At 44.7% G+C, this 72,089-nt stretch overlaps 2 protein-coding genes across 5 annotated transcripts; one reads left to right on the top strand and one right to left on the bottom strand.

The window, feature by feature from the left end:
• Nucleotides 1-27,761: 27,761 nt before the first annotated feature.
• Nucleotides 27,762-46,767, bottom strand: LOC307007808 (zinc-binding protein A33-like). Its single transcript, XM_079630178.1, has 6 exons — nt 46,176-46,767; nt 44,540-44,635; nt 44,210-44,440; nt 44,070-44,092; nt 43,870-43,988; nt 27,762-29,065 (listed from the first exon to the last, which is right to left on the bottom strand). Exons 1-6 carry the CDS (start codon nt 46,569-46,571, stop codon nt 28,521-28,523), a joined length of 1,410 nt encoding a protein of 469 aa, XP_079486304.1. The 5' UTR covers nt 46,572-46,767; the 3' UTR covers nt 27,762-28,520.
• Nucleotides 46,768-56,418: 9,651 nt separating this feature from the next.
• Nucleotides 56,419-60,276, top strand: LOC307008140 (uncharacterized protein). 4 transcript variants are annotated; one of them, XM_079630774.1, is made up of 2 exons: nt 56,419-56,833; nt 57,698-60,276. In XM_079630774.1, the coding sequence occupies exon 2, from the start codon at nt 57,751-57,753 to the stop codon at nt 58,825-58,827; it is 1,077 nt and encodes a 358-aa protein (XP_079486900.1). In that variant the 5' UTR covers nt 56,419-56,833; nt 57,698-57,750; the 3' UTR covers nt 58,828-60,276. The 4 variants fall into 4 exon arrangements, with proteins under 4 accessions (XP_079486900.1, XP_079486897.1, XP_079486898.1 ...); XM_079630771.1 differs by having other exon boundaries at nt 57,258-60,276; XM_079630772.1 differs by having other exon boundaries at nt 56,419-56,900.
• The last annotated feature ends 11,813 nt before the right edge of the window (nt 60,277-72,089 follow it).

The raw sequence follows: 72,089 nt of genomic DNA, 5'->3' as shown, positions 1-72,089 counted from the left end.
GATTTATTGTGAATCCTTGAAGGTTTAAACCTTGTCTATTTCTTGTTTATTATTTCTTTGCTTTGTTCACTTCAATCAAGACTCATGTGAATTATTGATTTTAATCATTGTTGATCAACTTTTAGCTTTAATAAAACATAATTTTGTACGGAAGCCCATGCCTCTTGCCTTTCTAGGTGGAACGTATGTGTGTGCTTTATTTTGGTTGTTTTTCCCCGTTAACCTGGGGTGGCGTAGTCTTTAAAATTGAGCCACATATTACATTATATCAGGATTTGATCCCGGCCCCCATGCATACTTTATAATAACATCACTAAACTGTAAAGGTAATGTATGAATCTGTTCAGGTTTTATTAGTAATAGAGAGTGACGTGTCTGTACGCGACATTAATACAGTTAATACTGCAGATAGTCACATATAACATGTCCATGTTGTTTTGCTGTTCAAGAGTTGGAAGGGCAGAAACTAATCATTCACGTGCCGCCTTATCTTTATGAGCCGATCTAACATTACATTGAGTATCAGGATTCACAGTATAGGAGGAAGAGCCAGAACTGTTACATATTGTAATCATTATTTTTTCATTGTTTCATTGTATGACTTATTTAATGGTTAAAGCTGCAGTCCGTCGTTTTTCCTCTTTGTCGCCATCTCTGTTCGAAATCTGCAATTGCAGTTATTCGCGGAATTATTAACTGTGCGTGGGTAGTAAATCGGCATGAAACAGCGCGGATGAACACAATGTATTGAGGAGAACCTGTCGCTGCTGCGTCGCTGTGGATACTGTACTGTCATCAGCAATCTCAGAGTATACTTTTTGAAAGTGTCAACATTAGAATTTTCATCGGAAAATGTCATCTGAACAAGTAAGTAACATTCACTTTTGTTCTGACCAAATTCGGGGGGTGGGGGGAAGCATTGCAGGAGCTATATCATGCTGATTAAATCTAACGATTGCTTATATCACGTCAAAACGTGAAAAATATATTTTTTCTGTAGCCAATCTGAAGTCCGAAGTCTTTGTGTTTTACAACTGGTGAATCTCCAGTTGTCACTGGTGATTGTCGCTTTAAATCTCCACCATCATCCACACACGCTAGCCGGGGACTCCTTCTCTATGTGTACAGAAGTGACGTAATGACGCAAAGACATGCTCGAAATTCCCGCGGAAATCCACCAGTACCACTGGAATTAAAATCATTATTACAAGCTTACCGTTTTGAATCGAGGTAAGGCAAGCAGATCGTTTTGAACACTGGCTGGTTACGTTTTTTTTCAAAAATGTCTTTTTTGATATTTTTAAACACAAAAAAGTGCCGGACTGCAGCTTTAAGTATTGAATTTATAATAATAATAATTACCTTTGGATTTGGGATTTACAGTAGAATTGTTCTCTATCAAATATTACATGCACAAATAAAGGTAACACTTTACAATAAGGGTGCACTAATAAGCATTAATTCATACTTAACTAATGCACAGATAATACGGAATTAATGTATTACTAATGATTATCTAAGCTATTCATTAATGATTGCCTCATTAGCAACTAATGAAGAGTCTGTCTGGTTAATATATTAGTTAATATATGAATTGTTATTAATTAAATATGTAATTGTGGATTAATTCCATAATCACTTATTGTATTAACTAATAGTGTTAAGTAATTTGTTAATTACAACAATGAGCCTAATATGCATTAATACATTATTAATTACAGCATTAGTAGAGTGTCAATTACTACAATTACTAGATGATGAGTTAATAATGATGTGCCTCAACAAGTAAAGTCACAACATAATGATTGTTAGCTAATGATTAATTAATCATTAATGACCATCACTAGAGTTTATAAAAGCTGTTTATTAAACACTGGTTTCCAAAAACATTGTAGTAATTGACACACTACTCATGCTGTAATTAATATGTATTAATGCATATTAGTTTACCTGTATTATCTGGAAGTTGAAATATACGGAGCCCCTAAAGGGACGTGGTGGTGGAATTTTTTTTAGGATGGGAGAACATTTATTTTCCAAATCTTTTGCGTTCCCTCGCAAAACTTTTGCGTTCCCCCGAGAAACTTTGGGTTTTCTCGCAAAACTTTTGCGTTTCCTCGCAAAGATATTTGCGTTCCCACGCAAAATGTTTGCGTTCCCTCGCAAAGTTATTTGCGTTCCCACGCAAAACTTTGGCGTTCACACGCAAAACCTGTTGTGAGCTCGGAGTCGGACAGACACTTCCTGTTTAATGTCCCGCTGATAGTGTTTCACATAGGCTATTCGAACTTCCCGGATCAATATTCGTGAGCTAAACGTTGTTAAAACACAAACGACACATATTTACAATCACAGTAACCAGGGGCGGATCTACAGGGGGGTGGGGGGGGGGGAAGTGCCCCCCCAATCTAGAGCCTTGCTCCCCCCAGCTGCCCCCCTAACTTTGATGATCAAAAAACTGTTTGTAAAAACAACCCGCCACTATGTCCACAAGCTTTTCAAAACAGTGAACTAAACAATACATTTACCAAAAGTGAACAATTAAATTTTTTTATTTGAAATATATTTTTAGCCCCTCACCCTGCCCCTCAAATACTTAGCTACGTCCCTGATTCAAACCGTGCAGAGCGGCGTTCGCTCAGTCTGGCTCACTCACACTGCGAGTCTGCTGCTGCGGTGCGCCGGTGACCCTGCAACCCGACTGGAGAGACTGAGCTGCCCCAGAGCCTCTGAAGGTGAAGCGAGTTTCCCACAGGTGTAGTTTAATGAAAAAATGCGTCGATACCTTTAATATGAATTATGAGCGTCGTCAGCCGCTTTCATTCAGGAAAAAAACCTGTGCTGTCGTCATGAACGCGCTTCACAAAACAACGTCCATCAGGGCTTTTCAAAGATTAGCAGATTTGGAGAAATATTGATAGATTCTCATAGGTTTACGTCAGATTTCTATATGAATAATATGTATTGAATTTATACCCAAATGCGTCGATGTAACCATTATGAGCGCGCTGGATAATTACTTTGATGTAATGTGTTTTCAATCCATACGGGCAGACTGAGGGCGCTAGATACTCATTTAGTTGCATACAATATGGTGCACGAAGAAGAATAACCTGTCAGTCAGTGCCTGATATAAACAAGTCTAACAGAGATCACTGTAACATGCAGAGGTGGGTAGTAACGAAGTACATTTACTTCGTTACATTTACTTGAGTATTTTTTGGGAAAAATTGTACTTTTAAGAGTAGATTTAAATGTGGGTACTTTTTACTTTTACTCGAGTACATTTCTAATAAAAAAACGGTACTTTTACTTCGTTACGTTGAGCGACGTTCCTCTCGTTACTTTATTTTAATGCAATACGTGTTGTTAAATGTGTAGTTTATTCCAAGCGCGCTGTATCTTTTTTCTGGGCTTGAGCGATGCTCAATTCACAAATGAATCACTCTTTTGAGTCGATTCTGTTCAAAGACTTCATCAAACAAGTGGGCAGATCTGTCTAAATCGGTTCGCGAATCAGTTTGTATGATATGTTCAGTTTCCTGCACGCACTGAATCGTCTGAAGCGCTTTCAATTCACACTCGACTCGGACTCGTAACAGGAAGATTTAAGAACATCAAGAGCGTTGGATGAAGTGGCTGTGGACCTACTACAGTCAAGTGAAAGCAAATCTGCAAATGCATCATTTTTGCCAGCGATGAAGATCTCTATTATCTTCGTATGCTGAGGACGATATATCCCGTGGAACGAATATCGTTCCACAGGACGATATTCGATTTAATTTCATTCAGGTAATACATTTTACAACCAAACAGATTATTACGATATGATAGCACTACTTCAAAATATGACATTACCCGTTTTTTTGGACATATACATTACTTTATACAATAAATAAGCTACCGTTGTCCACATATGAAATGAACACCCGCCATCCCGCGGTAATGTGTGTGTATTGCGCAGTGGCCTGCGAACTCAACTTGAAAACGAATGCCTTTGCCTGCCTTAGACACTGTTGACCAGTTTAAACATGCTTGCAGAAATATACATTTGATTACATTTTGGAGAACAGACAGAAGAAGATCCGTCGATGTGCGTTTGATCGTCGTTTGTGTTCAGATGTTCAGTAGCGGTCAGCGCGAGCACATGTGAAGAGTTTTAACTCTTTCTTCTCTGTGTCAATGTTTCCCTTTACATGCCTTGATTCAATATATTTCGACATTGTCTAATAATCCAACTGTAGTTGTATAAGTTACTATTATACAAACCAAAGGACAGGCAATGATTTTCGGGCTACAGACGGCAGAAATAATGCTTTTCTCTTCTGTTTTTGTGGCAAAGATAGCCTATCTAATTATAATAATAATAGTCATTTAAATAAAAAATATCTAAATAATATCATGTTTTATATATATATCATAGTATATATAGGCCTATGATCCGAAGTAACTAACTATAGCTACTTGAGGAGTTTTCTAATTGGATACTACTAATTATGATAATAATAGTCATTTAAATAAAAAATATCTAAATAATATCATGTTTTATATATATATCGGCCTATGATCCAAAGTAACTAGTAACTAACTACTTGAGTAGTTTTCTCATTGGATACTTTTTTACTCTTACTCAAGTAACTATTAAGATTGTTACTTTTACTTTTACTTTGAGTAAATATTTATAGAAGTACTTGTACTTTTACTTGAGTACAGTTTTTGTATACTCTACCCACCTCTGGTAACATGCATATAAAGATGTTTTGGAGACAATAAACATGATTGCAACAATATATGATTTATCTGTGTTCTTCTAGACATGTCAGGTATTTTCATAATAATAGATTATATTTATACTGTTATGCTAATCAATATAGACTTTATCTTCGTCCAGAATACTATAAAATAATATATTTTCTGTTTGATTTTTTTCATCTGAAGCCAAATCAGATCACAGAAGGTTATTTAACCCCTTACAACAAAGTCACCCACAATTTTGGCAAGTGATGCATTTATGACATCTAGGCTCAACATTAATCAGACTGTTATTAATATTGAGATATATAAGCTCAAAAATGAAAACAAAAACAACAACAAGTATGAATAATATATTTATTAAATGTATTAAAATATTATGTGAAGATGTTTCATAAAAATACATTTCTAACAACTTTACAAAACTTTGAAGCTATTTATAACTATTTTTTTCCCATTATGACAATAATTAATTCTAAATTTAAAATAAACTTCCAGGTGTCAGCTTTCAAATGAGATCACTTGTGCTTTTAGTTCAAAGGCTTCATGAACTGTATCTCTTTTAGTTTGGGTATGCCATTTCTGGGGATTTTTCAAAAGTGGGGTTGAAGGCTAACAGGTTAAGTAGTCTAAACATGTCACGGTGTGGGTTTTGTTCCTTGTTGTCTGTCATGTGATTCCCTGTTTGCCATGTGTCTTGTTAATTGTCTGATCATTGTTTCCAGGTGTTTCTTATTAGCCACGCCCCCTTGTTAATCTTGTTTGCCTGTGTATTTATAGCCCGTGTTTCACTTGTTACCTTGTCAGTTGTTGTACATGTATGGTTGCTACTAGTTTGGTCCTGCTCGTGGTTTTGTTTCTTTGTCACTCGTGTTCTTTATTATTTTGTTCTATGTGTGATTTCATTAAAACCCTGCGGATAGATCCTCGCCTTCGCCTACTTTCTCCAGCACATTACAGAACAACTGACCACTATGGATCTAGCAGGTATTATCCGGAACCAACTGAGCAAACTTTGTTCAATTTATCAATATGATCGCAGCATTGAGAATTATGTGGAAGAGTTCCTTTTTTATAGTCACCTCGTTCCTGGTGACAATGCTATGCTAAAGGACTGTTTCTGGAGTGGACTAGAACAGGACATTAGCTTAAATTTACCAGAGGAAGACCCCAGCTGGACCCTGGCACAGTATATTGACTTTGTTCTACAATTTTGTGGATCCCCCTTCACTGTAGGGGAGGTGGAGAAGGATGTTATAACGTCTGCCGAGCCTGCGCTCCACGTCAGCCCTGCCGAGCCTGCGCTCCACGTCAGCCCTGCCGAGCCTGTGCTCCACGTCAGCCCTGCCGAGCCTGTGCTCCACGTCAGCCCTGCCGAGCCTGTGCTCCACGTCAGCCCTGCCGAGCCTGTGCTCCACGTCAGCCCTGCCGAGCCTGCGCTCCACGTCAGCCCTGCCGAGCCTGTGCTCCACGTCAGCCCTGCCGAGCCTGTGCTCCACGTCAGCCCTGCCGAGCCTGTGCTCCACGTCAGCCCTGCCGAGCCTGTGCTCCACGTCAGCCCTGCCGAGCCTGTGCTCCACGTCAGCCCTGCCGAGCCAGTGTCAGCCGCCGAGCCAGTGTCTGCGCACAAGATGGCCGCCGCCGAGCCAGTGTCTGCGCACAAGATGGCCGCCGCCGAGCCAGTGTCTGCGCACAAGATGGCCGCCGCCGAGCCAGTGTCTGCGCACAAGATGGCCGCCGCCGAGCCAGTGTCTGCGCACAAGATGGCCGCCGCCGAGCCAGTGTCTGCGCACAAGATGGCCGCCGCCGAGCCAGTGTCTGCGCACAAGATGGCCGCCGCCGAGCCAGTGTCTGCGCACAAGATGGCCGCCGCCGAGCCAGTGTCTGCGCACAAGATGGCCGCCGCCGAGCCAGTGTCTGCGCACAAGATGGCCGCCGCCGAGCCAGTGTCTGCGCACAAGATGGCCGCCGCCGAGCCAGTGTCTGCGCACAAGATGGCCGCCGCCGAGCCAGTGTCTGCGCACAAGATGGCCGCCGCCGAGCCAGTGTCTGCGCACAAGATGGCCGCCGCCGAGCCAGTGTCTGCGCACAAGATGGCCGCCGCCGAGCCAGTGTATGCGCACAAGATGCCCGCCGCCGAGCCAGTGTCTGCGCACAAGATGCCCGCCGCCGAGCCAGTGTCTGCGCACAAGATGCCCGCCGCCGAGCCAGTGTCTGCGCACAAGATGGCCGCCGCCGAGCCAGTGTCTGCGCACAAGATAGCCGCCGCCGAGCCAGTGTCTGCGCACAAGATGGCCTCCGCCGAGCCAGTGTCTGCGCACAAGATGGCCGCCGCCGAACCAGTGCCAGCGTCTGTTCCTGAACCGGAGCCAGCGTCTGTTCCTGAGCCGGACCCAGCGTCTGTTCCGGAACCTGTTTCTGTGTTTGTGTCTGTTCTTGTGGCCGTTACTGTTCTGGTGTCCGTTCCTGGGCTGGCGTCCATTCCTGTTTCTGAGTCTGCTCCAGGGTCTCCAGACAAGATGGTCGCCGCTGAGCTGGTGTCTGTCGCTGTTCCTGAGCCGGTGTCTGTCGCTGTTCCTGAGCCGGTGTCTGTCGCTGTTCCTGAGCCGGTGTCTGTCGCTGTTCCTGAGCCGGTGTCTGTCGCTGTTCCTGAGCCGGTGTCTGTCGCTGTTCCTGAGCCGGTGTCTGTCGCTGTTCAGCCGGTGTCTGTCGCTGTTCCTGAGCCGGTGTCTGTCGCTGTTCCTGAGCCGGGTTCTGTTCCTGTACCGTGGTCACCCGAGTGGTCGTCTCCGCCGTGGCCGCCCGAAGGACCTGCCCCGTCCCGGCCGCCTGCACAGTCTTCTCCGCCGTGGCCGCCCGAAGGACCTGCCCCGTCCCGGCCGCCTGCACAGTCTTCACCGCCGTGGCCGCCCGAGGGGTCTTCACCGCCGTGGCCGCCCGAGGGGTCTTCACCGCCGTGGCCGCCCGAGGGGTCTTCACCGCCGTGGCCGCCCGAGGGGTCTTCACCGCCGTGGCCGCCCGAGGGGTCTTCACCGCCGTGGCCGCCCGAGGGGTCTTCACCGCCGGTCCTGCTCCGCCCTGGCCACTTGCACAGCCTGCTCCGCCCTGGCCGTCTGTCCAGCCTCAATCTCCAGGCCCTCTTCCGCTCCACGGGCCTGGCCCTCCATCCCTCCCCCGAGTCCGCCTCCGCTTCACCGCCCACCTGAACTTTCATGTTTTGTTTTTTGTCTTTGTTTTTTGTCCCTTATGGGCGTCAGGAGCCGCCCATAGAGGAGGGGCTATGTCACGGTGTGGGTTTTGTTCCTTGTTGTCTGTCATGTGATTCCCTGTTTGCCATGTGTCTTGTTAATTGTCTGATCATTGTTTCCAGGTGATCATTGTTTCCACGCCCCCTTGTTAATCTTGTTTGCCTGTGTATTTATAGCCCTTGTGTTTCACTTGTTACCTTGTCAGTTGTTGTACATGTATGGTTGCTGCTAGTTTGGTCCTGCTCGTGGTTTTGTTTCTTTGTCACTCGTGTTCTTTATTATTTTGTTCTATGTGTGATTTCATTAAAACCCTGCGGATAGATCCTCGCCTTCGCCTACTTTCTCCAGCACATTACAAAACATAACTGGTGTGTGCATGTGATAAATCTTTCTGATTTTATATTTGTTATATAGGCTACTTATAGCTACATGTCCCAATAATGCAATACAAGGATAACCAGAGGTTTTCACATATTGACTTTTGCAGGCAAAGTATAGTTGAAGAAAGTAGCTGGAGCATAACCATGAAAAGGAAGGCTAAAAGTGGGGATATTGCCTGCTTTTTTGCTAAAAAAAATTCAAAGAAGTACACAGGAGGAAGAGTGCGAGGGAAATGAAGGAGAAGGCAGTAAACTGGAGAGACCAGGAGGGTCAGAGCAGGAGAAGACAGAAGGACAATGAAATAAGTGACGGAGAACAGGAAATAAGTGAAGGAGACTAGGAAAAAGAAGAATCAGTGAGGGATGAAGAGGAGGCTCCAGATTCAGAGAGAGGGACAGAGGCAGGGAGTAGGGAGATCAGGAGGAGGAAGATGACAGAGAGGAAGACAGTACACCTGCAATTCCCCCTGGACCAAATGGTATGTTTTTATTCTTCTTCCATATAAATTGCTGTACAGTAGGATAATATGTAATGCCACTTTTATGCATTGGCTATGTCCATGTACTGTTCAATTGCATTAGATAATTATATTTGGCACTCTCCTCTTTCTTTTTTAAGATATATCAAAATGCAAAGGTGATGCAGCAGTGCAGCCTGATTTAAAGACATTCCCAAAGACACAACATGGAGCAGCAAAACGAAGCTTCCACAGGGAGTGGTACAGTTCTCGGCCATGGCTTGAATATTCCATGTCTAAAGAGGCAGCATACTGCTTTGCATGCAGACATTTTGCACATTTAAAAAACAGTGTATTCACATCAGAAAATGGCTATTCTAACTGGAAGAAGGCCACTTCCAAAGACAGTGGGTTTAGTGTTCATGCCAGATCAGACACACATGTAAATGCGATGATTGCATGGAGTGAGTTTAAAAGAATGGCCAAGAAAAATACAACTGTCTTGGGAATGATGGGAGCTGAAAATCAGAAACAAGTAATCGAAAATCAAAAGTACATTAAAACTTTGGCTGAAACCTTGCTGTTGACAGCCACAATATTTCACAACGTGGCCATGATGAATCAGAAAACTAAAAAAACAGGGGAAATTTCCTTGAGATTTTAGATCTTGTGAGTAAACATGATGCCTTAGTGAAAAAACGGCTGTCACAGGGTCCCAGAAATGCTAAATACACAAGCAAAAGCACTCAAAATGAGATTTTGGAGTGTTTAGCAGAAATGGTGAGAGAGGAAATTATAAAAGAGGTTAAAGAGAGTGAGCACTTTTCTATTTTAGCAGATGAGACTAAAGACATTCAAAAAAAGGAGCAGCTGTCTCTGGTCGTAAGATATTATTATAATGGTGTGGTTCAGGAGAGCTTCCTTGAGTACCAGAAAGCAGAGCACTTAGATGCAGCGAGTTTGACAGAGAAACTTATTTCATGTCTGGAAAAGTATGGACTGGAATACAAAGAGAATCTGGTGGGCCAAGGCTATGATGGGGCAGCAGTCATGAGTGGCAGGTGCTCTGGGGTCCAAACAAGGGTTAAGGAAGTTGCCAAATATGCATTTTATGTTCACTGCAGGGCACACTGTTTGAATCTTGTCATTGTGGACAGTGTAAAAAATGTCCCAGAAGCTGCATGTTTTTTCACTTTGCTGGAAAGACTGTACACATTCATGTCAGGCTCATATGTTCACATTAAGTGGATGGATGTTCAAAAAGAAATGTTCAGTGGTGGGGCACCACGAGAACTTCCAAGGCTGAGTGACACTAGATGGGCCTGTCGCTATGCTGCATGTAGAAACCTTATGGACAGGCTGCCTGCAGTAATAAGAGTGCTGGATGAAATTTCAGATGAGGCCAATCCACAGAGAGCTGTAGACGCAAGAGGACTACGTTCTCAAATTGATTTTAATTTCATAGGCCTCCTTGTAGTCTTCAGAAAAGTGCTAGGTGAAACTAAGTTTTTATCTGAGATGCTCCAGTCAACTAATGTGGACCTTACCAAAGCAGTTGACCTTATTGAAACCCTCAGACAGACATTGGAAGATTATCGCAAAGAGGAGAGCTTTAATGACATGTGGAGTACAGCAATTGACACATGCAATGGTTGCAACATTTCTACCATTGTCAAATCAAAAAGAACCAAACACACATCTAGGAGACTACATGATACTCTTGTAACATCTACACTTGGACAGCAAACACATGTTGACAGCAAAGATGCCTTTAGAATAGGTATATTCATTCCCATCATAGACTCAATGATCAGTGAAGTGGACAGGTGCTTTTCAAACTCTAGCAGCAAGACAATGAGGGGTATACAAGCTTTAAACCCATCAAACAATGACTTCTTAAAGGGCACCTATTATGGAATTTTGAAATTTACCTTTCATGTAGTGTGTAACATAGATCTAGGTGAACAAAAACATCCTGCAAAGTTTGAAATATGAAAGTGCACCGTATATAAAGTTATTGTCTTTCAAAAGTGAGAGTCGACTCGGAGTCATTTTTATGAATCGTTAGAAGACCGAAGCTTTTTCTTTGACTAGATGACGTCAACTTGTCAAGTTATTTGAATACGATACGCCCACTTATTGCGTTCCAAGCATAACGTTACTGTCTATGGTTCCAAGGCCAGGGAAAATATCATGGCGACGAGACGCTGTGTTCTGAAGTGCGAGTCAAAAGCAAACTTTTTTCATCTGCCCAAGGAGGAGCATTTGAAGACTAAGTGGCTACAATTCATATAACTATACCACAGAAGTATAGTCCGAGCCTTGTGCTTTATTCGCGTCATTTTGAAGACGATTGCTTTTTAAATGCAATCAAACTGGGATTCGCGAGTCGGCTGATATTGAAGGAAGGTTCAGTTCCAAGTGTATTTGCATCAGCTTCCTCCTCCGTATCACAACCTGTAAGTGTTATTAATAATTTTTGCTTTTATATTTTATGTAGCATGCTTAATAATAATTTTTCTGTCTCGCGCTGCTGGTAGGGTTAGCATGCCTAGTGCAGCTCTCAATACACAGCAGCTGGAGTTGGCTGGGCTTGATGTGCCGAGACAGCTTGTACACGACCCAAAACCTGTCTGGCCTCATGTGGTTGTGAGGCTGTAATTCAATACCTGGAAGACAATAGGGGAGGGAAGAGGACTAACAAGCCAACTCCAAAACATTCCCCCAAAGGTGGGGGTTGGGCGTGGGACCAGCTACTCCACCCTGTAAAAAGCCTTCAGCTACGGGAACATCGACTAAAATCAGAAAATCCTCAAGCCTTGGGAAGGAAGCATCTGCAGCAAACCAAGCTAAAGAAATTATGACGACGTGCATGGAAAACCGCAAGGAGACTGTATGTTTGAAGAAGCTTCTGACCTCAAAGCGACCCACCACCATAGCGACATGGAATGTGAGGACCATGTATGCCGGTGGAAAGACAGCAGTGATAGCAGAGGAGATGAGGAGGTACGGGACATCCCTCCTTGGTCTGGGAGAAACCAGGTGGCTCCAGTCAGGGCAGGTCAAGCTGGCGAGTGGAGAGACCATAATCTACTCAGGACATCCCGATGACTCTGCACCACACACAGAGGGAGTAGCGTTCATGCTGTCCAAGGAGGCACAAAGGGCCCTTCTCAGCTGGGAACCCATCAACTCACGGATCATCACCGCCACATTTCAAACCACCCACAAAAAAATAAACCTCCAAGTGGTACAATGCTACGCCCCCACCAATGACACGGATGATGAAACAAAGGACCAATTCTACAACCAATTATACACTATTCTACAGGCCAGGAAAAGGAAGGACATAATGATCTTAATGGGAGACATGAATGCAAAGATAGGGGGCAATAACAACGGCTTCGAGGCAGTAATGGGAAGAGAAGGACTAGGGACCATGAATGAGAATGGAGAGAGGTTCGCAGCAGCTTGTGCAGACAACAACTTGGTCATTGGTGGGTCAGTATTCCAACACAAGAACATACATAAAGCCACCTGGGTGTCTGCTGACCACACCACAGAAAACCAGATAGACCACATCTGCATAAGTCAGAAGTTTAGACACTCTCTGCTGGATGTCAGAGTCAGAAGAGGAGCAGACGCAGGATCTGACCACCACCTCCTCACAGCAAAGATCCAACTGAAGTTAAAATGCATGAAGCACAGGGAAGAAAGGGTCAAATACAAATACAACATACAGCAATTTCAGAATATTGGTACATCCGAACTTTACAAAGTGGCATTACACAACCGATACAAAGCCCTAGAAATTGAAACCCCAAGCAAAGTGGAAGAGATATGGAAAGGTCTGAAAACCTTGTGGAAAGACACATGCAAAGAAGTAGTAGGGAGGAGGAAGACAGACAGCAAGCCCTGGCTTTCCAGAGATACAGATAGCAAAGTGAGTGAGAGGAGGAAGAAAAAAGAGGCAGTAAACAGAAGTAAAACCAGAGCGACCAAGGCGGCAGCACAGAAAGAATATGCAACAGCAAACAAAGAAGTGAAAAGAAGTGTAAGGAGAGACAAGAAGAAATTTATTGAGGATTTAGCACAACAGGCAGAAGAAGCAGCAAGAAAAAACAACCTGAAAGACCTATACCTAACTACAAGAAAGCTCACAGGTAAATTCAGACACGTACAGGCACACATTAAAAACTCACAGGGTGTACTCCTCACAACCAAAGAAGACCAGGTGAAGAGATGGACTGAACACTTCAGAGACCTGCTCAACAGGCAGCCTCCTCAATTGACAGCAGATATCCCAATAGCCCCAAACCCATTGGAGGTTAATTGTAACCCCCCCACCAAGATGGAAATCAGAAAAGCCATTAAAGCTTTGAAAGGAGGAAAAGCAGAGGGACCAGACGGGATTCCAGCTGAAGCTCTAAAGGCCGACACTGAAACCTCCACCAACATGCTCCACCACCTCATGAAAACCATCTGGGAGGAAGAAAATGTCCCATCTGACTGGAGAGATGGCCACATCGTAAAAATCCCCAAGAAAGGAGACCTCCGGCAGTGCAAAAACTACAGAGGAATAATGCTCCTTTCAACACCTGGGAAGGTGCTCAACCATATCCTGCTCGAGAGGCTACAAAAAGGGGTCGATGAGAAACTGAGGGAAAACCAGGCGGGCTTTAGGAACAACAGAGCCTGTGGAGACCAAATTGCCACCCTCAGGATTATTATTGAACAGTCCATCGAATGGAACTCGCCTGTCTATGTGAATTTCATAGATTTCGAAAAAGCCTTTGACAGTGTGGATAGGGAAAGGCTGTGGAAACTTATGGCTCATTATGGGATCCCAGCAAAGATTATCAACATCATAAGGAGCACTTACCAAGGGACGAGATGCCAAGTCCTCCATGAAGGATGTATATCGGAGGCTTTTGAGGTCCGGACTGGGGTGCGGCAAGGGTGCCTACTCTCACCCTTTCTTTTCCTCCTTTGCATAGACTGGGTGATGAAAGAAACGATCAACAATAGACGAACCGGCATACAGTGGAGCCTGACCGAACAGCTAGAAGATCTCGATTTCGCTGATGATCTGGCACTACTGGCTCACACACAACAACAGATGCAGGAAAAATCTGGAAAACTGGAGGAAACAGCTGCTTTGCTCGGCCTCAAAATAAACTCATCAAAAACTAAAGTATTGCGTATCAATAGCAAGAACAACACACCCATAATCATGGACCAAAATGCATTAGAGGATGTAAATAGCTTCACATACCTTGGTAGCATCATTTCAAAGGAAGGTGGCACGGAGGACGATGTCCAAGCTAGGATCGGAAAAGCAAGGACAACATTCAACATGCTAAACAATATTTGGAAGGCAAAAAACCTGTCACTCAAGACCAAACTGCAAATCTTCAACTCAAACGTAAAGACCACTCTACTGTATGGCTCGGAATCCTGGAGAATGACCACCACCATACTCAATAAGCTGCAGACCTTCACCAACCGGTGCCTCAGACGCCTACTAGGAATATATTGGCCCAACATCATCTCTAACGCCAAACTGTGGGAACTCACCAAACAAGACCCAATAGAAATGCAAATCCGGAGGAGGAAATGGAAGTGGATAGGGCACACACTCAGGAGAAATAATTCAATCACTAAACAGGCGCTGGCGTGGAACCCACAGGGCAGGAGGAAGAGAGGCAGACCGAGAACCACCTGGAGAAGAACCACAGAAAAGGAGATGAAGGAAGAAGGGTTGACGTGGCAACATCTGGATCGGAGGGCCCAAGACCGGAGAGGATGGAAGAGTTTAGTCGATGGCCTATGTTCCTATGGGAATTTAAAGGCCTAAGTAAGTTAATAATAATTTTGTTTGTTGTGTAAGCACCGTTTAGCTTCTAGGTCTTCAATGACAATTGTATTGAGATATGTGAAGTGTTTGTCGTTGTTTTCGGAGTTGTCTTAAAGAATAGAATAATACCTCGTAGTAACGTAACTGCATTTTTTTTTTTTTGTAAAAACGTTATGTTTATGCATCGGGCTAATGCAAACAAAGACTGATTGTGCTTTTACAATATGAACTCTGGGCTATGCTCGCTAACATAACATTACATTCTTTATCTTATTTTTCGTTTTTTACTACAAACTATAAAGCAGTGGACTATAATCATTATTATAATACAATTTAATTGATAAAAGCATCATTGTACTCCGTGTTAAAAATAAGTATTATCTCTGTAAACACTGCTGGGTCATCTGACCAATCAACGCAGATTAGCGTCGCGCAAAGGAGGGGTTTGAAAAACGAGTCGTTGAACGATTCATTTGGGAGTCGGTGAGCAAATCAGGTAAAAATAAATGCATATTATACGAAAACAAAAGTGTTTTTTGTCATTGCATTCATGTAAAACTGTTGTTGGGGACTCCCACAACAACATTAGGAACATTTTAAATGTCATAATAGGTGCCCTTTAAAGGAAGAATTGGTTTTGTTAGTGGCTGAGGAATATGGCTCTGACTTGCAAGACTTGAAAACTGAGATACACCAGGCAAAAAGACTTCTTGAAAGAAAGTTTGTGTCGTTCTTGGTGCCTTTTAAAGAGGTTTTCTTTGAGCTTTTTCGCCTGTGCAAGATCACAATTGTTTTGCCAGTGAGTACTGCTGGGTGTGAGCGAAGCTTTTCTACTTTAAAGCTGGTAAAAACTCACTTGCGCTCAACCATGGCAGATGACCGTCTGAGAAATCGTCTCTGGTTACGTATGTAACCTTAGTTCCCTGAGAGGGAACGAAACGCTGTGTTTACGCAATGGGAACACTTCCAAGTGTCTCGTCATGAAGCACATGTATAATCAATTCAATGAATGAGCGGGACGTCAGGTGACGTCATAGACCAGGAAACTATAAATCACCCCTGAACGCAGAGCGTGACAGCTTCTGAAAAACCTGAAGCAAGTCGATCAGGGCATGCAGGAAGTATGGCAGGCGAACGCAGCGTTTCGTTCCCTCTCAGGGAACTAAGGTTACATACGTAACCAGAGACGTTCCCTATCAAGGGAACTCCCGCTGCGTTTACGCAATGGGAACCCCATACCCACTACGCCATAATTACAAGTGCCCGTTCTGTGTGAGTCCTGCGCACACTAAGAAGCGAGCAACCTCGCCCCCGGAGTGGAGAGGTCTAAATCATAAAATTTGACAAATGTATGCGGTGAGGACCAGCCTGCCGCATTACAAACGTCATGAAGGGAAACTCCCGAGATCAAAGCCGTAGACGCAGCCATACTCCTTGTAGAATGAGCACGGACAGCCAAAGGTGAAGGCTGTCCGACCACTTGATAAGCAAGTGAGATAGCCTCGACTACCCACTTGCTCATAACCTGTTTCGATGCAGGGCAACCCTTCTTGGTTGAACCGAAGCAGACAAATAACTGCTCTGATCTACGCCACAGGGCAGCTCTGTGAACGTAGGCATCCAAAGCCCGAACTGGACACAACAGATTTAGTCTTTCCTGATCTGGGGTATTAAAAGGTGGAGGACAGAAGGCCTGCAGCACAATTGGGCCTGCAACATTAGTCAGTATTTTAGGAATGTAACCCGGCCTAGGGTGAAGAAATGCCTTAACCATACCAGGTGCAAATTCTAGGCATGTTGGAGCAACCGACAGGGCCTGCAAATCTCCAATTCTCTTAATTGAAGAAATGGCAAGTAGGAATAAAGTTTTTAGTGTAAGGAACTTATCTGAAACCTCTTCAATAGGCTCGAAGGGAGCCAGGGCCAGACCCTCAAGTACAATGGCCAAATCCCAAGCCGGTGCTCTAGAGTGCAGTGCAGGCCTCAGCCTCAATGTGCCACGGAGAAAACGGTTAACCAAAGGATCTCTCCCCAGAGAAGTAGCCCCCAGAGGGGTGAGATATGCCGATATAGCTGCTACGTACACCTTTAAGGTGGAAGGAGATAATCCAGCAGAGAAACGGTCTTGAAGGAAATCGAGAACTGTACCAACCGGGCAGTTAACAGGATCCAAATTACGTTCTCCACACCAGGTAGAGAATAATTTCCATTTCAAAGCATAAAGTTTTCTCGTGGAGGGAGCTCTGGATTGCAGGATGGTCTCCACGACCTCAGTCGAGAGACCGGATTCTATGAGCTGGGCCCCCTCAGAGGCCAAGCCCACAGTCTCCACAACTCTGGGTGAGGGTGAAATATTGTGCCCCTTGCTTGGGACAGCAGGTCCCTCCAGACAGGAATCTCCAACGGAGAGCCGTCCAGAAGAGACACTAGATCCGAGAACCAAACTCGGGCCGGCCAATACGGGGCTACTAACAATAGATGAGCCCCTTCCCGGCGAACCCTCTCCAGAACTCCCGGGAGCATTGATACCGGGGGGAAGGCGTACAGGTGTGACCTCGGCCACACCTGTACCATGGCATCCAGTCCGAGAGGAGCTGGATGAGTGAGGGAGAACCACAGCGGACAATGGGTTGTATCGTACGATGCAAAAAGATCGATCTCTGCTCGACCAAAGTTCTCCCATAGGAGCTCCACCACTTCGGGGTGAAGTCTCCACTCCCCGGGCCTCAGCCCCTGCCTCGACAGGATATCTGCACCCACATTCAGATGCCCTGGAATATAAACTGCCCTGAGAGACAGCAATTTCCCCTGGGCCCATAGGAGGATCTGATGAGCCAGTTTGCACAGTATACGAGACCTCAGACCCCCCTGATGGTTGATGTAAGATACCACCGACATGTTGTCTGACCGGACAAGCACATGGTGGCCTCTCAGGTCCGGCAGGAAGTATTTGAGAGCATGAAATACCGCCATCATTTCTAGCCGATTTATGTGCCAAGAGAGCTGATGGTCCTGCCAAAGACCGGTCGCCGAGCGGCCACTCATGACCGCCCCCCATCCTGTGAGGGATGCATCCGTCGATAGCGTTAAGCGTCAACAAGAAGCCCCCAACACTGGGCCCTGGGCGAGGAACCAAGGCTTCTTCCACATGACCAAGGCACGTAGGCAGCGCCGCGTGACCTTGATCATGCGGAAAGGATTTCCCCTCGGAGAAAACCCCTTGGTCCTGAGCCACCACTGCAGGGGTCTCATGTACAGAAGGCCAAAAGTTATCACGTTGGACGCAGCTGCCATGAGACCCAACAATCTCTGAAACTGTTTCACAGTGTGTGACTGGCCTAGTTTTACTCTTTTTACGGCTGTGAGAATCGCAGAGATACGTGCTGGAGACAATCGTGCTTGCATGGTTGTCGAATCCCACACCACCCCTAGATAAGTGGTCCTCTGAGCTGGGAGGAGCACACTTTTCTTGGCGTTTAACCGTAACTCCAACAACTTTATATGAGACAGAACGACATCTCGATGCCGAACTGCCAACTGCTCGGATTGAGCTAGAATCAACCAGTCGTCGATGTAATTTAATACGCGAATGCCCTGGAGTCTCAGAGGAGCCAGAGCTGCATCCACGCATTTTGTAAATGTGCGGGGTGATAATCCTAGGCCGAACGGAAGAACCCGATATTGGTATGCTTCGCCCCCGAAAGCAAACCTCAGGAACTTCCTGTGATGAGGATGGATAGACACATGGAAGTACGCGTCCTTCAAGTCTATTGTGACAAACCAGTCCTCGGACTGAATCTGTGACACAATCTGTTTTAGCGTAAGCATCTTGAACTTGAGTTTCTGAACTCTGCTGTTTAAATGACGCAGGTCTAGAATCGGACGCAACCCTCCATCCTTCTTCGGAACGATGAAGTAACGGCTGTAAAACCCTGACTCTCTGCTGGTAGGAGAAACCTTCTCTATAGCTCCCTTTTGAAGAAGCGTCAGTACTTCCTGCTCCATGACCAGAGCCTGCTCTGGGTCCACTACTGTGGAGAGGACCCCTAGAAATCTGGGTGGACGAAAACCGAACTGAATTCTGTAACCCTTTTCTACTATACGCAGGACCCACTGAGAAATATTTGGCAGAAGTTTCCACGCTGCCAGAAATTCCGCTAAGGGAACCAGTCTCTCGAGACTGGCCTCTGGATTTGGTTGAACAGTCACTTCGGCGCCCTGAAACGGCGAAACGGCAGGGAACAACCGAACTGACCGCTCCACGACCCTCCTCGGAGGATCGTAGGGGGACGCTGACACCACGGTGCCCTGTAACGGCGAACCGGCAGGGAACAACCGTTGTGGCAGCGCTGCGACTTTCCTCAGAAAGTCGCCCCCCAGAGGGCGCCGAGGAGGAACGATTTCTCGAAACCGTTCCTCCCCGGAGGGGACCACCCTCAGAAGTTTGACACCATAGGCGTCAGGACTTCTTCTTCTTAGACCAAGCCTTCTTAGATATGACAGTCCTCAGATCTTGCCTATCACCAGATGGCCTGGCCTGCGACCGCCACCCAGACCCCCCAGGTTGTGGAGGAGCCCGAGCGGCGACGCTACATTTCTGTTGCACTCTGTGCTGTGAGGAGCTCGTAGACGGCCGAGGCTGCTCTGATTTAATGATTTTACAAAAAACAAGCAGTCTCGGGGGCATCAGATCGGCGAGGAAGAAACTTCTGGAACGCTGCAGATTGCTTTTTTGTTTCTTGAAACCTATCAACGACACAATTTATAGCATCGCCGAACAGACTTGTAGGAGAAAGCGGGGCGTCCAGAAGAACAGATCTATCTTTATCTTTGATTTCAGAAAGATAAATGGCGCTCCGTGGCCACCAGGGCTGCCATAGACCGGCCCACTGATTTGGCCGTCTCCTTGGTGGCACGGAGAGATAAATCTGTCGCGCGACGCAATTCTCGAATTGCGTCAGCACTAACTTCCTCACTTTGATCGATATCCCTCAGCAGGTCGGCCTGATAAGCTTGCAAAATAGACATTGTATGCAAGCACGCTGCTGCCTGACCTGCTGCCGAAAACGCTTTACCCACAAACGATGATGTAGCTTTTAATGGTTTAGTGGGTAATGTCGGGGCTTTCAGTGATGAAGCTGACTCGGGAGAGAGATAGCTCGCAAGCGTCTCTTCAGCCTGAGGCATTGTCACGTAACCAAAATCTTTAATACCTTTAACATTACTATAAATAGATGTTTGGGGATTAAAAACTCTGAAAGATACCGGTTTATTCCACGATTTCGACACCTCAGTGTGGAGATCGGGAAAAAACGGGAGTTCCCGACGGGGAGGCTGTGATCTAGATGGAAAATAGCGATCATCTAGTAAACTCTTTTTAGAATCACATTCAAAATCATCGGCTGGCCAGTCAATATTTAATTTAGCTACAGCGCGAGATAAAACCTCCATAAGCTCCTCATCACCAGAGGTATGAGCTGGCGAAAACTCATAATCCCCTGTATCAACACTGACAGCGTCCAATTCCTCGGAACTGGATAGCTGCGGCATTGGTGCCTCAACCCGGGGAGAAGAAACCGCAGGGCGGGCTTCCCCCTGGGCAGAGACACCGGATCCAGCAGGTAAAGGCTGAGATAGGGCGGTGCCCGTCTCAAACCCCGCTGCTAGATCCATCTGCGAACCCCAAGATACGTTTCGCCGCTGTGCCTCGGCAGCAGCGGGACCCGTACCTCGGGGAGCGCGGACCGAACCGTCCTCCTCAAAGAACGCCCGGCGAGAGCGGAGCGTCCTCACGGACAGCAGCTCGCAATGCTCACAGTCAGCTCCCTCGAGAACTGACTGGGCATGCTCCACTCCCAAACAAGCAACACAAAGCTGATGTGTGTCCCCACCCGTGATGTAACGAGGGCAGGGAACAACACAACGCTTGAAATCTTGCTTGCTCGCCATAATATATATATATTGAGTGTGTTTGTAACAGACAACAATAAATCAGACAAAGGACAAATACAGAGAGCGCTTCGCTGAAAAAACAGAAGCTGTCACGCTCTGCGTTCAGGGGTGATTTATAGTTTCCTGGTCTATGACGTCACCTGACGTCCCGCTCATTCATTGGATTGATTATACATGTGCTTCATCACGAGACACTTGGAAGTGTTCCCATTGCGTAAACGCAGCGGGAGTTCCCTTGATAGGGAACTGGCTGTTCTCAGTATTGAAAAACAGCGTGCAAAAGCACTAAATTTAGATATGTTTGTGAAACGTTTTGCTGCAAAGCACAACAACCGTCGCCTTAAGCTTTCCTAAAAAAGATTGTAATTATACGTTGTCCGCTGTTTTATACTTGTAGTCCACTGCATCTTGGACACAATTATTGTACTTTTTTTCATATTTTCATTTTGTCTTTTAAAAGATGCACAGTTTTGTTTTGTTTGAACACTGCACTGGGCCTGTTGTGAATTAAAAACCTTTGTAGTGTGTAAGGGCATGATTAAATAATAACTACTGTAGTTTAAAAGTGTTTTTGTGTTTATTTTGTTAAAGCAATTTACATATAGGGATTCCCATGTACCGTCTACCCCTGCCACCCTGCCAAGACCTCTTGCCACCCTTTTGCCCCCCCCCCCCCCCCATGTAAAATTTCCTAGATCCGCCACTGACAGTAACCTAGACAACGAGCTACAACCCAATTCTCCTCAAAACGAGCTTTATAATATAGGCTACATGGATCTCTATGAGCAGTCGGCTGAGAGACAATTCCGAAGGGACCGTCTGCAAAGTGCAATATAACCCAAGAAACAACTACAGCATCAACTCATAGTCAAAAATACAAAAATAATCATTAACTTCAATGTTACAAACTGTAGTGCCACCCAATTCCGTTTACACATCAATGGTCACCCACTGGTCATACTACACTGCTTTTGCACATTTTATATTATGAAAAATATCCAATAACTTCACTGTAACACACCACATTTAGTTCACACATCACTGCTCTAATGTTGGTTATGCAACACTTAGTTTGGGATGTAATTGCACATAAAAAAATATTAGGCCTATTCTTTACACAAATTATATTGGTACCGTACGTACGCAGCTAACATAATAGTTACAACCATAGCTTTTGCATTATATTTGCTTACTGAATTTGATGGCATTACATTGTATAACAGTGTGAAGTTATTGAATATTTTTTCTAAAACGGGTGATTTTCTAAAAAGTTATTGATTTTATTTCATAATAAATAATCATAAAAATTATGCATTTTTTATCAAACTAAGTATTGTAGTATAACCAGCAGGAGAGCAGTGATGTGTGAACTGAATTTGGTGACAGTACAGTGTATCACAGTGAAGCTATTGATGTTTAATAATATAAAATGTGCAGACCGGTCTGGGGATTTGCACTTTGCAGACGGCCCCTTATTCAGACTTGTCTCTCAATTGGCTGGTTTGAGACAAATTTATATTATAAAGCTCGTTTTGAGGAGAATTGGGTTGTAGCTCGTTGTCTAGGTTACTGTGATTGTAAATAGGTGTCGTTTGTGTTTTAACAACGTTTAGCTCACGAATATTGATCCGGGAAGTTCGAATAGCCTATGTGAATATACTGCCAACTTCACTGAACTCCTTGCATTAAGCACTGACCGCATTTCTTTATATTTGAGTCCAAGTTCAAACACTATGAAACGCCCCATTAAAGGTGCTCTAAGCGATGTCACGCATTTTTTAGGCCAAACATTTTTTTGTCACATAGCCTACAGCAAATATCTCCTCACTATCCGCTAGCTTTCTGTCTCCTGAACACACTCTAAAAAAACGCGGTCTCTGTAGACACCCCAGGCTCCACAAACAGCAACAAAAACAAACTGGACTAACCCGCACCACAACATAACAAACAGTGTTCCAGCCAATAACCGACAAGAAGGATTTGGGGGTGGGGTTTGGGTTGTTAGTGCGCGGATGAGGAGGAGGGAGGGTCTAGCTAGCCTCCGTTTTGTTTGGCAATAGTTCGAACGTCAACAAGAAGTGACGTCACCCAGGATCGCTTAGAGAACCTTTAACGTACGGAGCTCTGAAACACTGCCAGCGGGACATTAAACAGGAAGTGTCTGTCCGACTCCGAGCTCACAACAGGTTTTGCGAGGGAACGCAAATATCTTTGCGAGGGAACGCAAAAGATTAGAGAAAAAAAAATTCTCCCATCCTAAAAAAATTCCACCACCACGTCCCTTTAGGGGCTCCGTAGAAATATAAGGCTTTGGCTCTGTTACAAGAGGATTGTTAAGTCTTAACTTACTGTCATGTTCCCAAGGGGACAGATTATAGTGACGCACAAACGGATGTTGTTGTGTGGAGACAGAGCGCCAGACTGGCATGTATGTCATGTAATGCGGTGAGCACTTGTGACTTAATAAACACAGTAAGCATATATATATTGCTTTAATCGTCCATACTGTATAGTTGGGAATAACAGAACAGTATGAAACATGGTGGCAGCGGTCGTGAATTCAGCCGAAGTTAGTACCGCGCTGTGAAGAGTTAATAGTGCCGCGAATCTAACGTTAGCTCGCGAGCTCGAGCAAGAGACAGTGTTCACTACGCCGGAGCAGAAAAAGGGCGCCAGACGTCGCGATGGAGGGTCTCAAGCCGCCTCCAGTACTTTGTTTGGATTCAGCCAAACTTCAAAAGTTGGAAGGAGGAGTTTACGCTTTATACGGAGCTCACGATGCCCGATGCAGAGGAGACAACTAAAGTTAAGTTGTTTAATTACCTCCTCGGAGAGAGAGGGAGAGAACTTTTAGCAACGCTGACGAGCGGTGATACATCTGCAAGGAGCACAGTGAGTTCAATGATGACGCAGTTTGATAATCATTGTAATCCACAACTGAATGAGACTGTTGAGCGTTACAAGTTTTTTGTCAGAGACCAAGCACAAGACGAAAACATTGACAGATATGTCACAGATCTGAGAGTATTGGCCAGTACATGCAATTTCGGTGACATTAAAGACTCGCTAATAAGAGACCGGATTGTGTGTGGTACACAGAGCCCTGCGATGAGAGAAAGACTGTTAAGGGAAGAAAACTTAACGCTGGATAAGTGCATACAAATATGCAGAGCTACTGAGTTGTCAAAAGAGAACAGTAAAACCATACAAAGTAAAACGGTGGAAGAAATACATGCAATGAAGAAGAATCCAAGAAGAGACAAAAATGACGATATTAACTGTAAATTTTGTGGCAACACACATGAGAAAAATAAACACAAATGTCCAGCCTATGGAAAGAAGTGTAAGAATTGTGGAAAAGAGAACCACTTCGCTGCAAAATGCAAGTCCAAGTTTGAGAAAAATAAAAAAGGCAGACCGGTACACACAATTTCGGAGTCAAGTGACTCATGTGAGGACATCATGACAATTACAGACATCAGAGAAAGCCAAGAGACAATAAATCAAGTGAAAGAAGCACACAGCAAAAACCAGCATCTATTTGCAGGTATGTTGTTGGACAAAAAGCTAGTTAACTTTCAGATAGACTGTGGTGCTACTTGTAATGTTATCCCAATGCAACTGTTAAACCCAAATACACAACTGGAAGACACAGAGAAAGTACTTGTCATGTACAACAAAAGCAGATTACGCCCACTTGGAAAATGTAAAGTCAAACTCCGAAATCCAAGAAATGATAAATTATACAGACTTGAGTTTCAAGTGGTGGACCAGGATGACAGGATCCCGCTACTGGGAAGAAAGGCTAGTGAAGCCATGAAGTTAATTAAAGTGCAGTATGAGAACATACTGGCGATTGACAGTATAGTGAAAACACAATGTACAGACAAAACGACTGACAACAGTGTTCAGCTGACAAATATGGAGAAAATAAAGTCAGAGTTCGTAGATGTTTTCACAGGCGTTGGCTGCTTAGAAGGCGAGTACAGCATTGAAATAGACAAAAGTGTACCACCAGTAAAACTGCCTAAACGCAGAGTGCCTGTTGCAATGATGACCCCGCTTAAAGAGGAATTAAAGAATCTGGAAAGCCAAAAAATAATAGCACCTGTGGAGCGCAGCACTGACTGGATAAGCAGTATGGTGTCAGTGACAAAACCAAATGGAAAGACAAGGATCTGTATAGACCCCAAACCACTGAATAGAGCACTTAAAAGGAGCCATTTTCCGCTTCCAACCATTGATGACGTCCTGCCAGGACTGGCAAAATCCAAGGTATTCACGGTTTGTGATGTGAAGCACGGATTTTGGCACGTCAAGCTGGATGAGGAGTCAAGTTACCTCACCACATTTGCGACCCCATTCGGACGGTATCGTTGGCTCAGGATGCCAATGGGGATAAGCCCAGCTCCGGAAGTCTTTCAAAGAAAACTCATGCAAGCACTAGAGGGCTTACCGGGTTTGTATATCATTGCAGATGACATACTGATCACAGGGGAAGGTGACACACTAGAGGAAGCAGACAAAGATCATGAAAAAAAACTTGAGATGTTTTCTAATAAGGTGCAGAGAAAGAGACATTAAACTCAATGTAGACAAGTTTAAACTGAGGAGAGAGTCGGTACCCTACATTGGACACTTGCTGACAGCAGAAGGCCTCCGCATTGACCCGGAAAAAGTGCGGGCAGTGCGGGAGCTGCCGAGGCCTACAGATGTTAAGGGGGTACAGAGACTTGTAGGTATGCTGAACTACCTTTCAAAGTTTTGTGACCATCTTTCTGATGACTGTGAGGTTTTGAGACAACTTACACACAAGGACAACATGTGGGAATAGACTGAGGTGCACGAGACAGCTTTTCGAAGGTTGAAAGAAAAAATATCAAACGCACCACTGCTCAAGTACTATGACCAACATGAGGAGTTAACCCTCCAATGTGATGCGTCAGAGACAGGACTAGGAGAGCAGCCCTGACACAGAAAGGCAAACCTGTGGCATTTGCTAGTAGAGCGCTGACCCCTACAGAAAGAGGTTATGCACAGATAGAAAAAGAATGTCTGGCCATAGTGTTTGGAATGGAAAAGTTTCACCAATATACTTATGGTAGAAAAGTGACTGTTCAAAGTGACCATAAGCCACTGGAGAATATTGTGAGAAAACCTCTACTGAGTGCACCAAAGAGACTACAGAGAATGCTACTCAGACTGCAGAAGTATCACATTAATGTGATCTATGTGCCAGGCCGAGACATGCTACTAGCTGACACACTCAGCAGAGCTTATCTACCTGACAGCAAACAGGGAGACACAGAGGCAGATCTAGAGACTGTTAACATGATTACATACGTACCTATCTCGGCAGAAAGACTGTCAGCCATTCGCGATGCAACCAGCGAGGACACAAAGTTGCAGGAATTGATTAAGTTCATTCTTACAGGATGGCCACGGAACAAAAAAGACATGGAGCAAAACATTCAACACTATTTTGCTTTTCAGGATGAGCTGAGCTTTCAGAATGGCATAGTGTTCAGGGGCGAAAGAGCAGTTATTCCGGACACACTAAGAGCCGATCTGACCAGCCGCATACACTCAACACATCTGGGAGTGGAAGGTTGCCTCAGACGAGCACGTGAATGTGTTTACTGGCAAGGGATGAGTGAGCAAATAAAGACGTTTATTTCCAAATGTGACATCTGCAGGTCAGTGGACCCCAAGCAACCAAAAGAGATATTACATCCCCATGACATTGCCTACAGACCATGGGCTAAGGTAGGAACTGATTTGTTCTCTTTTCACAACAAGGACTACCTAGTAACTGTGGACTATTATTCAAATTTTTGGGAGGTGGATTATTTGCCGGACACCAAAAGTACAACAGTGGTTCACAAACTGAAAGCACACTTTGCTCGTCAGGGGATTCCAGATGTGCTCATATCGGATAACGGACCACAGTACGCATCGCACGACTTTAAAAAGTTCAGCCAAAGGTGGGAATTTGTGCACAGAACATCATCACCCGGGTACCCACAAAGCAATGGAAAGGCTGAGTCAGCTGTCAAAACAGCAAACCGTCTTATGCAGAAGGCTGCAGCAGCTGGACAGGATCCATACTTAGCCCTGCTGGACCATCGCAACACACCGAGCCAAGGTCTCACCACCAGTCCAGCACAGAGACTTCTCAGCAGGAGGACCCGGACTCTTCTTCCTACTAAAGAAACACTGTTGGAGCCTAAAGTGTCAAACAACAAACAGGGACTGATTAACAACAGACAAAGACAGGAGAAATATTACAACCGTACAGCAAAAGACTTGGACTGTTTCACATCAGGGGACAGTGTTCGAGTCCAACCATTCGAGCCTTGTAAAACCTGGAAAGCAGCAAGAGTGATTAGACCAGTGAGTCCCAGATCTTATGAGGTTGAGCTAGAGTCGGGTAGTGTTCTGAGAAGAAATCGTCGCCACCTCAGGCGTAACTACTGCCCACCGTCAACATCTGCACAAACAGAGGTTTTGACAAACACACAAACTGTTGCTGCTGAACGGGGTCAGGGTAGTGATCAATACACTGTTACTACAAGGTCGGGGCGTCAGGTTAAAATGCCTACATATTTGAAGGATTATACTAAGTGAGAGTATTATATGACATGTTGGGTCATTTTCTAGGTTTGATAGTGAGTTGCGGTTGCACTGTAAAAGAGAGGGAAAAAGGATAAACGAGTTATTGATTGCATAGTTCATTTGCAAATAATACATTGTCAAGGAGTTTACAAAATATGCACTTGAAGTTAGTGTCCGGGACATATAGCCTAAGTTTACTTTTGAGTAGGCAAGGTAATTACATGCATTTGTCTGAAGTGATTTTGTTTACAAAGAAATTGTAATTTTTGTTTACAAAGAAAATGTTGGTTTTGTTTACAAAGAAAATGTTTAACTTGTTAAAGAAAAAAAAAGAGAAAGGATGTTACAAGAGGATTGTTAAGTCTTAACTTACTGTCATGTTCCCAAGGGGACAGATTATAGTGACGCACAAACGGATGTTGTTGTGTGGAGACAGAGCGCCAGACTGGCAATGTATGTCATGTAATGCGGTGAGCACTTGTGACTTAATAAACACAGTAAGCATATATATATTGCTTTAATCGTCCATACTGTATAGTTGGGAATAACATAACAGTATGAAACAGGCTCATTGTGGTAATTAACAAATTAATGAACACTATTAGTTAATAAAATAAGGTATTATGGAATTAATACACACTTACATATTTAATTAATAACAATTATATGAACTAATATATTAACCAGGCATACTCTCCATTAGTTAGATAATCATTAGTAATACATTAATTCAGTATTATCTGTGCATTAGTTAAGCATGAATTAATGCTTATTAGTGCACCCTTATTGTAAAGTGTTACCCAAATAAAAAAGCAGAAAACAGAAAAAAATAGACCAAACCTGAGAAAACGGCACCATCTTGTAAAACATTTTTTAAAATTGTGAAGCCTTGCCAACAGAACAAAAGTTTATTAACAAAGACTGCATCATTTTATAGTTAAATGGCCCTGTGATAAAAAGAAATTGGCAGTTTCAATGGGGACATTTTTGTCATTAAGGTCCTGAGTTTAAATATTTTGTGTACCCAGTGATTTATGAAAGGAAATGAGGGTGAAATAAGAAAATAAATTTAAAATTCAATTAAAATTAAAACCTTAAAGAGATTTACCTTAAAGAGATTTACCTTAAAGAGACACAAGGGTTAAGTTAGCTCTACATTTTACATTGAAGTGTGATTGATCAATGAGACGCTTTGATTACAGTGTTATTATTGAAGCATAATTTGCAAAACTGTATTAACCCGGAAGCAGAATCAGATTTAACTGTGATTTTCTGCTGTAATAAACAGTTTAACTGGTAAGATCCTCAGAGGGGAAGTTTTGCAGGCATTACATAAGAATGGAAAGACAGTTTCTGTGAAGGATCTCCTGAATTTGAACAGACAGTCTTTAGTTACAGGATCAGAGAATGACACTGTTCCTCTGTCATAGTCCAGCTGAACTCTCACACGCTGGAGCTTCTGTTTAACAGTAAAGACAGTGCGGCGTTGCTCTAGGGATTGTGAGAAGTATTCGCTGTTCATGTACTGCACATACCAGACATTAGAGTCAAAGAAAACCGCTCCCTTCCTCTGGTTTGATGCTGTGGTTATTCCAAGACTCCAGTATGTATTGTCTCCAACCTCCACATCCCAGCAGTGTGTTCCTGAGTTAAAGCCCTCAGATCCCAGGACACATGCGGACCAGCCAAACCTCTCTGGATTATCAGGAAGTGTTTTATATACAGGACTGTACGACACACTGGTCAGATCAGCAGAGAGTGTGAGACGAGGATTTGCTGTGTTTGGATCCAGAGTCAACGGCGCTGCAGAGAGAATAACATCAGATTAGAGGATGAGATATGATGTATTTAAATGTAAATGTAAAACACACATAAAGACTTTGTTGAAAGAGATGTGGAAAGAGGAATAAAATATTCTATGAAATATTCAGTGAAATTACAAGTAAAATTACCGGTCTAAAAATCTACGAAAGTAAAAGTAAAAAGCTCATTTAAAAAGTACTCAGAGTAAAAGTTAGTGAGTTTTCTCCAGCGGTGTGTGTGTGTGTGTGTGTGTGTGTGTGTGTGTGTGTGTGTGTGTGTGTGTGTGTGTGTGTGTGTGTGTGTGTGTGTGTGTGTGTGTGTGTGTGGCTCCTGTGACGTGTGACATTTTCACAGTAACGTCTCAGAAAATATCTGGTATTAATCAATTATTAAATAAATAAACTGTATTATTAAATTATGTTTATTATTATCATCATCAGTTAAAATTACAGTTAAATTAATAAAAACTGGTTCTCTTACGAGAGATACTCTCGTACTGCGTTGTCTTAGCAACGCATTGGGGAAAATCCTTTTCCACGAGAATACTGAAGCCAAAAATTAGCCTTAATTTTGTATAAATGTAAAACGCATTGCCACAGCACAGACCTAGGCGAGACAGCTCGCGCGCCTATTGGCTGCTGTGCGGCAATTGCTTAAGCCTATCGAGCGAGACCTTGAGTGACGTCATACCCAATGAGGGCGCTTCGCGCCCTCCCGCGTCACGTCCCGCCGAAACGGGCGTGGCTTAGGTCTATATAATGCGCTCACAGGCTTATAATATCTGATTTTTAATCCTTCAAGCGAAGACATCACATCGCTGATCCGAGAAGAAGCTGCGCCGTCAAAGAAGCAACTCAGCGGAAAGAGTCGAGAAGCTGCTGGCCTCGCCGCCTTCATCGCCTTCCAGCTGCGCTATCCGGCGCCTATATCCTTTCATTTACTGCTCTATTGTGTGTGTGAGTTCGCCGGCGCGACTCACGCTTTGTCACTAAAAGAGTAGCGTCTTTTTAAAGATGCCTTCCAGCGACGGGGACCGCCATGTCATCTGCGCTTCCTGCCTGGGTGAGCAACACGCGGCTCTCGCTCTCTCTGATGGCGGCTGCCATCACTGCGAACTTTTGCCTTTAGCGACTCTGAGGACTCGCTTGGCATCGTTCCAGGAGCCCGTGTTTTCCGCTGTAGTGCCGCGCCGTAAAAAGCGCCGTGCTCAGCGGAACCCCGAACCATCTCCCAGCCGCCAAAGCTCGCCGGTGTGCCCACGAGCTTCTTCTCCGGCTTCCTCGTCATCGATTCCGGACGGACAGCGACCGCAGCTTGCTGCCGCTTCCGTCGCCGACGCGGATGAAGTCGACGCTATGCTGCGAGATGGGGATTCCTGCTCTATCCTGGCGTCCGGCAGTGAGGATTGGGCGAGCTCCGTGGACCTCGCGCCCCCTGCCCGTGCGTCGACGGGAAAGAGAGCAAGCATCGAGGCGGAGCTCATCCGCGTGCTCACTCAAGCCACGGCGAGCCTTGGCCTTGAGTGGGTTTCGACCGGATGGATGGCTACTTTCTGCCCGGGGAGCGGTCATCACCCGCTTCTAAGTCCGCGCCCTTCCTTCCAGAGCTTCACGAGGAGGTCGCGAGAGCTTGGAATTCCCCGTTTTCCACGAGGACGAGGTCTTCTGTTTCGATGACATTCTCCGAGGTCGACGATGCTAAGAACAGAGGCTACCTTTCCCTCCCGCCGGTCGAAGAGCCTATTGCAGCGCACTTATGCACGCCCTCCGCTGGACGGCGTGCTAAGATGGCGCTGCCCTCAAAGGCTTGCCGCATGACGTCATCCCTGCTCCACCGTGCGTTTGCCGCCAACGGACAGGCTGCGTCAGCGCTGCACACTATAGCGACACTGCAGATCTTCCAGGCCGATCTCCTCCGGAAAATGGACGAGAACGGACCCGAAGCGATCTGTGTGGCGGACCTGAGAAGCGCTACGGACCTAGCTCTTCGCGCTTTGAAGTCTGCGGCGCAGGCCATTGGACGGAGCATGGTGGCGCTCACCGTGTCTGAGAGGCACCTCTGGCTCACTCTCTCAGACATGCCGGATGCGGAGCGAACCGCGTTCCTCGATGCGCCGCTTTCCCCTGCTGGCCTCTTCGGGACATCGGTGAAGGACTTCACTGACAGGTACGCTGAGGTACAGAAGGTGACTCAGGCGAAGAAGCACTTCCTGCCGAAGCGCTCCAACTCTGCAGCAGGCCGTGCGAAACCGTCTGCTCAGAGTGCTCAGCCTAAGCCTCCGCCCAGCGCCTCATCTCAACGCTGTCAGATGCAGAGCTCGAGACCGCGCTCTCGCTCTTCCAGTCGCCGCCCCGCGCTGCGTGGCCCGCGAATGAAGATCGCCTTGAAACCTGAGCCCCCGAAGTCATCCTAGCACTCCTAGGAAAACGACGGTGTTCAAGTCCCGCTGCGGCCGGACCCTCACTGAAAAGTGACTGGTCCAGTGTACATAGCAGCCAACAAGCCTGTATCATTGCCCGCTTGCCTGCACACAACAGCCGTTTTCACGGCTACCCAGATAAATCCTTTAAAGAGCGTATTTTCTGGTGTCCCGGCCACGGCCGATGGTGTTTCATGTGTAGTAAGACTGCCCACTGTAATGTGCCCATCCCTACACACAAACACGGCCCCACACACAGGGCCCGCGCACATAAAATCGACCCAGTTCGATTGCGCGTTAAAAGTTCGATTCCCCGCGCTGCGTGGCCCGCGAATGAAGATCGCCTTGAAACCTGAGCCCCCGAAGTCATCCTAGCACTCCTAGGAAAACGACGGTGTTCAAGTCCCGCTGCGGCCGGACCCTCACTGAAAAGTGACTGGTCCAGTGTACATAGCAGCCAACAAGCCTGTATCATTGCCCGCTTGCCTGCACACAACAGCCGTTTTCACGGCTACCCAGATAAATCCTTTAAAGAGCGTATTTTCTGGTGTCCCGGCCACGGCCGATGGTGTTTCATGTGTAGTAAGACTGCCCACTGTAATGTGCCCATCCCTACACACAAACACGGCCCCACACACAGGGCCCGCGCACATAAAATCGACCCAGTTCGATTGCGCGTTAAAAGTAGCACACGTGCCCACTACCCAGTGCCCACTAATGCTACCTCCTGCTCATCGCACGGTTTCTGTAAAAACGAAACCTGCGTGCAGGCGCTCCGCTCCGGCGAGCGATGCTATAAAGGTGGTAAACGTGCCCGGTCCCCAGTGCCCGCGTTCCCACACAAGCATCACGTTCCTACGGAGCCCGTCCAGCCCTCCCTCTCCCGCCTAAACGCCGTCGAGGGGTCGAGCGCGGACATTCTGCCCGCTGTCATCCCGGCCTCGGATGTTGCGAGCGAGACATTTCTGTCACAGCTCACAGGAGCCGCTGTATCACGAGTCGATCAGAGCGCGCTCTTCACTCAGCCCCTAGCTGCCCGTGCAGATGCATGGGAAAAGCTTCCCGGGGTCTCAAAATGGGTGATAAACATCATAAAAGAAGGCTATTCGCTGCAGTTTCACCGACGCCCTCGCCGCCACGCGGCGCGCGGCGAGACTTCGGTGGATTCGAATGTAGCACATCTACTTCGAGCCGAAATTCAGAAACTTCTGAGGAAAGGGACTATCGAACCTTTATCTCAGGCTCAGAGCGAAGGGGGGCTGTACAGCAGATACTTCCTGGTACCCAAAAAAGACGGGGGTCTGAGACCCATACTAGATCTGAGGCAACTGAACAAAGCGCTTATGAAGCGCCAGTTCAAGATGCTAACGACCAGAAAAATCCTCGCGCATGTTCGCCAGGGAGACTGGTTTGTGTCAATAGATCTAAAAGACGCGTATTTTCAAATACAGATTGCGTCACGTCACAGGCGATTTTTGAGATTCGCCTTCGGGGGCCAGGCATACCAGTACACAGTCCTGCCGTTCGGCTTGTCTCTAGCACCCCGTACATTTACGAAGTGCATGGACGCAGCACTCGTTCCCCTCAAACTTCAGGGTGTTCGAGTGCTGAACTATTTGGACGACTGGCTCATTCTAGCCCAATCTCACTCAGAGATCATGGCGCACAGAGCCCTGTTATTCCCTCAAGAATCTCGGTCTCACAGTAAACTGGGAAAAAAGTTCGCTATTCCCCAGACAGATTATTTATTTTCTGGGAATAGAACTGAACTCGCTGTCACAACAGCGCACACTACATATTCAGCGCACAGTCAGCTTTTCCGCTGCGGCGCTGCACTCCCTCTAAAGAGCTTTCAAAGGATGCTGGGTCTGATGGCCTCAGCATCATCAGTCCTCCAGCTGGGCCTGCTGCGCATGCGCCCACTGCAGTTCTGGCTCAAAGGGAGGGTGCCCCGCTATGCGTGGGCCACCGGTCGGCTTCGCCTCAAGGTCAATCAAGCTTGCGTCGCAGCTCTGAAACCTTGGAAGTCGAAAGACTGGTACCTTTCAGGTGTAAGCCTGGGGACTTCCTCGAGACTGAGGGTGGTGTCTACGGACGCATCCAACGCAGGATGGGGAGCGCTGCTCGAGGGCAGACCGCTGTTTGGCCTATGGTCAGAGCGGGAGAAGCTCTTCCATATAAACTGCCTCGAGATGTTAGCAGTGAACAAAGCGCTCACGCCTTTTCGGGCCTGATTGTGGGTTGCCATGTTCTGATACGTTCAGACAACATATCAGTGGTATCCTACATAAATCGCCAGGGAGGCCTCAGTTCCCTGTTGTTATACAGGCTGACCAAACGCCTCCTGATATAGGCACGCAGCAATCTCCTTTCATTAAAAGCAGCGCACGTGCCAGGGCACCTGAACGTCGGACCAGACGTACTGTCCAGGAACCATGTTCCGACAGGAGAATGGTCGCTGCACCCACACGCAGTAAAACTGTTGTGGAAGAAATTCGGCAGAGCGGATGTAGACCTGTTTGCTTCTCCAGAGAACGCTCACTGTCCAGAATTTTTCACAAAAAGCAAGGACGCCCTGGCCCATCAGTGGCCTCGCCGTCCTCTTTATGCTTTTCCCCCCGTCTCCCTCCTGACCCAAGTGGTGGAGAGGATCAGGGAGGAAGGATGGTCAGTGCTGCTAGTAGCGTCGCTCTGGTTGAATCAACCCTGGTTCCCAGCTGTGATGCAGTTAGCCAGCACCGCCCCGTGGCCAGTGCCTCTGAGGAGGGATCTCCTTTCTCAAGCAAATGGTTCGATTTGGCATCCCCACCCGGAACTATGGTCCCTTCACGTGTGGGCCATCAACGGGTATCCGCTGACCTCCCACAGGGAGTGTTAAACACGATCATACAGGCTAGAGCTCCGTCTACGGGACGTCTCTATGCGTCTAAGTGGTCAGTATTTTCTGGTTGGTGCACGTCTCGTGGCGTGTCACCCCCAGACTGCGGAGTGACAGAGGTTTTATCCTTCTTACAAGAGCTGTTGGAAAAAGGTAGATCCCCTTCCACGCTCAAAGTATATGTGGCAGCCATAGCGGCGTTCTCTGAGACCGTGCATGGCCAGTCCATAGGAAGGAACGATTTAGTCATTCAGTTCCTTAGAGGAGCTAAGAGACTTAATCCCCCCAGACCTCCCACAGTTCCCATTTGGGACCTTTCCACGGTGCTGGACGCCATGAAGGGTCATCCTTTTGAGCCTCTTCAGGAGATTGATATGAAACACATGTCGCTCAAGACGGTGTTTCTCCTGGCTCTCGCTTCAGTGAAGCGCATTGGGGACTTACACGCGCTCTCAGTGAGTGCGTCGTGCATGGAATTTGGGCCTAATGACTCGAGAGTCATACTCAAACCTAAGTACGGTTATGTTCCAAAATCTCTAAACACACCATTTAGGGCACAGGTCATTTCCCTGTCTGCCCTTCTGGTCACTGGGGAGAATGTGAACGAGAGTTTTCTATGCCCGGTTAGGGCGTTGAGAGCTTATGTGTCGCGCTCGTCTGTTTTTAGACAGACGGAGCAGCTTTTCGTTTCGTTCAGTGGGCGTTCTAAGGGACTGGCCACTTCGAAGCAGAGCCTATCCAGATGGATAGTGGACGCTATAGCTCTGGCGTACGCATCCAAAGGCATCCAGTGTCCTTTGGGTGTTAGAGCGCACTCCACGAGAAGCTTCCTCATGGGCTTGGTCAAGTGGGATTGCCTTACAGGATATTTGTATGGCGGCAGGCTGGGCCTCCCCGTCTACATTTATCAGGTTTTACAACCTTGAGGTTCCCGCCTTACAGGCCAGGATATTATCGGTTTAATCTGACCGGATGTGTTAGACTGAAATTCAGTCATTATACATATAGCTATATTAATAGCTGGACTGCTCTGTGCAGCAAATATTTGGAAGATGGTGGTTAGAACCCACTTCTTTCAGGATTCTCTGTGAGTCCTACAGGTGATTATGTACCGTATGAACCCCAGCTCAGTGCTCTGGGTCTATGGTGTCGGATCACTGCATACACGGCGTTTTACAGGGTGTTCCCCAATGCGTTGATAAGACAACGCAGTACGAGAGTATCTCTCGTAAGAGAACGTACTCGGTTACTAACGTAACCTCGGTTCTCTCTAGAGAGAGGAACGAGTACTGCGTATCCGCTCTGGTTGTTTCGCTTTTAAAAATCAGAGATGATAAGCATGTGAGCACATTATATAGACCTAAGCCACGCCCGTTTCGGCGGGACGTGACGCGGGAGGGCGCGAAGCGCCCTCATTGGGTGTGACATCACTCAAGGTCTCGCTCGATAGGCTTAAGCATTTGCCGCACAGCAGCCAATAGGCGCGCGAGCCGTCTCGCCTAGGTCTGTATGCTGTGGCAATGCGTTTTACATTTATAAAAAATTAAGGATAATTTTTGGCTTCAGTATTCTCGTGGAAAAGGATTTTCCCCAATGCGTTGCTAAGACAACGCAGTACTCGTTCCTCTCTCTAGAGAGAACGTCTCGGTTACGGATGTAACCCTCGTTCCCTGAGTAGGGAACGGAGACGTTACGTCGAATGACGACGAATGGGGTTCGCTTAGAAGCCTATCATCTTCGAACAGTAATAAAACGAGCCAATGGCAAGCAAATGCCATGGGTCTGCTGAATTTGCATAGCATAACTCCGCCCCACCTTGTGGGTATAAAGGAAGTGAGCTGGCAACATGCAGATATGTTTCTTCGCTGAAGGAGCCAAGGCTGAACTCGGCTGTTCCAGCGGTACAGCGGAAGTGGCAGGAAGACGTAACGTCTCCGTTCCCTACTCAGGGAACGAGGGTTACATCCGTAACCGAGACGTTCCCTTTCGTTGTCACTTCGAGTTACGTCGAATGACGACGAATGGGGTTACCAGTCCAATCACGCCACCTCGGCTGTCTTCCAGTGCCCTGCGTAAGTCTGAGCTCCCTGTCGTGCTAGCACGGACGAAGGACTCCTACTTAACACAGGAATACCAAGGTACACTGGGAGCATATCTCAGTGGAATATGCAATCAGAGCCCGCCCGAAGGGGGGACTTAAGAATAACATATGACCCGGAGGGGGGTGCATACGGAAACACTGGGGTGTCCAGCCCGTAGGGTGGAGTATTTCAACCCCAGGGGTGGCAGACTGGCTTGCCAAGGGAAAGACACATGCTCGAGAGAGGCTTACAGTGGAATACACACGTGGGGGTCGCCCAGAGGGGGAACCATGCACATGGTGGCACCTAGCCAACGCGAAAGCTGCCGGAGGCATAACTCTGGAGTTGACGACAACAGCGCTGGAGGAACTCAGGGCTTATCAGGCTCACCTGAGGAATATCGCACGTATCCAGTCCGTGGAGTGGAATGGCGAGCAAGCGAAGACACCTGAGCGGGTCCTAGCACCGGCTGGTTGAAGCGAGTACACAGGAGGACACTGGCTCCACTCGGAGATTATAGAATCTGGTGAATGTGTTGGGTGTCGCCCAGCCTGCAGCTCTGCAGATGTCTGTTAGCGAGGCGCCATGCGCTAGAGCCCAAGAGGAGGCCACACTCCGGGTGGAGTGGGCCGTCACACCAAGGGGGCACGGTCGACCTTGCTGCTGGTAAGCCAAAGCAATGGCGTCCACTATCCAGTGAGACAACCTTTGCTTGGAGAGAGCCTTTCCCTTCAGCTTCCCACCATAACAGACAAAGAGCTGGTCTGAGGTCCTGAAACACTGCGTTCTGTCTACGTAAGCACGGAGGGCGCGTACTGGACAGAGCAATGCCAAGGCTGGGTCTGCCTCCTCCAGGGGCAGCGCTTGCAGGTTCACCACCTGGTCCCGGAAGGGAGTGGTGGGAACCTTGGGCACATATCCAGGCCGGGGTCTCAGGATCACGTGAGAAAAGGCCGGCCCGAATTCCAGGCACGCTTCGTCTACAGAAAATGCGTGCAGGTCCCCTACCCTCTTGATGGAGGCCAAAGCAACCAGGAGCGCTGTCTTAATTGACAGGAACTTAAGCTCCACTGATTGCTCAAAGGGAGCACTCTGCAGGGCATTTAGTACCACCGAGAGGTCCCAAGAGGGAACGAGAGGAGGGCGAGGAGGCTGTAGTCTCCTCGCTCCTCTCAGGAACCTGATGACCAGGTCGTGCTTTCCCACGGACTTACCATCAACTGCATCGTGATGTGCGGCGATAGCGGCAACATATACTTTCAGGGTGGAGGGAGACAGCCTTCGCTCCAACCCAGCAGGAAGGAAAGCACGACACTGATCGGGCATGATCTGGGGTCTTCTGAGTGAGAAGAGCACCAAAGACGAAGAGGTTCCACTTCAACGCGTAGGCATGTCTAGTGGACGACGCTCTAGCGGAAGTGATGGTAGCCACCACCGCTGGTGGTAGGGTACTCAAACCTGCCTTGTCCCGTCCAGGAGCCACACGTGGAGGTTCCAAAGATCGGGACGAGGGTGCCAAAGGGTGCCCCGTCCCTGAGAAAGGAGGTCCTTCCTCAGAGGAATTGGCCAGGGAGGTGCTGTCGCGAGGAGTACAAGTTCGGAGAACCAGGTTCGGGTGGGCCAGTGCGGCGCAACCAATATGACCTGCTCCTCGTCCTCCCTGATCTTGCACAGGTCTGTGCAAGAAGGCTCACTGGGGGAAACGCATACTTGCGGAGGCCCCGGGGCCAGCTGTGCGCCAGAGCGTCCGTGCCGAGCGTGCCCTCGGTCAGGGAGTAAAACTGGGCGCAGTGGGACGAGTCGTGGGAGGCAAACAGGTCTACCTGTGCGTCCCCGAACTGATCCCAATCAGCTGGACCGCCTGGGGATGGAGTCTCCATTCTCTCGGAAGAGGCTGAAGCCGTGAGAGCTCGTCGGCTGCACAGTTCAGGTCTCCCGGAATATAATGGCTCGAAGCGACCTCAGATGCTTCTGACTCCATATGAGGAGGTGGCGGGCGAGTTGCGACATACGGCGGGAGCGTAGACCACCTTGTCGGTTGATGTACGCTACTGTCGCGGTATTGTCTGATGGGACTAGTACGTGCTGGTTCTTGAGCAGCGCCCGGAAGCGGTGCAGAGCGAGACGTACTGCCAGCAACTCGAGGCAATTGACATGCCATAGGCGGTGGGGACCTGTCCAGGAGCCCGCGGCAGCATGTCCATTGCACATGGCGGCCCAGCCCGTGGAGGAGGCATCCGTTGAGACAACAACATGCCTGGAAACTCGTTCTAAGGGCACTCCGGCCCGAGAAAGCTGAGATTCGTCCACGGGGAGAAGGTCTGATGGCAGGTCGGAGTAACTGGTACTCGGAACGTGCCCTGACGCCATGCCCACCTCGGGACTCGATCGCAAAGCCAGTGCTGAAGCGGACTCATATGAAGCAATCCGAGCGGCGTTGCCGCGGCTGCAGATGCCATATGCCCCAGGAGCCTCTGAAAAAGTTTCAGTGGAACCGCACTCTTGCCCTCAAATTGTCTCAGGCAAGTCGGCAGTGACTGCGCGCGCTCGCTCGTAAGCTGCGCGCACATGGCGACCGAGTCGAATTTCCTACCGAGAAAAGAGATCCTCTGCACGGGGCAAAGTTTGCTCTCCTCCCAGTTGACCCGAAGGCCCAGACGGGCTAGGTGCCGGAGCACTAGGTCCCTGTGTTCGCAACCCTGGTCCGAGAGTGAGCTAGGATTAGCCAGTCATCGGGATAATTCAGGATGCGAACCCCGTGCTGCCGTAGCGGCACAAGGGCTGCCTCGACGACCTTCGTGAAGACGCGAGGAGACAGGGCCAACCCGAATGGGAGAACAGCGTACTGGAATGCCTGCCCCTCGAAAGCAACCCGCAAGAACGGTCTGTGTCGAGAAAAAATGGAGACATGAAGTAGGCGTCCTTCAGGTCGATCGCTGCAAACCAATCCTGTGGCTGCACACATTCGAAAATGCGCTAAGCCATGAGCCTCTTGAACGGAAGCCTGTGAAGGGAACGGTTCAAGACGCGCAGATCCAGGATTGGCCGTAACCCACCGGATTTCCTGGGGACAATGAAGTAGGGGCTGTAGAAGCCGGACCTCATTGCGGCTGGAGGGACAGTCTCGATCGCACCCTTCGCCAGCAGGGTGGCGACCTCCGCTCTCATGACAGGGGCATAGCCACCGACGATAGTGAAGCGGACTCCCCAGAAGCGGGGAGGAGACCGTGCGAACTGAATCGCATAGCCGAGCCTGATGGTTCGCGCAAGCCAGCGGGACAGGGGGGAAGCTCTAACCAGGCTCCCACGGACTGTGCCAGCGGGGTCATGCGAACGACAGACGTCCCCCCGGGGGTGCAGCGAAGCGGAATGACCGGCCCAGACGTGGGTGGCATAGCGGCCCGGTGTGGGGGCACGGTCATTAGCCACGTCCTGCCAGAGGAGGCCAGGGAAGGACCAGCGTTCCACAGGGGCGTGCTCTGGCAGGGGTCTGGCGACAGAGGGGAACGAGAGTGGCGAGGCCCGTGAGCGTGCGCACTGTCATCCGAGAACTCTGTGACAGAGGAGGGCGAGAGTGGCGGGACCCGAGGGTGGCGCGCACTGTCGTCCGAGAACTCTGTGTGCTCAGAGATGGGAGAGACAGTTCTTTGGAAAAAGAGGTTTTCCCCCGGCCCTCCACCGGGGGAAGGAGTGACCCTGCAACCACCTCCTAGAAAGAACTGCAACCCATCTCTGAGCTGCCCGTAACGGGAGCACCGCATTGCTGCGGGGCTGGTACGGGCTGGGGCGCCTTCCTGCGACTACCTCCACGGCACGGCCTGGGTGAAGGGTGCTGCTAGGGCCGGCAGGGAGTGTCGCAGGAGGGCGCCCTCGGCGGCGAGCGGAATGAGGCAGCTGAGCCGGCGGCTGAGCAGCTGGCCGCGGGATCAGAGCCTCAGTCTGCTCTGGGCAGCCGAGAACTCTGGGCAGAGTCCTCGACTGCGCCGCCGAGGAGGCCAGCCTGGGATATGGGGAGTTGAGGAAGCGGCTTCGCTCAGCCTCGCCCATATCAACCAGACTAAGCCAGTTCTTGTCTCTGGACCACATATGTGGACATCACCTGACCCAGGGAGCGTGTGGTCACCTTCGTCGCCCGTAGAGCGAGGTCGGTGGCGGCACGCAGCTCTTGCAAGAGCCCTGGACCAGCCCTACCCTCGTGCATTAGCAATGAGCACCCCTGGCCTGGTAGACCTGAAGGATGGGCATAGCATGCAGTGAGGTGGCAGCCAGCCCCGCAGCTCTATAGATCTCTGCCACCGGAGTAGACAAAAACCTACATGCTTTAGGGTGGGTGGGTGCTTAGGGCCGCCACGCCAGTGGAGGCGCTGTGGGGACACAGTTGTGTTGCCACAGAACACTCCATAGGGGGAACCCCAGTGTACCCACTGGCCGCGACCTCATCGAGGGCAGAGAAGGCGGAAGAGGCCGCTGAGTAATCTCATGACCTCTTCATGCACGTCCAGGAAGAAAGGAATTGGGGGCGGGCCGATGTGTGCCGGTGCGTCCCCAAAAACCGATCATCAGCTTTAAGCACTTGGGACATGGCGGAGGGTTCCACACAAGCCCAAATGCTCGCGACTGCCCGGGGAAGCATGGCAGAGTTCTGGTTCAGACTCGGGCAATGCTGGCACACCCGGAGGAGGCAGCACAGCCGAGTCTTCTCCAGCGTACTCACGCCCACCTTGTGATGCGGCGATAGACAAGATTTCATCTGCCGGGGCATCGAATGAAATGCTGGACCAGCCCGCGACCTCTGGCCGGGACTGGTCAGCGATCTCATCCGGATACCACACGTGAAGAGGAGTGTGTGGACCGAGGATAGATTGTCGGGTTGGTTCCACACAGCAGCCTCTGATCACCCTGGCCACCAGCCGAAGTATTCCCTCTTGCGGAGAGAATAGATCGGGGTGTGGATGAGGGGACTCTCTCTCGAGGAGGTCATCGAGTCTCGATCGTTACATTGCGATGGTCATGTCCCGCAATGAGAACATGACGCATCCACGAACGCTGTCTGTGCGTTTGCCCAAACACATCAGACAGCGTCCGTGCCCATCAGCTGATTTAATCTGTGTATCGCACCCAGAAACACACGGGCGAACCGTCTTTAAAAAGACGCGCCGCGTGCAGCTCTTTTAGAGAGATAAAACTCAAACAGCAGTGTTGAAGCGCCCAGGGAGAGACACACGACTGGCAGACCACTGCGCAGATCGGCAGGCAATATGAAGCTCGCTGGAATTCGCCGTCACACCAACACTTCTGAAGAGTAGCTCGTCTCGAAGAGTGAAGAGAGATGATCTCAGAATGGCTTGTGGAGTGAAGAATGCTCTTGGCTCCGAAAGCGAAAACATATCTGCATATTGCCAGCTCACTTCCTTTATACCCACAAGGTGGGGCGGAGTTATGCTATGCAAATTCAGCAGACCCATGGCATTTGCTTGCCATTGGCTCGTTTTATTACTGTTCGAAGATGATAGGCTTCTAAGCGAACCCCATTCGTCGTCATTCGACGTAACTCGAAGTGACAACGAAAGGGAACCGAGGTTACGTCAGTAACCGAGTACGTTTTCTTGGTTGTACAAATGCTTTTATTATAACAAACTTGAAACCATTTGTTTGTTTTTGTTTCAATAAAACATGTCTAATCAACTAAATTCAATAATTGATAATGTATTAGATTAACAACTTATTTTTTAACATTAATAATTTATTTAAATGTTTAAGAATAATACAGTACTATGAAATGTATTTATTCAGAAAATTTTCTTTTTATGATTTAATACAAATATATTATAAAAAACTGGTAATCAAATAAAAATGTATCCTTTTAATTTTTGGGGAAGAGCTGAAAAACCGATTTACTAAATTAAACCATGAAAAAAAAAATTCTTTAAATAATGTTTAAATAAATTGAATTATTATTGTTGTTGTGTGTGTGTGTAAATTACATTTTTATGACTGGATTCTGGAAATCATTCGGCCTTGAGTTATGAACGGGACACGGGTCATTACTGGGATTCGGGAATATTCAACTTGGATTTTAGTTTTTTTAAACTACATATAATTTTTTTTCTAAATAGCCCACATCATTAGGCACATATTAAACATATTATAAAATCTTATTTTCCCACCTCAGGCATTTAAGAGCTTTTATTAATTTCAGTGTTTTTCAGATTTAAACCTTTTATTCTCAACCCTGTAACGGACAAAATGGACTTTGTTTAAAGAGGATTTATACAAAACTTGCTATAAAACAAACATCTGCTCATGTGTCCCTCATAACAACTTAATACAAATGTAACATTTATGATACTTTTCAAATTTTTTGGCGGGCTGAAGTTAAAATTGGCAATATAGGCTCATATTGTGCCCTTCTTTCTGGATCAACATCTGCATAACACTGTCTTTCTGCTGCTGATCTGGCGGCCATTTCTGAGATAAGATGTTTGTCAGTGTTTAAGTCGACACATTACATCAAAAAAAATATTTAATTAAAATGATCCATAAATGAAGTGAAAAATTTATCAACCCTGTCACAAGTTTTCAACCCCGAAATAATGAGAAATATACAGATATGTGAGGTTGAGGTTTCCTGCACAAAATGGCCACTGCTGGTCTTGTAGTGTAGGAGAGTAGACCATATATGGCAGCAATGAAACAAGTATATAGTATATACTTATGGATTAAAGTAACATTTAGAAAAATAATAATTTTCCATCTTCATTTTTATGTGATGGGGTTGAGTTAAGCTTGACAGTACACCCCCTTGACTCATTAATATAGGCCTCAAAAAATAATTATTATAGGCGAGAATAGTTGGCGTGACGGTGTTGAGGTCAGACTGAGCGACATCACTTTATAGTCAGTTTTTTATCAAATATCTTGGTGTTGTTTTACAACAAAGTAACAAATAAACTTACAACAATGCTAACAAAATTTGTCTGTACATTTTGTTAAATATTTTCTAAGTACAAGTTCAGTGAAATACCAGAGAAGGGACCTGACAAAATGCTTAGTTTACAATAGAAATAAGACATTATTTTATGATAAAAATTATTTGATTTGCAATTTTTTTATTCATTATAATTGGCATACCAAATTATTGTGGAAAGCTTTTAATATTTAATTTTGGTGAACCACCACCTTTATCTGCACGGAGCGGTTTAATATCAGTATTCAATAAACACGATTGTATCCTAATCATAAACATAAACCATGAGGAATAGACTTCACTATGAGTTCGCTGTATGATCTGATGATTTCCTGAAATGCAGTTTAGAGTCACTTAGAAGTTCAAGTGATTATTAAATATATTTCTATCAAATGTGATGTTGTGTGTGTTTCTATCTGCACTATCTTCTGCACTGGTGTCAGATCTGCTGAGACTCACTGTGTTGGACAGTTTCCAGCATCTTCTTCCCGACTCTGAACGGCAGGTTACCCAGATAACGCGACACATGAATCAAAGCTCCAGAACTCATCCGTGGATCCGGCTGTGAGATCTGGACTCTGAGGAACATTCAGGAGTCAGAACTGCAGTGAGTTTGAGTTCAGATCCACTGAGAGAAGAGATACGAGCAGCTCACTTACCTTTCCATTGAGGCGTTAAAGTTCTGGAAAATATAGAGTTTAAAAACATTTTAATATCTTATCAAACACTCTCACTGTCAGTGAGTCTCTCTATACAAGTTGTTTTCTGCACAGAGAATGAAGCCAGATTGATTTGTCACCTTTAGAAACGAGACGTCGTTGTCTTTCATCATCTCCTCCATGTCTCTGAGTGTGTGTGAAAGAGCTGAGATGTGTGTGTTCATCTCCTCCAGCTTCTCCTTCATCCTCTGCTTCTTCTGCTCCTCTTCCTCCCTCAGTGCAGTGACTGCAGCTTCTTCTTCGTCTCTGAGAAACTGATGAAGCTTCTCAAACTCTTCTTTAATCTGACGCTCTGTGTGCTCAGCTTGAGACTGAAATCACATCACATTCACTTCAGTGTGAACACACACTCCACTAATGTCAATAATACACTCTGTGTGTGAATGTTGAGTATTTAACTCTTTCCTCACCGTGATATGTTGAATTGTTTTATCACACTTTTTCTTCATTTCTTCTCCATGTTTGAGCTTGTTTTGTAGGGACGTCAGCGCTGTATTAAATTCCTCCTACAGGTTAAGATGAAAATCTGTGAAATTTATGCAGCTTTAAGAGGTTTAATCATTGTATGTTTGAACGTTTTGTTATTATTATATGTTGACTGGGTCATTCCCAGGATGCATTTGTGCCTGAAATGGCAGGACATATATATATTTTAATTATATAATCGGGAAAGGATGAACATCAAGAAATCATGTTTTAATTTTTTTTGCAATAGCCAAATCTTAAGTATTATATACATTAATTTTTAAATTTGTAGTTGTACAAATAAAAATACAGAAAGTGAAAGTATGTTAGTATCAATCACTTTTTGGTGTGTCTTAAATCCCAAATCATTATTGAAAAAAAATTATAATAACCCATGACATTTCAATTTTTTTAAACATGTTTTGTGCCAATGCTGTTACATGCAAGAAGATTTGAAAAAGTCAAAGCTTAGTGCAGAATTTTGTATCAGTAGTAAATCTAAGAGATTTAGTCTAAGGGTGTATTCACACCAGGAAAGTCTGGACCAAATACAATGTTGATTTGTCTTGTTTGGTGTGGTTCGCTTTTACAATGCCATTTTTGCAAGTCAACCAAAATGTGTAAACCACCAAACCACATGTCATCCATTCATTGGACAGACATTCTCAAGCAGGGAAAAACAGGAAGTGCAAAAACAGGCAATTTATGGAGATGCAGTGCAATTTTTATTATTTTACTGATTTGGTATTATCAGCTACTAACACAATATGAAGAAACTTATGAGCATCATATTACACAATGTCATCTATACAATGTTGTAATTAGGATTTTGCGAAGACGAAGATGTGCTGCAAGACGGTTTCTGGCAGAGAACGCATGCTCTTCACTTCAGCGAGTGAACAGTCAGTAATAAAATAAGAACAAATACACAAATCACAAGCAGAGATGAATACAAAGTTACAAAGTATAATTCCGGTACATAAATGAATTAAGCCTAAATGTAAAATAACACTATTTGTTCACTGTAGAAATTAAATATATAGTTTCATCTTTGTTAAAGCTTTATTTTGTTGTTTTATTAACATTAATTACACCGACAACAGTAGGACTATTGGGTTTCTGCTCGGACCGAGAAAAATGACAAACATCTGGTTTCTTTTTCAACTATGACATAGGCTAACCGAGAGAATACTTTTTCCATTTCATCACCCCAAATTACATAGTAAAAATCTGACCCTGTCAAAAAAGGTGCAGTAGTGCTTTCTGCAATTGGGTCGGTTCATGTTCACACCGTAAACGAACCGTACCAGAGTTCGCTTGGAACCATACCGAGACCACCTCTTCAGCTGGGTCTCGGTTCGGTTGTTTGGTCCGCACCCGAGTGCAGTTGCTGTATTCACACCTGCCCAAAAGATCCGCACCAAGGGGGGAAACAAACTTGAGTTTGATTTAATCGAACCAAACAAGGCAGGTGTGAATACACCCTAAGTAAAAATAAATACAGGTCTATTGTACACAAATAATACTGTTTCTATGTATAACACTGTATTTATCATATGAAATGAGAGACATTAGTCTTACCTTGTGAGATGAAAGCACTTCACTGATGGGTCTGAATGTGTGGTTGGTGTGTTTCTCTGAGTCTCTGCACACTAAACACACAGGCAGTTTGTCCTCCAGACAGAAGAGTTTGAGTTTCTCACTGTGTAAACTGCAGATCTCCTCAGATCCTGATGAACGTTTCTCATTTCCCTCCTTTATCAATGAATCACACAAGTTTTTTAACGTGAGATTAACTGGAGGATCTTCTCTTGAGGATCTTCTCCTGCAGAGAGGACACTCCTGAGTTTCCTTAGTTTTCCAGAACTGTTGTAGACACTCTTTACAAATACTGTGACTACAGGACAGAAAAACAGGAACCTTGAAGATGTCATAGCAAACAGGACAAGAAAGCTCTTTCACAGATTTTGAATCCATTTCCTCGTTTTGTAAAATATCCAATGATCTACAATTTCACTTTCTGAACTTTGGTTTAAAGAGTAAATAACTATTACAATCAAAATCTAATCTAGTTTCAATCAGAAATACACAAAAACCCTAATATGTCCTCTGTTCTTCACAACTCGTTTTAGCTTTCAGTAAAAATTAAAGGTAGAAACTATGACTAGTCACGTCCTGGTAGGTTTTATAAGAGGGTGGAGTTTCTGGTGACCTTTTGGAGCTTCTGGAACTGGTTGCATAAACAACTAAAACTAGTCTTACAAGTTAGTCATCATTTTTTTTCTTTAAGACATAACTTGTTCATAACTTTAAGTCAGTTATATAAAAATTTTATTCCAAAAAAATAAGACTGATTGTCCCTTCTAGTAGGTCATATAAGACCAGTCCTTCAAACAGTCGAGAGCTAAAATGTTTTCTAGGCTTTGCTGGGTATTATTGGCATTTCATCAAGCTGTACTCTAAAATAGCAAAGCCGCTAAACCATCTAACTGCAGGATATAGCCCTCGAAGGAAAAGAGGGAAGGTTTACAAGAGAGAGAAATCGAGCACTCCTGTAGATACCAATACTCCCATAGGTGACGAGTGGACAGTCCAGTGTGAAAATGCATTTAACCCTCTGGGGTCTGAGGGTTTTTTGGGGCCCTTGAGATGTTTTGACATGCCCTGACATTTGTGCTTATTTCAGCTACTTACAACATACCTTTGGCCAATGCATAATTCTGCTGTATTCAGCACAAACTCTGCTACAATAATATGTGAGCAAAATGGAAGTTACATGTTTGCATTTTATAGAAAAAAATATATTATGTGTGGTTAGTAAGTTTTGGGAAAAAAATTGTCACTGCAATGAGCCCATATAACTCATACTGAATAGTTTGGCACAAGACTTTTGAGTTACCATTCTTGTAGGCTAGAATGTTTACTACAAAATGATGTGAAAATCATTCTGACTCTTTCACAAAACAACAATATAACGATTTAAACTTTGTGAGTCAGTTTTTGTGCCAGTACTGCTTTATGCGTAGGGGTGTTGATGGCCATGAATATGAATGAGGGGAGACAATAGACACTCCCCCAATGGCTAATGCCCCATCAAGGTGCTGTGAGGCAGAGAGGAGAATCTGAGAATGAGAAGAGATTCAAAGGTTTTGTTTTTTAATCTGTTTTTATTGTAATTCCTCTATGTGGAGGAACTAAATGTTGTGCCTCACAAGACCACAGTGCTACCGTACATATATAAACATATAGTACCAGTCAAACGTTTGGACACATAACCATTTTTAATATTTTTGGAAGGCTGCATTTATTTGATAAAAAATACAGAAACAACAGTAATATTGTGAAATATTATTACAATTTAAAATAATGATTTTCTATTTTAATATACTTTAAAATATAATTTATTTCCTTGATCAAAGCTGAATTTTCAGCATCCTTACTCCAGTCTTCAGTGTCACATGATCCTTCAGAAATCATTCTAATATCATGATTTGATAATCAGCTATTATCAATGTTGGAAACCGTTGTGCTGCTTAATATTTTTTTATAACCTGTGATACTTTTTTCAGGATTCACTGATTAAAAAGAAAAGCATTTATTCAAAATAGAAATCTTTCCTAACTATACACGGGTTTCTGTGCAACGTCATCACGTAGATGCGCGCGCATCTAAGAGGCAGAAAGCAACAGTCTTTACGGCTATATCTAGCAGAAGCAGAGATGACGCGGAGCTGTTGTGCTGTAAACTAACCTAAATGCATAGGGTATGTCATGTTTTTATGATTCGCAAACTTAGTTGGACAATTTCATACTAGTCAACTAACTAACTTTTTACATAATGTTATATTAATATGCAAATGAAACACAAGCAAACAGATTCAACTCTGAAATTGCAGTTTATTATTGAGTCAACAAGATTTTACAAACAATGCGAAATCTACGTTAATTACAATGTTCTTTTACAGAACTCGGCATAACATATAGCGGTCTTGCCTCTTGGATGCGCGCGCATCCGGTATTGTTTGTATACAAGAAACCTATGTATATAACTTAACACATCCTTTCAAAAAAGAAAGAAAGGTATTGTATACTGTTACAAACTGTCACAGTGTCTGGTGGTTCCCTGGGTTTAACATTAGAGGTCTCAGTTTTCACGGTGTCTAGGCATTTTCACTACACTTCCCATAATCCTGTCTGTCACTGATTCTTCATTGCCTTCAGCTGTCTCTCGTCACCTTGTTTGCACTTGTGTATATATACCCTGTCTGTTTCAGTGTTTGTCACGGAGTCCTTGTTTAATGTCCCCACACTTCCGTTCCTGTTGCTGCCCGTTTGTTGTTCATGTCTTGTTTCTTTGGATTGCTCTACTGGATTTTGACCCTTGCCTGGACTGGTTTTGTGAGTACGGATTTCCCCTAATAAATACTGCGCCTGGACCTTACCTTTTCCTGTGTGTGTGTCGTGACAGTACCCCCTCCACTAGGAACGCCTCCTGGCGTTCCCAGGCAACCCTACCTGTCGATTGTAATCATCGATAAGGGAGTGATCCAGGATGTCTCTAGCAGGTACCCAACTTCTCTCCTCCGGACCGTAACCCTCCCAGTCCACCAGGTCTGGAATCCGAAGTCGCGGTCCCCTCCGCTCACGCATTCGTCCAGAGGTGCCGCCGTACTTGGACTAGAACCCGGGAGACTCTACTCCAAGCAGGGAGGCGCATGAAGGCCAAGGCCGATCGCCACCGGTCAAAGCCTCCCGTCTACGTCGTGGGTCAAAAAGTGTGGCTTTCTACCAAGAATATTCCGCTCCGCTCCGTGTCTAACAAACTAGCCCCTAAATTCATTGGCCCGTTTCCTGTCACCAAGATTATTAGCCCGGTGACAGTCCGACTCAAACTCCCTCCTGCGTACAGGAGAATTCACCCCGCCTTCCATGTGTCTAAAGTCAAACCCGTATTTTACTCCCACATTAATCCGCCTGCCCCGGTTCCCCCCCCCGCCGCGACTCGTAGATGGGGAACCCACGTATTCGGTACACCGCATTCTGGACTCGAGACGGAGGGGACGCGGATTCCAGTACCTGGTGGACTGGGAGGGTTACGGTCCGGAGGAGAGAAGTTGGGTACCTGCTAGAGACATCCAGGATCACTCCCTTATCGATGATTACAATCGACAGGTAGGGTTGCCTGGGAACGCCAGGAGGCGTTCCTAGTGGAGGGGGTACTGTCACGACAGACACACACACAGGAAAAGGTAAGGTCCAGGCGCAGTATTTATTAGGGGAAATCCGTACTCACAAAACCAGTCCAGGCAAGGGTCAAAATCCAGTAGAGCAATCCAAAGAAACAAGACATGAACAACAAACGGGCAGCAACAGGAACGGAAGTGTGGGGACATTAAACAAGGACTCCGTGACAAACACTGAAACAGACAGGGTATATATACACAAGTGCAAACAAGGTGACGAGAGACAGCTGAAGGCAATGAAGAATCAGTGACAGACAGGATTATGGGAAGTGTAGTGAAAATGCCTAAACACCGTGAAAACTGAGACCTCTAATGTTAAACCCAGGGAACCACCAGACACTGTGACACAAACAGACTCATGGGCGAATGTGAGTCAACAGAGCTCAGTTGCGGTCCAGTTTCCCGTGCGGGCAGGAATCGTGCAGTCTGTGCAACCATGTCAACATCAGTCTCAGTTTTCCATGACAGGGTGGACTTGGACCTGTTGCTTGCCTGCTTGTTTGCTCTCTTCAGGACAGGTGCTTGGACATGTTCATTGTCACATCTGTTGATAACACAATCAAAGAAACTGTATTATTATCATTATCAATCACTAATGGCCATGGATAAAAAAAAAGACAACAGTTTTTGTAATTTCACACAAGAATAGGTAGGCCCTACTTGTATATTATGACGATGTAAACACAATTACATTTCATCAGTAAAATATTACGTGTGTGCACTTACTATCATTCTCGAGAACTGAACGACACCTGCGTGTCCCTCTGCGGTGCTGGAGATGCAGACACATTCCTAAAAAAATTAAAACAACGTTTAGCATACATTATCCAAAGATGGGCGATTAATGGGTATGGACGCACAATGCATGTAGTCTATGTATCTGTTGATGGGCCATAGGACGGAAAAATATCTATTTATTGGCCATAGACCGCGTCACCGCGAGCTGTTGATGGCCATATAGACAGCACGCATTTAGAGCACTTCAAACATTTACACCTGTATTCACAATCATCTGTGGCAATATTTTAGCAAGATAAGTGTCATAGGTTAACCAAAACCGAACATTTATATATACAAATATAATGTCTAGTATTTAGACAGTAGGCCTATCACATTTTACCGGAGGCTGAAATATATTTGCACAAAATCATATTTACACCAAGCAGATATTCGCAAATAAGCTAAATTACGCAAAAGTCAGTATTTTTAGCATGATAATCAGTGTCATAAGCTAATAAAAACGGAGTGAAATATAATACAAATATGTTTAGAAAGTAATATCACATTGAAACGACCATATACACAAATGTTAGGGATATTGTAAGGCAATCTTTCCTGTAAGATGTCAAAAGCTAACCAAAACTAAGCAAAATATAGTCTGAAAATTCACATTAGTTCTATATAATCAGAAAAAGAATTAAATAACACTAAACAACTTACTCGAACTTGTATCCTCGGTGGGATTGTCATGATTCATGTCTGTGTTCCCCTGTCTCGTCCTATGTTTAGCAGTTCCCCATTATGTTGATTAGTTCCCAGGTGTTTCTTATTAGCCACACCCCCTTATCTTGTTAATCTTGTTTGCCTTTGTATTTATAGCCCTTGTTTCACTTGTTACTTTGTCAGTTGTTGTACATGTAATGGTTGCCTCTGTCTCTTATCTGTCTGGTTTTGTTCCATTGTTCTCTGAGATCTGTTCCCTGTTTAATGTGCGACTTTATTAAAATACCCTGCGTATAGATCCTCTGCTTCGCCTGCTGTCTTCAATACGTTACAGAACAACTGACCAACGATGAATCCTGCGGCACAGATTGTGTGTCTCCGTCAGGGAGACCGGCCCATAGAAGAGTACGTGAGAGACTTTATTGAACTGGCAAATGTAACGTCAATGGACTCTTTGTGCCTCATGATATTTTTTAGAGGGGGGCTATCTGAGCCACTCGGGTCAGCCATGCCACTGTACGATCCTCAGTGGACTTTAGAATTGTATATTGAGTTGGCCCTGTCACTGAGCGGTTCAACCTTTACTGTGGGTTTGGCGGACGAGGAGCCCTGCAATCCCACAGTACCCGCCAAGCCAGAGTTTCTTCACGTTAGCCCTGCCGAACCTGAGCTCCACATCACGCCTGCCGAGCCTGAGCTCCACGTCACGCCTGCCGAGCCTGAGCTCCACGTCACGCCGGCCGAGCCTGAGCTCCACATCACGCCTGCCGAGCCTACGCTTCACGTCAGTCCTGCCGAGCCAGAGCCAGAGCTTCACGTCAGTCCTGCCGAGCCAGAGCCAGAGCTTCACGTCAGTCCTGCCGAGCCAGAGCCAGAGCCAGAGCTTCACGTCAGTCCTGCCGAGCCAGAGACTGTGCACGCCACGTCCGTTCCTGTTCCTGAGGCGTGTCCGTTCCTGTTCCTGTGCCGTGGTCTCCGCTGTGGCCTCCGCCCTGGCCGCCCGATGGGTCGTCTGCTTCGCCCTGGCCGCCCGATGGGTCGTCTGCTTCGCCCTGGCCGCCCGATGGGTCGTCTGCTTCGCCCTGGTTGCCTGAGAAGCTGTCTGCTCCGCCCTGGCCGCCTGAAGGGTCGTCTCCGCCCTGGTCGCCTGCGCTGCCTGCTCCTCTCTGGTCGCCTGCTCCGCCCTGGTCGCCCGTCCTGCCGCAGTCTCCAGGCCCTCTGCCACTCCATGGGCCTGGCCCTCCATCCCGCCCCCAGGTCCACCTCCGCTCCACCACCCTCCTGAACTATTATTTTTTTGTTTTGATGGGCGTCGGGAGCCGCCCATAGGGGGGGGGCTATGTCATGATTCATGTCTGTGTTCCCCTGTCTCGTCCTATGTTTAGCAGTTCCCCATTATGTTGATTAGTTCCCAGGTGTTTCTTATTAGCCACACCCCCTTATCTTGTTAATCTTGTTTGCCTTTGTATTTATAGCCCTTGTTTCACTTGTTACTTTGTCAGTTGTTGTACATGTAATGGTTGCCTCTGTCTCTTATCTGTCTGGTTTTGTTCCTTTGTTCTCTGAGATCTGTTCCCTGTTTAATGTGCGACTTTATTAAAATACCCTGCGTATAGATCCTCTGCTTCGCCTGCTGTCTTCAATACGTTACAGGGATCAATTCGCTTTTGAAAATGCAGCCGTTCTCCGTCTGAGATGCAACCGTTTCTCTGAGGAAAAGGTGAGTTCTTCCTAGCTGTCCAGAAGAATAATCTGAAGGTCGACTTTACCGGAGAAGCGTGCCATCCTCAAAACGCGATGAACTATGAGTGAATCTGACGAGAAACTGCGTGTTTTCATGACATTGATCGGAGGGCGTGTGCGATGCGTATAGATCACCTCAACTATTACCATGTGAATAGCGCCGGGAGGCTTGTCGGCCTCAGCTCATTAAAAATAATGAAGAGAGAACGAAAAACTGCGCCTCTCCTTGGTTTCAAACGGATTACATAAACTAAGAATATGTGTTTTTTAATATAAATTACTTCATTTAAAAGAAGAGAATTCTAGCTTCATAAAGACAAATCTCTCGTTCCTGAGAGACAAGTATTCGCTGAGTCACAGTTCATTTTCGGACGCGTTTCAGAATGGACTTCCCTGACAGAGAGAAGGCAGAACTCGCATCATGTTTATTTTTCTTTATTTGGCGAAAGACACAACACTTTGTTTTTATTGTGAGTATACACAAAAAAATAGAAACTTAACTGGATCGAATGATGTAAAACACTTAAATGTAAGATCAAAACCAACAGAGTATTTTGAATATCTTTTGCACTGATAAGAAACAAAGCGAGCAGATCACGCCGGCGTGATTGCCGACCCCAGAGGGTTAAGACGCTGATTGAAAAATTGACATCTGCCCCAATCCTTGCTTTCGCAAACCCAGGACTTTCCTATGTCTTACATACAGATGCCCAAAGGGAGGAGCTTGGTCCAGCTCTCTACCAAGAGCAGGAGGGCAAGTTCTGCGTGCTAGCATATGCCAGTAGGGGTCTTTAAAAAAGTGAGAAGACTATCCTAACCATAAATTAGAATGTTTGGCCTTGAAATGGGTCATCTGTGAGAAATTCAGTGATTATTTCTATGGCACTAAATTTACTGTTCTCATGGACAATAACCCACTAACATACTTGCTGACCACAGCAAAACTCGATGCAGCAGGACATCGCTGGCTTGCGGTGTTATCTACTTACAGGTTCAATATAAAATACAGAGCTGGATCTGTCAATAAGGATGCTGACGGATTGTCCAGAAGACCGCAAAATCCACCAGAGGAAGATGATGAATTATTTGAAGAAGAGAGGGCTATCGGAGACTTGAAACGGAGACTATGCAAGGAAACTGAGGTGATCTCCACCGAATTACTCTCTGCAGTGTGTGAGCGTCATTCGTTTGTCTTGTCGAGCGACGTGTCAGAGTCCTTGGCATTGACTGCTTCATCTGCCCCTGAAAGTTTCACCACCACAGGGTACGAGACTATCTCTGGAATGATTGGTACCAAGCTCAGAGGGAGGATTCAACTTTGAGAAGGATAATTTCTTTCATGGAGCAAGGTCAGAAACCCAACTTCCGAGTTGTAGCAACACTGACTTTGAGTATAAATTGGAGAAATTAGCACTCAAATGGGAAATTAAATATTCATGGGTTTTGATGAATATTATTTGCATACGCCCTAAAGTGGTTCCAAATATGGGCTTGTACCGCCTTGACTATATGAATATGTATCAGGATTACTCGTGACAATAATTCATACAGAGAAAGGGAATGATTTTAATCAGTCGTACTTGGAAATACAACTTTAACCACTAATGCGTATAACATATAATATTTACATCAACACTTCGATCCGTTTAGTTCTTGGCAAGCAAAATTACATCCATATGGCCATAATGGAGATAACTTACCCTCCAAGAGATCAGATCGGCAATATTTAAACTATGCAATGTTTAAAAGTATTGTAGAGCGTTTAAGGTAGCATAGAAAATCGGATCTTCATTGACTTCAGAAATATATGGATTCAACAAACACATGAACTCAGGTAACGATTAATGTAATTTAATAAAGGACACTTTAGCGTACATACACGGTCCAGAGGATATCTTAACAATATGCATAAACAAAACAAATGATTATAAAACGATTACGTAGCGTATATATAGTAACACGATATTAACCAAGAGAGAGATAGAGAGAGAGAGAGAGAGAGAGAGAGAGAGAGAGAGAGAGAGAGAGAGAGAGAGATATGAGAGAGAGAGATGCTTTCGAGGTAGAGAGAGTTGGAGGAATTACACAGTTTAAGGAATACTTTCAATAATCAAGAGACCAGAGGATTCTCAGACAACCTTAAACTAGCCTTTGTTGCAAAGATCAGATCGGAATGAGCCTACTGTATTGTCGTTGGAAAGCCGTCTGGTACGTAGCGTTGTTTCTTTTGGAGCCGTGCGGGCTTCCGGGTTGCGTCACGTGGTTGTTTGGAGCCGAGTGGACACACTAGGCTTTTCGCTCGTTAAAACGCTGGATCAAGGAAGTGGCTTTAAAACTTGTATAAAAATAAAGACTTAGTCTTAGAAACGGAAAATAAACGGAGAGCAAGGCTCTCTGAAGCGAAGTTGAAGCTAGGAGTTAGAGAGACTAGCCGTTTAGACTAGAACTAGAGACTAGAGTAGGAGGACTAGAATTGTAGAGCAGAAGTGAAGCTTCTCGGGCTCATTTCCAAAATATGAATGAAACAGGAGCACGCCTATTCTGGGCCTGGGAGCCAATCATGAGTGGGGATTTTGTGGCGCCAAGATTTCCTTTGTCTGTGACGGTACGCCTATTCAGCGCGTGGGGAGAGGTCAGAGTTTTATTCTGACATTATTCTGCACATCAGTAAATGTTTAATAATGCATAATAGATTGTTTCTCAATACAGAGTCGGGGTCGTCTAATTTTCTGGTTTACAATCATACCAAATTTGACATCGTTAGATCATGTTAAAGAGAACTATATTGATTTTTGGGTATTATGCGCTTCTACTGGTTGTTTTAATCCGGAAAACGCGCATTCTACGTCAGATTCTGCATGCTTGTTAATCGCCGTTTCAAACAGAATGTTGCATTCTCACAAAAAGCGTTTTTCTCACTTTCAGAATTCTTGTGCGTGTGGCTTTGTTTCAAACCCCACTGTGTGGGTGTGTGTGAGACGGAGGGGGCGCGCAGTTGACCTGTTAACCTAAAAGGGTGTAAAACATGTGTCTGTGTGCGTGTGTTTAGCTTTGTAACAATGCGTGAATAGCTCTTCACGACGGGAGGTCCGTGCTTGAAAGACCCCAGACGCTGTGTGCGTCTTCGCCGTACGATAAATTAAATTAAAAACTCCGGGGGTACCTCACCTTATCTGGGAGAGAATCAACTAAAAAGCTTTCAGAACGCGTTAATGTCTCTGGTAGAAAGGGAAGAAGACACTATGGAATGCATTAAATGACAAAGTCTGTGTTTTGTCTACGTTTAGAAACCTGTCAAGAATGCTTTTAGCCATGCAACAAGTCAACAAATAGAAAATGTATGCTTTATCTATCACCATCTGGCATTGGTGCTACAGAGTGTTATACCGGTGTTACGACCCGTGAGGTCTGTGTATGTGTGTGTGTCGCGTGCGCTCTTTTTCTCTCCCTCTCCTGCAGGTGTCTGGAGGTTGACGCAGATAATCCCGCAGCTGAAGCTGATCAACGGAAATCAGCGAGGTGTATAAACAGGGCCAGTGAAGTGCTCTGGGAAAAGGAGATCCCTCTTCCTTGTTGACGTCTGTGTGGCTCACTGGATTGGAATTGCTGTGTGGACTATTGAGATCGGCTGGGTGCAGCTGATCGAGATCTCTTTATTTTTCCCTTGAAGTCTGTGTGGATTACTAAACGTTGACTACTGTGTGAATTGCTGTGTGAACTAGATCGGCTGGGTGCAGCTGATCGTGATCTTTGCCTTGTGCCGTCTCCGTTGAGCCAGCTGACGGGCCAGTGTTTGTGATCAGCTGGAGAGGTGTGGTGAGCAGCGGGCTGTCCTCGTGTGTATTGCATCTGCGCGGCGGGAGCCGTGGATACTTTCTGTGTGTTGTTATATTTTTCTAGTTAGCGTCTTCGTTAATCAATAAATACACAAACTTGACACCTGTTTCGAGTCATCCTTGAGTTTTCCATCCTGGGTATATTTATTTGTTTGTCCCAAAAACCCCTAGACAAGCCAGGGACGTAACAAAAGTGGGGTGCTCGTCCAGGATTTTTGGAAAACTGGGATGCTTGTTTCATGTGACATGTTGTGGATCAGGTTTTTAAACCTGATGGTATATTCGTGATTTATTTCGGTGTAGGCTAGGTATAGCTATAGCATATGTATATTTTGTTTTGGTTGTTTATGGTGATTGATGTTTCCCTGAGTAAAACTTCCACTTGAACTGCTTCCTCAGCTTAGCGTAGGGTAGTGTCCAGCTAGGCTGAAATAGCCTTTCCATCGGGCACTAGTTTATTATTTTGCATTTTTTATTTTTGGAAGCAAATCCTGGGCGGAGACTACGTTCTCCAAAGGGGGCTGGCGTTTCAGGGTTTCGACCGCTGATGTTTTGCCTATAAGTCGCCTCGAGCCCGGCACGCTTCTGAAGATAGATAGGTAAGTTTGGTGAGGCAGGTGCTGAGGAGGTTTGTTTTGTGGAGGGGAAGGGGTGATATTGAGTCATTGAGTTATACTATGTCAATTTAATTAGTTGTTTTTCAAGTGGTTTTGTCATGGCAGCGTTTGATTTAAAGGCGTTTGTGTCTTTTCCAGATTTTAACCAGCTGGATAAATGCAAGAAAATTGAACTTCATGATATTGCAAACTATTATGAGATTTCTGTATCCACTTCTCTAGGGAGAGCTGAACTTAAAGCGGTGGTCTTGAACGGACTCCTCAGTAAAGGGGTTATGGCATTACCGGTACCTGTGAGTGATTTTGATCCAGAGCTGAGTGTGAGGGGGGACCAACTTGCTCTAGGGACCCCCACTGGTCAACAGAGGATACAGACAGGTAAGCCTGTAACAATGCCCAAATATGTGCCATCTTCAACTGAGTCATCCCCAGGTTCTATGGAGGATGGCCGGTTAAAAGTTCGTTTGTTGCGGCTTCAAATAGAGAAGGAAGAAAAGGAAAGAAATTTCCAACTCCATCGAGAATTGGAATTAAAGAAACAAGATGGAGAAATAGCATTTAAAATAAGACAACTCGAACTGCAGGCAAATATTGATACTGCTCGCCCTGTTACTCCTGCCAGTGTGTCTCCACAGTCTGCCAGTGGGTATGATGTAAGTAAATATATTTCTCTCGTGCCTGTTTTTCGCGAGACTGAAGTGGAAGCTTATTTTGGGGCATTTGAACGTGTTGCTGGAGCTTTGCGCTGGCCTAAAGAGGTGTGGGCCATTTTACTACAGTGTAAATTAAGCGGTAAGGCCCAGGAAGCATGTGCAGCACTGTCAGTTGAGGATGGGTTAAATTATGGCCATGTTAAGAGTGCTATTATGAGAGCTTACGAGTTAGTACCGGAAGCATATCGACAGCGTTTTCGTAGCTTACGGAAAACTCATGATCAGACATTTACAGACTTTGCTCGTGAAAAGGGTATTCTCTTTGATAGATGGTGCACGGCATGTAAAGCAGATGATGTGGCCTCTGTACGTGAACTTATCTTGCTTGAGGAGTTTAAAAACTGTTTGCCAGAACGTACTGCGGTTTATCTAGGTGAACAAAAGATTGTTTCCTTGCAACAGGCAGCCATATTTGCAGATGAGTTTGCGCTTCTGCATAAGTCCACCTTTATTGAGCGAGATGCCCCTCCACGAGCGGGCCTTCAAAAGTCTGAACAGCTAGCTCATAATTCTCCTGACAGTCGTCCCAGAATAGCTTCCATTCAAAAGGCAGACAGAGTATGTTTCTTTTGTCGAAAACCTGGACATCTAATTGCTGAGTGCAGGGCGTGGAAGGGTCCGCAACCTAGTCCAACGTAAAAACAACCAAAGGGGGGTTGATTAAAATGTCTCCCCAGCCCCAGAGGCTGGAACCAGAGATGTGTGAGACTGATGATTGTTTTAAACCTTTTATTTTTGAAGGTTTTGTTTCTCTGAGGAGGGTGTGTCCCATGATGATCCTGTCAGCTGCAAAGTGGATGGGGTCGAAAAAGTGACGGCTATATTATCTCTACCGACTCCTACCACTAGACGTGAGCTTAGGCGTTTTTTAGGAATGGCGGGATATTATAGATGTTTTTGCCAAAATTTCTCTGTGGTAGTTGCTCCACTCACTAGACTGTGTAGTCCTTTGGTACCTTTTAGGTGGGATGATGGGTGTGATCAGGCCTTTGGGGCTGCCAAGTCTCTTCTTTGCAGTGCACCTGTGTTGGCGGCGCCCAATTTTTACCAACCGTTTTACTTAGAAGTTGATGCTAGTGCAACTGGAGCTGGGGCGGTGCTGATGCAGCGAGGGGAGGGAGACATGTGTAAACCTTTGTGTTATTTTTCAACTAAGTTCAAGAAACACCAGCTGAACTATTCCACCATAAAGGAGGAGACATTGGCCATGCTCCTTGCTCTACAGCACTTTGAAGTGTATGTAGGTTCAAGTTTCTTGCCAGTCACTGTTTACACAGATCATAACCCTATTGTTTTTCTAGCCCGCATGAACAACACTAACCAACGGTTGATGCGTTGGGCCCTTCTTGCTCAAGGCTACAACTTGCATATTAAACATAAAAGGGGAGCAGACAACATCTTGGCTGATGCCCTATCCCGTGGGTAAGACTAAAATTCTTTAACATATAAGGGATAAACTTTTATGTGTTCTAAGATACACACTATATAAGTTTGTTCTTATGGGTGGGGGTGTTACGACCCGTGAGGTCTGTGTATGTGTGTGTGTCGCGTGCGCTCTTTTTCTCTCCCTCTCCTGCAGGTGTCTGGAGGTTGACGCAGATAATCCCGCAGCTGAAGCTGATCAACGGAAATCAGCGAGGTGTATAAACAGGGCCAGTGAAGTGCTCTGGGAAAAGGAGATCCCTCTTCCTTGTTGACGTCTGTGTGGCTCACTGGATTGGAATTGCTGTGTGGACTATTGAGATCGGCTGGGTGCAGCTGATCGAGATCTCTTTATTTTTCCCTTGAAGTCTGTGTGGATTACTAAACGTTGACTACTGTGTGAATTGCTGTGTGAACTAGATCGGCTGGGTGCAGCTGATCGTGATCTTTGCCTTGTGCCGTCTCCGTTGAGCCAGCTGACGGGCCAGTGTTTGTGATCAGCTGGAGAGGTGTGGTGAGCAGCGGGCTGTCCTCGTGTGTATTGCATCTGCGCGGCGGGAGCCGTGGATACTTTCTGTGTGTTGTTATATTTTTCTAGTTAGCGTCTTCGTTAATCAATAAATACACAAACTTGACACCTGTTTCGAGTCATCCTTGAGTTTTCCATCCTGGGTATATTTATTTGTTTGTCCCAAAAACCCCTAGACAAGCCAGGGACGTAACACCGGAAATGGAAAATCCATGGGGCTGTTTTGCACCAGCTGGTTCTGCCTCAAAAGTGCAGAGAGGCCATCTTGGCTATGAGCGTGCACTTGACCTAGCTGGTGCTAGATTCTTTTGGCCAAAGATGGCATAGGATATTGGGAACAGATGTTACACCTGTGAGAGATGTTTTAGGACGAAGCCGAGCCCTCAAAAAGCCACTCCCATGGAATCCATATAGACAGCTTATCCGCTTGAGTTACTATGTAAGGATTATTTGTCTCTCGAGCCTGACAATCATGACACCAGAAATATACTGGTCATGACCGACCACTTTACCAAATTTGCTGTGGCGCTACCGACAAAAGACCAGAAAGCTAAGACTATTGGCAAAGGCTTTCTGGGAGAATTTCATTGTCCGTTATGGGTAACCAAGTCACCTCCTTAGTGACCAAGGAAACAATTTTGAATCCCACACCATCAGAGAGTTGTGTGCCCTTGATTTAACATTCAGAGCAGCTGAACTGATGCCTGGTGACCAGGTCCTCATGAGAAATTTGAGTTTTAAAGGGAAGCACAAACTTGCAGACCGATGGGAAAAGTGTCAGGGTTTCGGGTAGGTGGAAGTAGCGAGGACTCAGGTGCAGAACAATGGGCTTTTATTAATAATAAAAATAAAACAGAATACAAACAAAACTACCGCGTGGGGGAAAACAAAAGACTGTACTGTACTGTACTCGGCAACAGGATCTAAGCAGGACACAAGGGATACATTAGACGACGATCCAGCACAGGAGAGCACATGGCACAAGGAAACACATGACAATCCATGTGCTCTAGAGCAGGGGTTCCAAAACTTTTTAGCCCGCGACCCCCATGATAAATGCGCTGCTGCCCTGCAACCCCGCACCTCCCCCGCCCCACCTCGACAACCCCTCCCGTCGCGTGAAATGTACAGCAAATCGATTTTATGCCCAGTCTCAAAGCACGCAAAGTTATATTTTATTGTTCTACGCGCAAAATCAGTGTTACAATTCTGCATGAGCCACTCAATATCCACCTGTTCTCTCTTGGAGAGTTAAGTTGTTTCCACAGTTGATAGGGAAATACAAGTGTTCGCGCCCGCGCCTCCGTGCCATGTAGTGCGCGCTCACACTCCGCACGAACCCTTGGATATGCGTCAAAATCTTGTGTTTATTTGTGATAATCAAATAAAACCCTGTATAACCCGTATTATGACTGACATTTGACTAATTGCTGTTCCTTTTTTGGGAATTAGAGTTCACTTAAGTCATTAATATGTTTATCATAAAATCATTTATGAATGCTTTATTTTTAAGCAAAAATTATGCAAAAAAATGTAGCCCTATTTTATCCAAAACTGTCAAATATAGCCTATAAAAATAAAGCATTGATACATTTATTTTGCCCTCGTAACTCTCCCTCTTTTCTGCGGAAAAACTCGATAGGTTTAGCAGTGAGATTGGGATGTTTAGTGTTCAGATGTCTTTGCATTTTTACCGGCTTAAGACTCTCGTGAGCAAAGACTTCAGAGCACACTACGCACTTGTTCTCCGTTTACGACCTGACACACAAATCCATACTTAATAAATTCCTCTCTGTATTTTCTTGATTTGGAGTAAGCCGGATCCGAGTGATGGGCTTGGCGGGCTCCACCCTTAGCAGAAGTGGAGGGCATTTCGTGCGGCTCACCCTCACTGACCTCCGCTGCCCTCTTGGATGATCCCTCCGCAACTCCAGTCTTCGCACCATCAACCGGCCTCGCATCTGGCACATGTGACTTTTCACCCCCTCTCGGTTTTTCTGTTGTATTAACCACCGTTTCATTTTAAAGCAGGTATTATTTGTTTGTAGCCTCCAAACATATTTAGCTTTAGCAAACAAGCGGGAAATGTTGCTGCGCGTGATGTACTTGACTTGACAACTTGATTGTGATTGGCGCTGACGTAATCTCGTAATGCTGGGACAAAATTACAAATTGAATTAAAATATATATATTATATATATATTTTTTTATCAGACTTTTCTGCAAACACTATTTAACAAGTATTGAATTAAATTAATTGCAACAAAAATATATTGGGCCTTTATATTTTTTCCACTTTTTTTAATAGAAATCATCTCGCGACCCCTTTGGGAACCACTGCTCTAGAGGATGGATACCTGACCCGAGCCCGACGGGTCGGGCCGGGTTCGGACAGATATTTAGACATTATGGAGAGCCCCCTTCGGGTCGGGCTCGGTCACATCAGCAAACATTTTACATTTAAAATAGCTTATTATGTAGGTAGCAAATGTGCCTGATGCTTTCTCTTGATGCAAACTTTCGTTTTTGTTATTAAAATAAATGTAAAATATTACCATGACATCTGTCTTCCTGTGTGCGGAAATTTGTTTATGTAGCCGTGACAACAACACACGTGCATGCGCGCCTGTGTTAAGAGGACTTGTTGGTCCGTCTTCTAGAGGTGTGCGAAACCGCTAGAATTGGTATCGATCCGATACCAAGTAAATTCAGGGCCAGTATCGCCGATACCGATACCAATACCGATACTTTTTAATAATTAAGGTGGATGCGTCTTCAACCTAAATCTAAATAAATTTTCATGACTTTTAATTTGTTTTTGTGATTTGCATTTTGGGTTATTAATCAGTACTACAAAAGCTTTTGTTCAGAAACAACTTTTGGTTACTTCTGTTTTATTTAAATAAACAAAGTTACAAAATGATTACTTCACAAATATAAAAAATGTAAAAACCAATTCTCTTTTCAAGTAGCATGTTAACAAAAAATGTTTCTCCTCTTTAGTGCACTTCTTTTCAGGATTTTTTTTCTTAAATAAACAGTCACAAACTTTTAATTCACAACAAATATTATAAAAAATGTAAAACAAATTCTCCTCTTTAGTGCACTTCTTTTCAGGATTTTTTCTTAAATAAACAAAGTTACAAAATTATTACTTCACAAATATTAAAAAAATGTAAAAACAAATTCTCTTTTCAAGTAGCATGTTAACAAAAAATGTTTCTCCTCTTTAGTGCACTTCTTGATAAAATAATAAATAATAAAAATAAATAAGTCTGGTGCACATCTACGTGTAGTTTAAATATAGAAACTAGTATCCCTTTCACAGCTAACACAAAAAGGGTAATTATATTCAAATATCAAATATGACCTACATTATATTCAGTATATTTGTTTCAGTTCCAGTAAATGTATTCATTTAAATAACACGCTTTAAATCATTTTTCTCCTCCTCTCTCCGTTTCTGCAGCTCTGCATTTTCTGGTCCGTGATTTTTCATATGTTTGTACAAATTAGTTGTATTGCCACTGTATTTTAAAGACTTTCTACAAATGGTACAAGTCGCTGTCGTCTCATTTTCGGCCTGAAAATACAGCCATACAACGCTCGTCTTTCTCTCTGCTGCCATTCTCCGCCTCTGACTGACTGCTGTTAGAAATGTGTGGCTGAGCGGCGCGCGCCTGATTGCTGGTGGTAGCGCTAGTGGTGAGTCCTACTGTCTATGGGTGAGTCACGTGACGGTACAACACAGGAGAGGGGGAGGAGAGCAGTGTCGAGCACGAGCAGCACTCTTGAGAGCTTGCTCTGCTCTGTGACCGCAGCAGCATTTTGACAAACATGGCCAGGTCGCAAAACGAGAGAAACTGAAACTTAAGTATCGATATTTTCACGTTGGTATCGATCAATACCGATACCAACGTTGGTATCGATATAATCGATATTAGTATCGATCTGCCCACCTTCGCTGATGCGCTCATCTGTTGACATTTCCGAATGCCTTCCTACAGTTGCTTAATAAAGGCGGGTTTCCACACAAACAAACGTACATGTGTCATTAGTATGAGAAAAAAATGGGATTTTAACTGTCGGTCTCGGGTCAGGTTCGGTTACTGCTCTGTCGGGCGCGGGCCGGGCTCGGACAGAAAAATTCAGGCCGATCCGCACTCTAATGTGCTCACACCAAACATGACAACAAGCTTGTTCGACTTCATGCAGCTCTGCGCAGACCGAACGGCGGCTGACTTGAAGCAGAGCATTCCGGTTAGAAATGTTGTCTGACTTGATACAGCGCCGACGCAACATGACTGTGACGTATGCCATCAAAGTACTGCGAGAGCATTTCGAGAGTAGCCAGAGAATTCAGGAGCGGCTGCACAAGCTCGGATGACGACACAGCTGTTCCACGACCCCAGATTGTCATGTTTTATCTCTAATGGCGCTTTTCCACTGCATGGTACGGCTCGGTTCGGCTCGGTACGGTTCGACTCGGCGCGGAACGGTTCGGCTCGCTTCGCTTTTCCACTGCGTGGTACGACTCGGTACGGCACGGTTCGGTTCGGTTCGCTTTAGCTCGGTTGCTTTTCCACTGCAGTTAGTACCGCTTCAATGTGGGTGGGACTGATCGTTAATAGTTGCCGCCTCTACTGGCTCGGTAGTCACTTTTTAGTTTTTTTATTTTCCCTACACTGTAGGTCCGGTCAGAGGTGTAGTGGTGTTGTGGCAAAAATTCATCAAACAAACATCACTGCGTAAGGGAGACTCAGAGTCAAATTATAAATTAAAAGTATTTATTCTTGCAAGAATAGGAGCAGTCTAATACACAGTTGTTACCCTGTGCAGAAGAGTGACACACCCCCAGACAGACTGAACCAGCTTTTATCTCCGTTCCAAGGCCTTCTTCCCCCAGAGCCATCCTACCAGTACTTTTCCATAGACTAAGCCCTCCTTCACCAAATGGCCTTCTGACATCTAGGTCAGAGGTCCTTGTTCGTCTGTTCTCTGGAGTGTCTCTCCCTTCTGCCTTCCCAGGTACATAAAAATAATCTTCTCTCACTACAAGTGAGAGTCACACATGTGACATTCTTTGAATCATCTATATTTTACTAAAGATCAATGAATATCATAAAACCGCCACTACAACTCCTCACTTTTTATCATTATTAATCAAACACAATAATAATAATAACAATAATAATAAATGCAAGTTCAAGTCATAACATCACATAAAAGATCACTCTCCTTGAACCTGTGAAGAAAAAGTTTAGAATGAAGAAGCATAAGGCTGTTTTTTGTTGTGGAAAGCCCCATTAATTATTTAGCAAGCAAGTAAACATGTTTACTAATGCCGGGCTAAACCTCAGTCACACTAGTAAGGAAAAAGATTATAGCACAGTAGGAAAACAAACATATAAAATTCAAATCATAAAATTGTAATAAATAAAAAAATAAAAAAATCCCTCAGTTTCAAAACATATCCATCGTTCTCAGAAAGAAAAGAAAACATCAACACATTTAACTGTAATCTCTACTTGAATCATCTGCATAATTTTGTTCATCCTCATCATTCGGATAGACTGTCATTTTCACCAATTGAACAGACATTCCAGTTTTCTCATATTCACCCATGAATAACAAAATTATCAGAATAACACATACAATCATAACTCCTACACATTCAACATTTTCCCCATATCCATTTCCCTAACCATATTTTGTTCTTTTACTTTTAATTCAATCAGGCAGTGGTTCTACTTAATCAGCTTCAATAATAATCCTTATCATTTACATTAATTAATAGATCTTCTCTTCCTGAAAACATTTGCCTTAAATATTCTCTAATGAATCAGTAACCAATCAAATCATTTGTCATATACCAATATCAATACTAAGCTCTATTTCAATTTACTCAAATAAAGTCCTCAAAATCATCACAAAACCACATTCTTAATTCATTAGTTGGTCCACATCCTCCTCCAGGCATGTTGATCATCTCGTTCGCCCCATGGACTAATGGGATCACCACCACACCCCCAATGGAACGAACCATTTCCTGCTTGCTGTCACCTGTGAATGGAGACTTTAAGTATTTTGTTAGTGACCGCTTGTCTTTTCCTCTCGTCCCTTTTGGTGTGACCTGTGGAATTTTCACCATCTGTTTACAAACTGAAACATATTATCATTAGACATTTCTTGCTTAATAAAGTCAGAGTCCTTTTCCCCTGAAAAACACATATCCACGTTAACAAGTCAATATTCATACATTTGGAAAACAAAATCAGTTCAGCTTGATGCAATCCATCCTGACATTCTGCAAAAGGAAAATTTTAGGTTATGCTCTGTACAAGGTGTAGCACCTTTCTGCCACAATAATAACAATCAGGCCAGGACAGTTAGCAAAATTCATCCATAGCCATTATTCAACACATTTTGCCCTGTCTCCCAATTCTGCATGCTCTCTGTAAAGAAAACCAAATTTCGAGGTTATCATCAGATAGTAAAGTACGTATTTTCTTTTGTCTACTATTCTGCCACGGCCTTCGATGCCCTTGGAAACGTCCTGTTGAAACAATCCAGACAGCCATTTTGTTAGGCAGAAAAATGGCTTCTTCCAGGGCTTTTACCCAATTACCCCTTAATAACCCATATTTGGCAATTGTTATACCATCCCCCTTTTGATGGTCGACACAACTCGATCATCAATTTAACATAACATTTAACATAGTGTCTTCAGACAAATTTCCTCCAGACATCTTTCTCTGTCTCTGAAACAAAAATATTACATTCTTCACTTAAAGCCACAATTTCATTTCCTTATCGAAGTATTTGAAGGGCAACGGCCCTCAGTCTAACCGCGTATCCTGCTTTTTCAGGCCTGTTGTTTGGTCTCGCAACTCAGTCCTCTTCAACCATTTTAAAGTCATCAATCGTTTCGTTAAGAGGTCAGGTCGTGCTGTACAGACTTGGTCAATGTCAGTCAAACAAAAACATTCTCCTCCTGTTCACGATAATCATAAATGGCTCTCTGCATAATTTGATATTGACTTAGCCAATGTGTCACATCTTTGTTGTTGCTGTCAAATCTATAACATCTTCTTTTATTTCAACCCATGATCTACAACTCCACAATTCCAATTTATATAAATACCTAAACTTATCCAAAAGTAATTCAAATCCACATCATGAATGACAAAAGTAATTACTACCAGACGGAGCGTGATCTTAAAGCTCGTCCCATGTTCTCTATCATCTTCTCATCAGATTCACTCAGCATTTGCCTTCTTTACAATTTGTCACTTGCCTTAACACATCTGTAATGAAAAAACACTCTCCAGAGGTTAAAGACACAATATACTCACTATTCAGGCGGAATAGCTGCCCTAAACTAACACAAGACATAAAGTGCTGTCCCCATCACACACACTTATGCTAGACACACATATGTTAACTGCTCATTTACAATGTTCTTTTTTTATATTAACTCTAAAAGTATAATATTTAAGGTTTAAATAAGATTTAAACTTCACATTTCCCTGTAGCTTTTATATAATTTTACATGGCCTCTTCAAACCGTTTCAAATGTTCATTATTTTGTCTTTAGAAAAGTCAGCTGGGTTGTTTTTTTGTTCATTATCATTATTCTGTTTAAGCTTGCCTTACCAGGCCTGATAACAGAAAGACAGACAGAGTACCAATCCTTTCCTCCACTCAGCAGTCTCTCTTTCACTATACACAAATAATCTTTTTTAACAGCCTCCTAAGACTGAAACTTAGTTAATCATAGTCTAGAACCCTTAATAGTTCACAAATGTTAATATACAAATGTTTAACTCAAATTAGAACCATTACAATAATCATAAAATACATTAGTTTGAATACTTGTATAAATTCTCAATTCACCTAACTTTTGTTATCCAAACTCTACTAAAAACTGTCTTAATCTTTAGCCACCCACCATGTCTCATGATTTTCAGGAGTTAAAACCATCTTATAGACATATTAGTTCAAAATCAACACTTCTATAATTGTCCTTGCCCATAAGGCAACAACATCATGTTCCTGATATAAATTAATAAGTTATGTTACTGTCTCCCCAACAAATAAAGACAATCAACTCATGGTCTCAGCTGGCTCTTGAAAGCACATTTCACATTAGCTCTTTATCTATAATTTCCATCAGACTTGTCACAATTGAAAACAAGCCATACAGTGAATTGCGGGGTTTTCTCTGGTGAGTGGTATAGAGGAACTTACATTCTCTCGGGTCAGACCGTCGCGATTCCTCACACAGCATCTGACCTCCCAATGCTCTGCTGACCCCGGTTGGCCTCCAGTAATCAGTGCTCAACTCTCATACCTTCCTCACATATTAACACCCCCATCCGGAGATGCCCAGTGTTATTGCGTGACCTCCCTGCCTTAGGTATAGTCCCCTGGCCAGAAGGATCTGCCCCGTCGTTGGGTAGGCCACTCGTACCCACTGGTGACCCGCTCACACAATCAGTTTTCTTCAACAGAACTCAGCTGTTTTCTGGAGCTTAGGAAAGGCACATTCAAGAGTCACCTCTATCTGGACTGCATGCCTAATAAATGTTAAGGGAGACAGGTTAATAACAACAGTATTTAATCACTCAAATCTGTTAGACCTGTCCGAATCAACAAAATCTCAGTGAACTTTATTCACATCCGTCTATTCAGTGTACATCTATAGCCATGGTCATAGGTCCTGTGTCATGGTGAAGGCTAAGATCAGACAAAGACGTTACTGGTCCTAAAATAAAAGTACAAAAATGTCACTTCTGTCATTCAGGTCTACATTATTATTCTAAAGACACCTTTAAAGTCATTCAGTTTTACAATCTAAAATATTTAAGTACTAATTGCCCTCTGAATGGCAATGATTTCCTTTAACATGATTTCTTTTAACATCTCATTATGCTATAATTTTCAGCTGAAACACTATAAATAGCTTATTGTCACGACAGGCTAAGATAACAGCCTTCTGACATTGAATGAGAGAGAGACTCTGAGGCCTTCAGGACTTGGTACACTTTTTGTCATACAGAACATTCTCTACTTTATCTACTTTATCTTTTAATTCTAGCCCAGTTTAAAGGCACCTTTGCTAGAAATTACATACGTTTTCAATATAAAAATAATTTTATAGTTGTCTTTTACTCTTATATCAGGAAATTTCGACATTACAAATTTCCACTCATATTGAGACTGTCACACTGGCAGTTTCAGCCAAGTCCCAATCTTATCTTTTGAAACCAAAACATCAGCTTCTAGCTTCATGGTCAATTTCCAAGCTGTTTGTTTAATCAGATCCATTTCTACAAAATTGTTTTTACATTTAGCAACCCAGTGCTACTTCTAATTATTTGATCTTAAATACAAATAGTTATTCTATTTCTCAATAACGTTTCATTAGAAAACTATCATCTTTTTAGTTACCTTCACTTTTACAAATATTTTTCTTATCCGTAATTTTACATTTACTGGTACTTTAGTTATTTTCCTTTTAAAAGAATTTCCTTACGACTTAAATCTTTCAACTTTCTTTTTTTCTTTCAATCTACTTACGACTTCCATCTATCAACTTTATTTTACACCTTTCTTTTCATTTACTTGCACTTTTCACTTTCCTTAGCACTGCATTCACATTCTTAGTTCTTTCTCAGACGAAAACTTTAATATCGTCTTCAAATCCTGTTCTACTTTCAAACCCACATTAATACATCACTTTCACATTCCATCACCTTTCTTTTACACTTTTCTGAGTGGTCATTTTCAGTTACTGCTAAACGCAGCTGACCACAATTAAAACATTCTCTGTCCCCTTGCCTATAGTTCGATTATCTTGAGCTTTCTAGCAGCTCCAACTTACTGCACACTTGAAGCAGTGTGTTCCACAGGAATGTAAACAGAGCTGATAAGCCATCCTCTGTATTCTTCTAACAGTCCACCAGTGGCGGACTCAATCAATAGCCAAATCATAATCTTCATCATTATTATTGGCACAACATCCATTTTCATAAACTGCACAAATGTATAAATTGTTTCTAAGCGGCTTCACAAAGTTTCTGTTTAACTTTAACACTTGTCCAGGGAAATTATCCCCGACCCATAATGTCCTTTATAAAACAGACTATGTCTTTTTTCCCTCAATGACTTAATATCAACAAAATATCCGACATTTTACATTATTGAATTCCAAAATATGTCTTTACATCTCAATTTGGTATTATCATCAACAACACTGATTACAATAGCAAGTACACATTTATCATCCGGAAGCCGGGCTGAATAAGCACGCGCTGTTGCTGTACTCCCAGCTGGAGTCTTTAGGTTCAAAAGATAATGGTTGTCAAACTGAAAATAAACATAATTTCACTCTTTTGTTTTACCACTAAAATATAGAATTGTTCCCCATTTTGCTTAATGAAACATTCATTATCTTTATATCATGTTAATCCCTGTTAATCATACTCAATACCTTATTGCTATTATTATTAATCTGAACCTCACTTTTCATACCATTTCTTAATCTGACTTAACAGCCGTTCATATATAGTTCCATAAATTTGATCAGAAATGTTATTTTCATAACATACATTTTCTACAGTTGTTTTCTTCTCAAAATGGTTAGTCTGCAGATTCAACAAGTATTATCATTACTGTCTCAGTCCCACTTATCTCTACTGTTTTTACAGAAACCAAAATATCATATTACTCAAATCTCAATCCTTCACAAAGACAGCCTTATTGCTGCTTGCTACTTCAACTTTTGTTACAAAAAATCTTCTGACATCTAATGTCATGCATCCATCTAATGGATGAAAAAAATAAAAACCCTTTTATCAGTTATATTCAATCTTACTATATGGAAATACATTCTACATCGATTCCGTTCTCTTTTATCTGCTTCAAGCCAACAACTCATTGTTTTTTTCACATTTTTACACACGTTGAACGCAGACACAACAACCTTTCTGTTTCTCACTGCCCTGTTCAACTGATTCCAGCACCATCTTTAATCTTGTGCCGCTTAATATCATACATTTCTGCCCTTAATTTTATCTCATTTGACAAAACACCGGTGTACCAAATTTCGCAAGCTTGCTTTTGAGACTTCCCCATATTGGCCGCTTATCTGTTCTCTGTGGATTTCTCTTTTACGCGTGTTCTCTTTATTTGTCAGGCGTCCCCGACAAACCCGATCTTTCTTTTAACCCAAATCGGACGGGTTACACTATTAGTGTCCTCCTAATTACGGTTTACCAAAAAAAAATCTGTTACGACTTTCTTGGCTCCCCCTAATTAGTCTCAGCACCCAAAAATTAATTTTCAGGTACCTATCTGTATGAAATGTCTTGGTCTGTCACAGTTCTCAATTAATTCCAGATTATTTATCTGCTTGAAATATCTTGTTCTGTCACAGACCTCAATTAATTTCAGATTATTTTCCTCGTATCTGTTTGAAATATCTTGATCTGTACGTAGATCTCAATTAATTTCAGATTACGTACCACAGAAAACAGTTCTCAGCCAATATGGTTCAATTTCACTCTTTTCCCAATTAAACTGAATTTAATTATACCTTACCCAGAGATATGTTGTTCGGAGCCACCTGAGTTCTTTTGATTCCAGTGTCCGATTCTCCCGGCTCTGAAATCGGCCGGCCCCATCTCACTCAAGTTTACGAGGTAGAGCTGGAACTTACTCAGTCCAGGTGGCCAAACACCGTCCGATCTCAGGTCCAGGAGGCATCGTCCAAGGAATCCCACTTCTGACACCAAATTGTTGTGGCAAAAATTCATCAAACAAACATCACTGTGTAAGGGAGACTCAGAGTCAAATTATAAATTAAAAGTATTTATTCTTGCAAGAATAGGAGCAGTCTAATACACAGTTGTTACCCTGTGCAGAAGAGTGACACACCCCCAGACAG

This window comes from Phoxinus phoxinus (genome assembly GCF_949152265.1).
Source record: "Phoxinus phoxinus genome assembly, chromosome: 12".
NCBI lineage: Eukaryota > Metazoa > Chordata > Actinopteri > Cypriniformes > Leuciscidae > Phoxinus > Phoxinus phoxinus.
Note: the sequence above shows the minus strand (reverse complement) of the source record. Positions and strands in the feature narration are given on the sequence as shown.

What these genes read in the sequence shown, in the direction of transcription:
- LOC307008140 (XM_079630771.1), top strand. Translation starts at nt 57,574, where the DNA reads ATGGCAGCGTTTGATTTAAAGGCGTTTGTGTCTTTTCCAGATTTTAAC.
- LOC307007808 (XM_079630178.1), bottom strand. Translation starts at nt 46,571, where the DNA reads ATGGATTCAAAATCTGTGAAAGAGCTTTCTTGTCCTGTTTGCTATGAC. An exon ending in AAGTGCTTTCATCTCACAAG is followed by an intron (nt 44,636 to 46,175) that starts GTAAGACTAATG and finishes CTTAACCTGTAG; the next exon opens with GAGGAATTTAATACAGCGCT. An exon ending in AAACAATTCAACATATCACG is followed by an intron (nt 44,441 to 44,539) that starts GTGAGGAAAGAG and finishes ATGTGATTTCAG; the next exon opens with TCTCAAGCTGAGCACACAGA.